This window comes from Lathyrus oleraceus, chromosome 3 (assembly GCF_024323335.1).
Source record: "Lathyrus oleraceus cultivar Zhongwan6 chromosome 3, CAAS_Psat_ZW6_1.0, whole genome shotgun sequence".
NCBI lineage: Eukaryota > Viridiplantae > Streptophyta > Magnoliopsida > Fabales > Fabaceae > Lathyrus > Lathyrus oleraceus.
Window position 1 is genome coordinate 149595272 of NC_066581.1, and position 72089 is coordinate 149667360.

At 36.7% G+C, this 72089-nt stretch overlaps 1 protein-coding gene across 3 annotated transcripts; it reads left to right on the top strand.

Moving 5' to 3' along the window:
• Positions 1-43401: 43401 nt before the first annotated feature.
• On the top strand, positions 43402-50489 carry LOC127125905 (eukaryotic translation initiation factor 3 subunit A). Of its 3 annotated transcripts, none has more exons than XM_051054764.1 (13): positions 43402-43553; positions 43881-43954; positions 44049-44530; positions 44951-45166; positions 45247-45615; positions 45709-45738; positions 47345-47572; positions 47655-47816; positions 48239-48667; positions 48744-48950; positions 49100-49180; positions 49343-49544; positions 49820-50489. In XM_051054764.1, exons 2-13 carry the CDS (start codon positions 43909-43911, stop codon positions 50236-50238), a joined length of 2871 nt encoding a protein of 956 aa, XP_050910721.1. In that variant the 5' UTR covers positions 43402-43553; positions 43881-43908; the 3' UTR covers positions 50239-50489. The 3 variants fall into 3 exon arrangements, with proteins under 3 accessions (XP_050910721.1, XP_050910722.1, XP_050910723.1); XM_051054765.1 differs by lacking the exon at positions 43402-43553 and adding an exon at positions 43593-43611; XM_051054766.1 differs by lacking the exon at positions 43402-43553 and adding an exon at positions 43676-43757.
• Positions 50490-72089: the final 21600 nt, after the last annotated feature.

Here is a 72089-nt window from a genome sequence, read left to right on the forward strand (position 1 = left end):
AGGGAAGCAACATGCTTCATATGGTCAAGTCGCCGCCGTGGTACCCATACCTTATCAACAGCCAATGTAGCAACAACAAATGTATCAACCACAACATCAACAACATCATCATCAACAAAATACCGCACCACCAAGACAATTCAAGCCAAGACCTCCAAGAAGGCAACTTAATCCCCCACCAGTACCTTATAGTCAGATATTCCCATATCTGCAAAATGAAGGCCTTCTAACATTGAGGGAGTTAAAACCAGTTGTTTTTCCATATCCACCCGGATACGACGCTAATGCCCATTGTGAGTTTCACATGGGAGCACCTGGTCATACCTTGGAGAATTGTTTTGCATTTCAAAATCGGGTGCAAGACTTGATTGAAGCCAAGGCTGTCTCATTCACTCCGAGACGCCCGGACGTGAACACCAACCTTATGCCAACGCATAAGGATGCTTCCGTCAGTGCCATCAAGGAGAGTGATCAAGGCAAATTGATCCGTAAGGTTGAAGAAATTCAAACCCCTATCACCAGGATAGGAGAACAATTGCTGAAGAGTGGTCTGATCCCGGAGGAGCTGGTGGATGAAGAGAACATTGAAAAGTTGAGGAATTTTATACAACAAATGTTGGACCGAGGCGAGTTATAGATAAATTGCCGTGTCAAGAGCAAGCGCCAGGAAGAGATAGCCGTGGTGGACATCCCTTATGATGAGGTTAAAGTAGAAATACCTATAAGCCCGTTGGTGATAGAGTTTCCAACATCATTCAAATATAAAGATGAGAAGGCAGTCTCGTGGATATATCAGCCCAGAGCTTTTAAGCAGGGGCAGGAAGACCGACCTTTGATGACCAATGAACCAAATGTCACTTCAATTGTAGGGCCAACAGGAATGACACGTAGTAGCCGAGTGTTCGCACCAAGAACTGCTGATACTTCTGCAAGGGCTAAAGGGAAGGAGGATGTTGTCCAGATCCCCGTTCCTAATCAAGAAATGCAAGACATGCACCTGTCTCCTAAAGCCGCGGTCACTCGTGAAGAGGCTGAGGAATTTTTTAGGATAATCAAGAAGAGCGATTATAAGGTGGTGGACCAGCTAAATCAAACACCTTCCAAATTTTCCATGTTATCTCTACTGCTCAACTCAGAAGCACACAGGAATTTGCTGTTGAAGGTATTGAGCGTTGCTCATATCACAAAGGACATAACAATAGAACAATTTGATGACGTGATAACTTGTGTGTGTCGCATCTCGAAAAAATACGATTCCTCGCGATGGTCGCGGAAAAATAGTGTTCGAACAGAGTCGCCACCGAACTTTATTTATCCCAACAAAGGGATGGGAAAATATCGATAAAACCTTCGGGAAATGGAATAATGGTCGTCGCAACCATATTCGGGTTCGGGAGTGGATTACGTAAGGGGAAGGTATTAGCACCCCTTACGTCCGTTGTACTCAACGGGAACCTTTTAGTTCTAATTTGCGTTTCGAGTGTTAATTTATGTTTGTTTGTTATTTTTAGGTTATTAAAAATAGAAATGGATAAGAACCTCAGAAAGGGAAAGGGGAGGTTTTTTATTAGTATGCTCGCGAAGATACAACAATCTTCTGCCTACGTATCCTTATAGTGCAATAAGGAAATCAGAGCATTCGTAGTTCGAGGAACTACAGTTGATTGGTGTCTTTTAGTGAACATCTGTTTTAAATCACGTTCTAAAGGCTAAACGCTGGCTTGTCTACTCTCGGCGGAGGCTTAAGCATTGGTTTGTTGTGCGCATTAGAAAGGATTAACAATGTTCTTTCGGGGGTGACAAGTTGAATTAATGTGTTGAATGTTTTGTTTGATTGGTTATGATTGGACGATGATTACTCGGATAGTCGAGTAAGACAACTCGTATCCCAATAGTCGGGAAAGGGGAATAGAAGACTCTAATCCACTTTCTCTTTCATCCTTAATTATAGAAAGGATTTGGTAATAGTTAAAGTGTCTTGAACGGATGACGAATACTCGGATAATCGAGTAAGAGAACTGGTATCCTAATAATCGGGAAAAGGAATAGAAGACTCTAGACCGTTTTCTGTTTCATCTGAATATTTACGAAAATAAGATTGTATAAGGTTGACGTATTTTAGCATAGACGACAAGTACTTGAATGGCTGAGTAAGACAGCTCATATCCAAGCATTTGAGAAGAGGAATTGAAAACTCAATACCATCTCCCTTTTCGTATAGTCTTGATATAAAAATGATTTGATTAGGTTATATGTTTGTGGGAAAATGACAGTTGTTCGACTGACCGAGTAAGAGAACTCGTATTCGACCAACTGAGGAGTGAAGTTGAAAACTCAAAGTCAACTCCCTTTTCATTTAGCTTACTGTGAAAATATTTTCATTTAATCGGGGTTAGGAAGTTTGTAGAGGAACGACAATTTTTTGACTAACCAAGCAAGAGAACTTGTATTCAAATAGTCGAGGAGAAAAATTGAAGACTCAAAGTTATCTCCCTTTTCGTTTCTTATTATAAAATGATTTAATTAAGTTATAAGTTGGTGGAAAAATGACAATTGTTCGACTGACCGAGTAAGGAAACTCGTATTCAAACAATTGAGGAGAGAAGTCAAAAACTCAAAGTCATCTCCCTTTTCATTTCTTTATTATGGAAATGTTTTGATTTAATTGTGTTTAGGTGGATAGAAGTGACGACTATTTGACTAACCGAGTAAGAGAACTCGTATTCAAATAATCGAGGAGAGGAGTTGAAAACTCAAAACCATCCCCCTTTTCATTTTGCAAATGAAATGGTATTTGATTGTGATTGGGCATTTTAATTTAATTTGAATGAAAATACTCGATGTTGGATCGAGGTTTTAAATTTGTGTTTTTGAATGAAATGGATTTTATTAGTGAATCAATCATCTACTCGACTAAAAAATCGAATAGGTCTCATTGTAAGAAAGCCCAAGAGTAAGCTATGTGAGGTTGACGGCGATGCTTTAAAAGCGATCGACTTACAAAGGTTTTTTAAAAATAGGCTCGATTTTGAATCGAGAATTATGATTTTAATGGTTTTGGATTGATGATGAAATGGTAGTTGAATAGGGTTTGCATTATGAAATGATTATGGATGATGATCGTGAATTGTGATAGTGGGAAATAATGGTGAAATGTTAATGAAATTGAATTCAATTATTTTCATGTATGAAATAAATATAGATAAACATCAATTAACCAAATACATTGAAATCGACTCAACAAATGCTCTAAAATAAGATCATTTATTAATTTAAAAATACTACTAATTAATTTAAATCTAATCAACTAACTAATAAAAAAAATTTAATTAATTATATAAAAAAAGTAGGAGTAAATGGATGATGGCTTAATAAGTGGTGAAATTTGAAGCAAATGAAATAAATAAATAAATAATACAAGTAAATTAAAGAAAAGAAGAAAAACAATATACAGGACAATGAGAGTGAGGCGTTTCTCAAGGACCCCATTTTTTAAAATTTCAACAACAACCTATTGTATTTTGACACATGGCATTGTTATTGCAAACAAACAACAACAAAAACTCATCGTCCTCTCTTCATGATTTCAACATTTTCTCTTCTTCTCAGAAAACAAACTATAAACAATTTGCAACTTTTCCTTTCCAACAATAAAAACCATGATCAAACTCATATTTCAGAGCAAATATAATAATAGGGCAATTCACAAAAATTAATTCAAAAAAACATAAAACAAAAACAAGATCTCATGCTTGTATCCTTACAGCCATTCATGAATATTTGTTCATATTTCGAAAGCCACAGAAGTAATATCCAGATATTAGCATTAGTAAAATTGTTTTCAATTGCCAATGTGAGATGAGACAGAGAAATTGTTTTTTAAAAGACAAAAACAAACACCTTACCCAATAGCTTAGCCTAACCATCTTGAAGTAACAGTGCCGACGGAATTCGTTTGTGGCGACCGAGGTGATGTCGCTGGCGATTATCGTTCTGGTGCGTGTTGTTTGCTCTTCATAACCGGTTTAGGCGGAAGAGTGATGTGCGACACGTGAGAGCAGGTTTTAAATGGCGGTCCGGCGAGTTTGTTGGAATATGGATCGAAGGAGGCGAAGGTTGAGTTGTAAGGGTGCATCGGAAGTGAAGTCGATCGCGGTGGGGGTTTGGTTGAAGGTAGGTCGCGAGGATGTCATAGCGGACGGTGGTGGTGATGGAGGCGAGAGTTGGGTTGCGGACGACGCATTCGTGCTCGAAGGCGGAGGAGATTTGGGTGTGGGTTTGGGGGTTCGTCGGTGTGTAGACGGCGTGAAGCAGTGGTGGCGTAGTGGTTTACCAGAAGGAGAGTGAAGATGAAAGGAGTCGTGATTATGGCGGTGGGTGTTGGTGTTGTGCATAGGCGCAGATGAAGGGGTGGATATGGAAGACGAAGAGGAAAAGCTTTTTTTGTTAATTTAATTTTTTCTTTTTTTCTTCCTTCTCAGAGTGTGTAGTGGGAGTGAGGTAGGTGAGTGAGGGATGTGTGGTCCCGAGTTAGAGAGATAGTGTCCTCTTATTTATTTCTTTTTTTTGTGCTTATTTTTGTTACCGTTGGTGAGGAGACGTGTGTGAGATAGATGCAAGCTGGAATTTTATATTACCGTTGGAGATGCACTAGCTGTCAAAAAATAGAAATCCAATGTTGATCTCATTTATTTATTTTTTGCAAACAATTATTATTTATTTAAGGAAATATACTCATAAAATTTCTAATCAATATTTGATTTTAAAAAAATTCTAATTACTTTAATTAAATAACTAAACCAAAAAAGTGACCAATTATAAATAAGGACCGGTTATAAATGTGCACGAAAAATTAAATCGGGCACACTAAAATGATCAGCATAAAATATACTTATTGAAAAAATACAGCGTTTCTTCAAATTCTGAAATAAATTTGCATCGGTTAAAAGGCTCAAGCGGGCCAAAATGCAACCGAAATAGTCGCTGAAAAATATAACGGGCACACCGGTTTAAACTACATGAATCGTAGATTAATAATACTGGGGTCTGCAATTTAAATTTTGAAACTTTTTGTCTGCTGATTTTGTCCGTACTTGAGGAAAGATCCAACCGATTTGTCTGTATTTTTCAATAAATTTATCCTGACTGATATTTCAGGTATTATTAATGATAAAATGCATGTTATGTTGTACATATGATGTAAACTGAAAATTAAATTGAATTTATGAAAATTTTAAAATGCCCAGACAAAATTGGGGTATGATAGTGTGACCACTGGAAATTTCTTGGGTTTTAATGATGATGAACTACCGATTGAGGGAAAGAACCATAACAAGGCCCTCCATATCTCCTTGAAATGCATATATACTATACTGTCAAGGGTGTTAGTAGACACAGGTTCCTCACTAAATGTCATGCCGAAGACAACTTTGATAAAGCTGCAAATGGAAGGAATAAGTATGAAACCTAGTACCCTAATCGTAAAGGCATTTGATGGCTCAAGGCGAGCAGTGATAGGAGAAGTTGACTTACCGACCAAGATAGGTCAAACTATTTTCAATATCACATTCCAGGTCATGGACATACATCCCGGTTATAGTTGCCTACTTGGGAGACCCTGGATTCACTCCGCAGGCGATGTCACTTCCATTCTGCATCAAAAGCTGAAATTCATTACAAATGATAAGATGATTGTAATTGGAGTAGAGGAAGATATCTTGGTTAGTCACTTGACATCTTTCCGATATATCGAGGTGGATGGTGAAATCACTAAGACATCATTCTAATCCTTGGAAGTGGTAAATATGATTGCCATCCAACAGACCTTGGAGACCCCGAAATCAGGACCACCCATGGCCTCATGGCAAGGAGCTAAAGCTGTTATGGAAAGTGAAGATGCTCAAGACTGGTGCAAAGTGGTGGAAGTGTAAGAGAAACGAGACAAGTTTGGCATGGGGTATGACCCATCATCACACAAAGCCGGTAACCAACCTGACAAATAGAAGATTCCTTATGTAGAGAAAACGTTCACCAGCGTTGGCCACATCTTTGGCAAGCAGGTGGTAATGATCAGTGAAGAAAACCGCGAAGAGGGGGTGTCTAGCTGGATGCGTCAAGCCGCACCTAATGAAGATCTGACAAACTGGAAGGATGTGGAAGTTCCCCAAATATTTCAAAAGTGATTTTATCGTTTTAGACAAAACCCTGTGCTCTGCCCAAGGCACAGTGGCATGTTGTAGGGCCTCCTTTATCTTTTTCAAGAGTTTTTATCATTAATGAAATGACAACTTGCATCCAGATTTTTGTTCCTTTCCTTTCGTTTTTATCTATTTACAAAAATGGCAATCAATTTTTATGCGTGCACTTTCTAAATAAGCTGCATAAATCGTAACATGCAGAAACACCACCGAGACCATTGATAACGACACTGCTACGGTCCAATATGATTTTGATTGTCCAATCTACCAAGCTGAAGACGAAGTAGGGGAAGATTGCAAGCTCCCTAAAGAGTTGGCCAGATTACTCAGACAAGAAGAGAAGGTCATTCAACCACACCAGGAAGACGTTGAAGTTATCAATCTAGGAACAGAAGAAGATAAAAGAGAAGTAAGGGTGGGCGCCGCACTTCAAGATACAGTAAAGACCAGACTGATAGAGCTCCTCCACGAATGTGACGACGTGTTTGCTTGGTCATACCAAGACATGCCTAGATTGGACATTGATATCGTGACCCACAAGCTTCCCCTTAAAGAAGAATGCCCTGCGGTCAAACAAAAACTAAGAAGAACTCGGCCTGGTATGGCTCTCAAGATCAGAGAAGAGGTGAGAAAGCAATTTGACGTTGGTTTCCTGAAAGTCGCTAAGTACCCACAATGGGTTGCTAACATTGTACCAGTACTGAAGAAAGATGGAAAAGTCCGCATGTGCGTAGACTACCGAGACTTGAACAGAGCCAGTCCCAAAGACGACTTCCCATTACCTCACATTGATGTATTGGTGGATAACACAACTCAGTTCTCCGTGTTTTCCTTTATGGATGGTTTCTCTGGATACAACCAAATTAAAATGGATCCTGAAGACATGGAGAAGACCACGTTCATTACTCCTTGGGGCACCTTTTGTTACAAAGTAATGCCGTTTGGATTAAAAAACGTTGGGGCAACATATCAACGTGCCATGGTGACTCTCTTTTACGACATGATTCATGAAGAGATTGAGGTGTATGTCGATGACATGATTGCCAAATCCCATACAGAAGAAGAGCACATCACCAACCTGGGGAAACTATTTGCTCATTTGAGGAAGTTTAGGTTGAGACTTAATCCTAACAAATGCACATTTGGAGTTCGATCTGGGAAGCTTTTAGGCTTTATTGTAAGCCAAAAGGGAATTGAAGTAGATCCTGACAAGGTTCGAGACATTCAAAACATGCCTGCACCGAAGACTGAAAAGGAGGTTCGTGGTTTCTTGGGGAGACTAAATTACATCGCCAGGAAGAATCAAGGCGTGGAGTGGAACGATGACTGCCAAATAGGCTTTGACAAAATCAAAGATACTTGCAAGAGCCACTGATTCTGATTCCCCCTGCAGAAGGGAGACCTCTCATCATGTATCTAACCGTGCTCGACGAATCCATGGGTTGTGTATTAGGACAACAAGATGAGACTGGTAGAAGAGAGTATGCCATCTATTATCTGAGCGAGAAATTTAATGATTGTGAGACCCGATATTCATTACTCGAGAAGACTTGTTGTGCACTCGCATGGGCTTCTAAGTGTCTCAGGCAGTACATGCTAACTCACACGACTTGGCTGGTATCTAAAATGGATCCCATCAAGTACATATTCGAGAAACCAACTATCACTTGTAGGATTGCCCGATGGCAGATGTTGTTGTCAGAATATGATATCCAATATGTTGCACAAAAAGCGATCAAATGAAGCATATTAGCAAACCATCTCGCTCACCAACCACTGGAGGATTACCAGTCTTTGAAGTTTGACTTCTCAGATGAGAACATCATGACTGTTAAAGATGTTGAAGACTCTGAACTAGAAGAAAGTCTTGAGCCAAGAGCAGGTTGGACGCTCATGTTTGATGGTGCCTCAAATGCAATAGGCCATGGAATTGGGGTAGTGTTGATGTCTCCCAAGAATTTCCATCTACCATTCACCGCAAAGCTCTGTTTTACCTGCACAAATAACATGGCCGAGTATGAAGCTTACATATTAGGGTTGGAAGAAGCTATTGAGTTGAAAATCAAGATACTAGAAGTATTTGGGGACTCCGCTCTAGTCATACATCAAATCAGAGGCGATTGGGAAACAAGACATGCTAACCTAATTCCATACCGGGATTATGTACTGAAGCTACTCCCAAAGTTTGACAAAATCACTTTCTCTCATATTCCTCGAGAAGAGAATCAGATGGCAGATGCCTTAGCAACTTTGGCTTCCATGTACAAATTAATATGGCCCAACCATCAGCCTCACATTGAAATTAGGCGTTTTGACGAACCTGCTCATTGCCTAACGACAACAGAAGAGCCGAATGGTAAACCCTAGTTCTTTGATATCAAACAGTATCTGGAGAAGCGGGAATATCCGGTAGAGGCTTCCAGCCTTGACAAAAGAACCCTTCGGAGGTTGGCATCAAAAGTCCTCTTGAATGGAGAAGTATTATACAAGCAAAACTATGACATGGTTTTGTTGAGGTGTGTGGACAAACACGAAGCGAATCAACTTATGAGGGACATACACGAAGGGTCTTTCGGTACGCACGCCAATGGGCATGCCATGGCAAAGAAAATCCTAAGGGCAGGTTACTACTGGTTGACGATGGAAGTCGACTGTTATCATTACACCAGAGCATGCCACAAATGCCAAATCTATGCTGACAAAATACATGTATCGCCTACCCCGCTGAATATCATAACATCACCTTGGCCTTTCTCTATGTGGGGTGTAACACCCCGATAAAAATAAGATAATTATTTAATTTAAGTTAATATTATATTTATTAATTTAATTAAATAATTGGAATTATTGGATTATTATCATTATTATTATTGGAATAATAATTATTGGAAAATATATATATAAGTTGGAAATAAGAAAAAGAGTCCATTTGGTAAAGAAAGGGTTTTTACGTGAAAAACAGAGAAGCGGCTGAAAAAGTGGAGAAAGGGCAAAGAGGCAGAACAAGAGGAAGAAGGTTGAAGAAGGAAGAGCTTGAAGCTAAAAGATTCGCCGGATTAACTCAGGTAAGGGGGGTTTATCGTCGTTTAATGGGTATTATGGATTAGCATGTAATGGGTAGTGATAAACCGTTGAATTGACCCTAATTGGGATTGTGAATGCTGAAAATTACGTTGGATAAACTGTGTTAAAAACTGTAATTGAATCGATAGTCGTGTGAGTCGTAATTTGCTGGACGTATAGCTTGTTACGGAATTGGAATCGGAGGTCCGGAAGTCCTCCAACGGCGGAAAATGCGGAGAATTCAGCATTCTGCCTTGTGTTAGCGCAGGAACAGCTTTCTGTCTTGCGTTAACCGGTTAACCCAGGGTGTTAACCGGTTAACACTGTGTTGTATTGTGTAAAATTGCTGTTTTGTCTGCGTTAACCGGTTAACCCAGAGTGTTAACCGGTTAACACTGTTGTGATTGCTGAGATATTGCTGTTCTGTCTGCGTTAACCGGTTAACCCAGGGCGTTAACCGGTTAACACTGTTAAGTTTTGGGCAGGAAGCGTGTTTGTGCTGCGTTAACCGGTTAACCCAGGGCGTTAACCGGTTAACACTGTTGTAGAGTGGAAAATTGGTGTTTTAAATGTTGTGTACTTAATTGATGGTTGGCATATGTTGGCGGATGATGTAATAGGGATTATTTCCTGTTGTTTTGAGTAGTAAGGGTATTAGTAGAGTGTGCTAATACTGTGATTAATTATTTGACATGATATGGTGTTTGATACATGGGTTGATGATGTATGATGATATGCATAATGTTGTGAATGTATATATTGTGCATGTATTTGTGAATGGACTGTTGTATGGCTTAGAGTATGAGCATATGTCCATTGTGGATTGTTGTTGATGTTGCATTGCTAGATGATTAGCGTGCATAGCATAGCCCTTGGGGTTGTAGCTAATTCCCATAGTGAGTGAATCATTGTGGATTCGTTGTTGATGTTTGCATGCTAGGTGATTAGTGTGCATAGCATAGCCTTTGGGGCTGTAGCTAATTCCCATGGTGAGGAATTAGTGAGTGAGTCACTAGATCTCAAATGAGTGGGACTAGTGAGCTTAGTAGCCGTATCTGGATTTGATCGGTGAGCTTGAACTATATGTTCAAGAATAGTCGGTACCGCATGTGTGGAGTCTCATTTCATAATGTATGTATGGCGTATAATATGAATGGATGTATTCCAATATTATACGTGTGGTTGTGTTGACATTGAGTATGAGTATGAATTGTGTAGTATTGAGTATGATAATTGGGTTGATGTGCCGTTACTGAATGTGTGATATGATTAGGGTGATTAATGTGTTAAATTACTTAACATGACATGATATTTTATAATGCTTACTATATCGATTGAGGAACTCACCCTTACAACTATTTTTCAGGTAACGAGCAATGAGTTGAGTAGAAGCTAATGCTTGGAGTCTAGTGTAGTCTCCTTAGTGGGTCATGCTCTGATAGATGTAACATCGGGAGGGAACATTTTAATTGTGTTGTTGATGATTGTTGAACCAGTTTACATGTAGTATGTTGCATGTTTTGAATGATCGATTTGATCTCTATCCGCTGCGTATTATGCAACTGTTTTATTTGATAAATAAATGAGCATGACAAGCTACTTTGATGAATAGTGTGAAATATTGTGTGACACCCTTAATTGCATATTTACTCTGATAGATACATATTTGTTATTTTGATTAAATAATTGGGGTATTTTAGAAGGGTGTTACATTAGTGGTATCAGAGCCTGGTCGATCGAGTCGAGTCGTAATTATTCTGTTTCCCCTGTACGGGATAGGTGTTGTGTAACCCTATCAGTACTTATTGTTTTAGCTTGTTGGGTTTTCAGAATAGAGATGGCTGGAAGAGGTAGAGACGATGCTGCGATTGCTGAGGCTCTGGGTATGCTAGCTGGAGTATTTGGAGGGAATCCGAATGTTGTGGGAATGGGAGTTGCTCGTCAATTGAGTGAGTTCCAGAAGAACAATCCTCCAATGTTCAAGGGAGCATACGATCCAGATGGCGCTCAGAAGTGGTTGAAGGAAATCGAGAGGATCTTCCGAGTGACTGAGTGTGCCGATAACCAGAAGGTCAGGTTCGGTACGCATATGCTGTCAGAAGAAGCAGATGATTGGTGGGTTGCTACCCGCACTGAGTTGGAAACTGCTGGGAATGCTGAGATCACTTGGGCTGTATTCAGAGAGAGATTTCTGAGGAAGTACTTTCCAGAGGATGTCAGAGGAAAGAAAGAGATAGAGTTCTTGGAATTGAAACAGGGTAACAGGTCTGTTACTGAGTATGCTGCTAAGTTCACAGAGCTGTCAAAGTATTATACTCCCTATAATGAGGCTGCTGGAGAATTTTCGAAATGTGTGAAGTTTGAGAACGGGTTACGTCCCGAGATCAAGCAGGCTATTGGATACCAACGGATCAGAGTGTTTTCTGACTTGGTTGACTGTTGCAGGATTTTTGAACAGGATTCCAAAGCCAGAGCAGAGAGCTATCAGCAAAGGGTTGATAGGAAAGGCAAGAATCAGAATGATCGTGGAAAACCGTATGCAGCTGGCAAAGGTTTTCAGAAGCAGAGTGGGATGAAGAGGCCTAGTGGGGGAGACTCTAGCGCCCCTGCTAAGTGTTATAGATGTGGTCGGGCTGGACATCGTGTCCATGAGTGTACCAGTGCTGAGATGAAGTGTTTCAAGTGTGGCAAAGGTGGTCATTTGGCTGCAGAGTGCCGGTTGAAGACTGTAACTTGTTTCAACTGTGGAGAGGTGGGTCATATCAGTCCACAGTGTCCTAAGCCGAAGAAAGAGAATCAGTCAGGAGGCAAGGTCTTTGCCTTATCGGGTTCTGAGACTTCTGCAGATGATCGTTTGATCAGAGGTACGTGTTATATTAATGGCTTTCCTCTTGTAGCTATTATCGACACAGGTGCTACTCATTCCTTTATATCTTTGGATTGTGCTGTGAAACTCAAATTAGAGATATCTGAGATGCATGGTAGTATGGTGATTGATACTCCTGCGAAGGGTTCAGTGACTACTACTTCAGTTTGTTTAAATTGTCCTTTGAGTATTTTTGGTAGAGACTTTGGGATGGACCTTGTGTGTCTTCCACTAGTGCAGATTGACGTTATCTTGGGTATGAACTGGTTGGTGTGTAACCGGGTTTCTATCAACTGTTTTAATAAGACTGTGATCTTTCCTGAGATTGAGGAAGGAAAGAGTTTGGTTCTATCAGCGAGGCAGGTGAATGAGGCAGTAGCAGATGGGGCAGAGTTGTTTATGCTGTTAGCGACTTTGGAGGCTAAAGATAAACTGGCGATTTGTGATCTAGCAGTGGTGTGTGATTTTCCTGATGTGTTTCCAGAAGAAGTGAATGAATTACCGCCAGAGCGTGAAGTTGAGTTCTCGATTGATTTGGCACCTGGTACTAGGCCGATATCGATGGCTCCGTACCGTATGTCTGCTGTTGAGTTAACCGAATTGAAGAGTCAGCTGGAAGATCTGTTGGATAAGAAATTTATTCGTCCGAGTGTGTCACCGTGGGGTGCACCAGTGTTATTGGTTAAGAAGAAGGAAGGTACTATGAGGTTGTGTGTGGACTACATGCAATTGAATAAAGTGACGATCAAGAATCGGTATCCTTTGCCGAGGATTGATGATTTGATGGATCAATTGGTTGGTGCGAGTGTGTTCAGCAAGATAGATTTGAGATCTGGGTATCATCAGATACGTGTGAAAACTGAGGATATTCAGAAGACTGCTTTTAGAACAAGGTATGGACATTATGAGTATTCTGTAATGCCTTTTGGTGTGACTAATGCGCCTGGAGTATTTATGGAGTATATGAATAGGATTTTCCATCCGTACCTAGATAAGTTTGTTGTGGTGTTTATTGACGACATTTTGGTGTATTCGAAATCTGAAGAAGAGCATGCTGAACATTTGAAAGTGGTTTTAGAAGTTCTCCGAGAAAAGAAGTTATTTGCTAAACTGTCTAAGTGTGAATTTTGGTTAGAAGAGGTTAGTTTTCTTGGTCATGTAATTTCAAGAGGTGGTGTTGCTGTTGATCCTTCTAAGATAGAAGCGGTGTCTAAGTGGGAAGCTCCGAAGTCTGTTGCTGAGATTCGAAGTTTCCTTGGATTGGCTGGTTATTATAGGAAATTCATTGAGGGATTTTCTAAGTTGGCGTTACCGTTGACGATGTTGACTAGAAAGGGGCAAGCGTTTGTTTGGGACTCAAAATGTGAAGAAGGTTTCCAAGAGTTAAAGAGAAGGTTAACTATTGCTCCTATTCTGATATTACCGAGTCCGTCGGAACCATTTGAGGTTTACTGTGATGCTTCATTGTTGGGTTTGGGTGGTGTGTTGATGCAGAATAAGCAGGTTATAGCTTATGCTTCGAGACAACTGAGGGTTCATGAGAGGAACTATCCGACACACGATTTAGAGTTGGCAGCTGTGGTATTTGTTCTGAAATTATGGAGGCATTACTTGTATGGATCAAGATTTGAGGTTTTCAGTGACCATAAAAGTTTAAAGTATTTGTTTGATCAGAAAGAGCTGAATATGAGACAGAGGAGATGGTTAGAATTTCTGAAGGATTATGACTTTGGTTTGAATTACCATCCGGGTAAAGCAAACGTAGTGGCTGATGCATTGAGTCGGAAATCATTGCATATGTCTATGTTAATGGTTAAGGAATTGGATTTAATTGAGCAGTTTAGAGACTTGAGTTTGGTGTGTGAGAGTACTCACAATAGTGTTAAATTGGGAATGTTGAAATTAACGAGTGGTATTCTGGATGAGATTAGAGAGGGTCAGAAATCCGATGTGCTTTTGGTTGATAAGTTGACTCTAGTGAATCAAGGTCAAGGTGGTGAATTCAGAGTTGATGAGAATGGTGTTTTGAAATTTGGTAATCGGGTGTGTATTTCGAATGTTACCGAACTTAAGAAGAGTATTCTGGAGGAAGGACATCGTAGTGGCCTGAGTATTCATCCTGGAGCTACGAAGATGTATCATGATTTGAAAAAGTTATTTTGGTGGCCGGGAATGAAAAGAGAAATTGCGAGTTTTGTTTATTCCTGTTTGACTTGTCAGAAGTCAAAGATTGAGCATCAGAGGCCGTCTGGGCTAATGCAACCGTTGACTATTCCAGAGTGGAAGTGGGATAGTATCAGTATGGATTTTGTGTCTGGTTTGCCGAGGACAAATAAGAATTTTGAAGCTATTTGGGTGATTGTTGACAGATTGACAAAGTCGGCTCATTTCATTCCGATCAGAATGGATTATCCGTTAGAGAGATTAGCTGAGATTGAGTTCTGCATATCATCCGCAGACTGATGGTCAGACTGAGAGGACGATTCAGTCACTAGAGGATCTTTTGAGGGCTTGTGTTTTGGAAAAGGGAGGTGCTTGGGATTGTTATTTACCTTTGATTGAGTTTACCTACAACAATAGTTTTCATTCGAGCATTGGTATGGCACCGTTTGAAGCTTTGTATGGTAGGAGATGTCGGACACCTTTATGTTGGTATGAGTCCGGTGAGAGTGCTGTGGTTGGACCGGAGATTGTTCAACAGACTACGGAAAAGATTAAGATGATTCAGGAGAAGATGAGAATTGCTCAGAGTCGTCAGAAGAGTTATCACGACAAGAGGAGGAAGTCACTTGAGTTTCAAGAGGGAGATCATGTGTTTCTTCGCGTTACTCCGATAACTGGGGTTGGTCGAGCTTTGAAGTCGAAGAAGTTGACACCTCGATTTATTGGTCCTTATCAGATTTTGGAGAGGATAGGGGAGGTAGCCTATCGTATCGCTTTACCACCGTCACTTGCGAATTTGCATGAGGTTTTTCATGTGTCTCAGTTGAGGAGGTACATTCCTGATCCGTCGCATGTGGTCCAAGTAGATGATGTACAGGTGAGAGATAACCTGACTGTTGAAACATCACCTATGAGGATCGAGGATCGAGAGTTGAAGCAGTTGCGGGGTAAAGAGATTGTTTTGGTAAAGGTAGCTTGGGGAGGACCAGCAGGTGGCAATGTGACTTGGGAACTGGAGAGTCAGATGAAGGAGTCTTATCCGGAGTTGTTCGCTGGAGGTATGTTTTCGAGGACGAAAACTCTTTTAGTGGGGGAGAGTTGTAACACCCCGATAAAAATAAGATAATTATTTAATTTAAGTTAATATTATATTTATTAATTTAATTAAATAATTGGAATTATTGGATTATTATCATTATTATTATTGGAATAATAATTATTGGAAAATATATATATAAGTTGGAAATAAGAAAAAGAGTCCATTTGGTAAAGAAAGGGTTTTTACGTGAAAAACAGAGAAGCGGCTGAAAAGTGGAAAGTGGAGAAAGGGCAAAGAGGCAGAACAAGAGGAAGAAGGTTGAAGAAGGAAGAGCTTGAAGCTAAAAGATTCGCCGGATTAACTCAGGTAAGGGGGGTTTATCGTCGTTTAATGGGTATTATGGATTAACATGTAATGGGTAGTGATAAACCGTTGAATTGACCCTAATTGGGATTGTGAATGCTGAAAATTACGTTGGATAAACTGTGTTAAAAACTGTAATTGAATCGATAGTCGTGTGAGTCGTAATTTGCTGGACGTATAGCTTGTTACGGAATTGGAATCGGAGGTCCGAAAGTCCTCCAACGGCGGAAAATGTGGAGAATTCAGCATTCTGCCTTGTGTTAGCGCAGGAACAGCTTTCTGTCTTGCGTTAACCGGTTAACCCAGGGTGTTAACCGGTTAACACTGTGTTGTATTGTGTAAAATTGCTGTTTTGTCTGCGTTAACCGGTTAACCCAGAGTGTTAACCGGTTAACACTGTTGTGATTGCTGAGATATTGCTGTTCTGTCTGCGTTAACCGGTTAACCCAGGGCGTTAACCGGTTAACACTGTTAAGTTTTGGGCAGGAAGCGTGTTTGTGCTGCGTTAACCGGTTAACCCAGGGCGTTAACCGGTTAACACTGTTGCAGAGTGGAAAATTGGTGTTTTAAATGTTGTGTACTTAATTGATGGTTGGCATATGTTGGCGGATGATGTAATAGGGATTATTTCCTGTTGTTTTGAGTAGTAAGGGTATTAGTAGAGTGTGCTAATACTGTGATTAATTATTTGACATGATATGGTGTTTGATACATGGGTTGATGATGTATGATGATATGCATAATGTTGTGAATGTATATATTGTGCATGTATTTGTGAATGGACTGTTGTATGGCTTAGAGTGTGAGCATATGTCCATTGTGGATTGTTGTTGATGTTGCATTGCTAGATGATTAGCGTGCATAGCATAGCCCTTGGGGTTGTAGCTAATTCCCATAGTGAGTGAATCATTGTGGATTCGTTGTTGATGTTTGCATGCTAGGTGATTAGTGTGCATAGCATAGCCTTTGGGGCTGTAGCTAATTCCCATGGTGAGGAATTAGTGAGTGAGTCACTAGATCTCAAATGAGTGGGACTAGTGAGCTTAGTAGCCGTATCTGGATTTGATCGGTGAGCTTGAACTATATGTTCAAGAATAGTCGGTACCGCATGTGTGGGGTCTCATTTCATAATGTATGTATGGCGTATAATATGAATGGATGTATTCCAATATTATACGTGTGGTTGTGTTGACATTGAGTATGAGTATGAATTGTGTAGTATTGAGTATGATAATTGGGTTGATGTGCCGTTACTGAATGTGTGATATGATTAGGGTGATTAATGTGTTAAATTACTTAACATGACATGATATTTTATAATGCTTACTATATCGATTGAGGAACTCACCCTTACAACTATTTTTCAGGTAACGAGCAATGAGTTGAGTAGAAGCTAATGCTTGGAGTCTAGTGTAGTCTCCTTAGTGGGTCATGCTCTGATAGATGTAACATCGGGAGGGAACATTTTAATTGTGTTGTTGATGATTGTTGAACCAGTTTACATGTAGTATGTTGCATGTTTTGAATGATCGATTTGATCTCTATCCGCTGCGTATTATGCAACTGTTTTATTTGATAAATAAATGAGCATGACAAGCTACTTTGATGAATAGTGTGAAATATTGTGTGACACCCTTAATTGCATATTTACTCTGATAGATACATATTTGTTATTTTGATTAAATAATTGGGGTATTTTAGAAGGGTGTTACATGGGGCATCGACATGATTGGAATGATAGAACCCAAAGCATCAAATGGACACAGATTTATCTTGGTGGCCATAAATTACTTTACCAAATGGGTGGAAGCAGCATCTTATGCGAATGTCACAAAGCACGTAGTCGTCCGTTTCTTAAAAAATAACATCATATGTCGATATGGGATTCCCAACAAGATCATCACTGATAATGGGTCCAATCTCAACAACAAGACCATGGATGAGTTATGTGCAACGTTCAAAATCGAGCATCACAACTCATCATCCTATCGACCTAAGATGAATGGGGCTGTTGAAGCTGCGAATAAAAATATCAAGAAGATCATCCAAAAGATGGTTGTCATGTACAAGGATTGGCACGAGATGTTACCTTTCGCATTACATGGTTATCGGACGTCGGTACGAACTTCAACAGGGGCAACCCCTTATTCCTTGGTATACGGTATGGAAGCAGTTCTCCCTATAGAGGTAGAAATCCCCTCGGTGAAAGTCTTGATGGAGGCTAAGCTAGACGAGGCAGAATGGGTTCAATCAAGGTACGACGAGCTCAACCTTATTAAGGAGAAGCACTTGAAAGCGTTAGGTCACGATAAACTCTATCAAAGGCATCTTAAAAAGGCATTCGACAAGAAAGTTCGTCCCAGGGTGTTTCAAGAGGGAGATTTAGTGCTGAAGAAGATCTTGTCTATTCACAAAGACTCCAGAGGGAAATGGACACCAAATTATGAAGGTCCATTTGTGGTGGTTAGAGCCTTTTCCGGAGGCGCTCTGATTCTAGCTACTATGGACGACGATGAGTTGCCGCTTCCCACCAACATTGATGCTGTTAAAAAGTACTTCGCCTAAAAAAATGGAATAATAAAATCTGCTAAATCAAAAACCTGAAAGGGCGACTTAGGCAAAAATGGCTATCCTGGTGGGTCGAAAAACCCGAAAAGTCGATCCAGGCAAAAATTAGGGATAAAAATAAAAGAATTGACCCGCTGAGTTGAAAACCCGAAAGGGCGATTCAGGAAAAAAGGGTATCCCAGTGGATCGAAAACCCGAAAGGGCGGTCCAGGCAAAAGTTAGGGATTAATTCCAAGGCAAAAAGTTGTACTTACAGACATCTGACGCATCGTCGAAGGCAAAGAATCAATCTATCTCACTTTTCAAAAGCAAAGTGCTCGAACTATCAAAGACATAAAGATCATAGCAGTGTGGAAACTCAATAAGAACTCAATTTTCATTGCCATTTTGTTTCTATGCACATCAATTACCTCATTAAGGAATTGCATCTTTATGTACAATCGCCCATTTAAGGGTCAAGTCAATAAAAGAGATATTTTCTCAACAAAAATGTGCCCAAATCATTTTTGTATTTTATCTGTTTGTTTGCAAAGCGCCTTTTATTTTTTATAAACATCACTTTTAAGAAAATTATTGGAGAGAATAAAACACATGTTTAAATAAAGTGGTAAAATTGCTTTTAAAACAATAAGCGGGCGAATCCTTTAGTCTCCAAGATTCATTCTTGTTTTTCATAAAGGTGTAGGACTGATTGCAGATAGTTATGTTCCTTTCAACTACTAACTCATACCTCTCATAAATGTACTCATGGTATAGCCAAACCGGGGCAAGGCTCCATTGCATTTCCAGCAGAAACATTGATAAATCATGGATGGAGTATCGCGTGTTGAGAAGTCTGAACCCTTCAGTAACTTGGAGCAACCCAAATATATTCCCAAAAATCACCTAGTGGGGCGTCAAAGTCTGGTCTTCATTGACCACCCCAATAACAAAAATCCACACTATTGGCATCATACCCCAAAGCAAAATGTCTTAACTGGGGCATATCTGATTATCCATTTGCATTCTAACATGCATCATATAAGTCATTCATAAATGGTTTTTCTCTATCAAACAGAAAATTAAAAAAAAACACAATCGTACCAGTCATCAACATACTCATGCATAATACTCCCCCAAAATGAAAATTTCAATGAGATAAAAATCATTAGCATTCCTACATGCACAACCAAATACCCCCAGCAAATTGCATACTTGCATGCATCTCATGCATCATCCCATGCATGGAATTCCCACCTAAAGTGGGACATCATACAAAAATCAAATATAAAATATCAGGATCCAAGGTCATTCATGTATATCTTGGACATTCCTCATTTCCAAATGAAGTTATTACCCTACATATGCTCGTGGGATTATTTCTCAGCAAATCATTTTTTAAACTTTATGATTAATAATGATATTTCCAGCATTTTTCTTTACAGTCATTACTCCCCAAGTAGAGGTTACCCTAAAAAGCCTCTTATGAGCTTTTTTCCCCTGCAGAGCATTTCTAGTAAATCTCCCTCAAAACGAGTCTTTTCAAAAATTCCCCCAACAGACGAATATTCGAGATACTACTTCATTTATCTGAAGAATCTCATTTATCTGTTTGAGATACTACTCTAATATCCTCTGAGAGTCTTAGATTCAATTAAGGTACTTTTCCCTTGCTGGAATATCTTAATTCTATCATATAAGATGTTGTTTCGACTCGATACAGAGAATCTCATTTTTACTGTTTGAGATGCTGCTTCATCAATATGAAGAGTCTCATTTCAGATTTTTCTAGAGATACTGCTCTAATATCCTCGAAGAGTCTTAGATTCAATCAAGGTATTTTTCCCTTGCTGGAATATATTAATTCTATCATATAAGGTGTTGTTTCAACTCGATACAGAGAATCTCATTTTTACTGTTTGAGATGCTGCTTCATCAATATGAAGAGTCTCGTTTCAGATTTCTTTCTAGAGATACTGCTCTAATATCCTCGGATAGTCTTAGATTCAATTAAGGTATTTTTCCCTTGCTGGAATATCTTAATTTTATCATATAAGATGTTGTTTCGACCCGATACAAAGAATCTCATTTTTATTGTTTGAGATGCTGCTTCATCAATATGAAGAGTCTCATTTCAGATTTTTTTAGAGATACTGCTCTAATATCCTCGGAGAGTCTTAGATTCAATTAAGGTATTTTTCCCTTGCTGGAATATCTTAATTCTATCATATAAGATGTTGTTTCGACCCGATACAGAGAATCTCATTTTTACTGTTTGAGATGCTACTTCATCAATATGAAGAGTCTCATTTCAGATTTTTTTAGAGATACTGCTCTAATATCCTCAGAGAGTCTTAGATTCAATTAAGGTATTTTTCCCTTTGTTGGAATATCTTAATTTTATCGTATAAGATGTTGTTTCGACTCGATACAGAGAATCTCACTTTTACTACTTGAGATGCGGCTTCACCAGAATGAAGAGTCTCATGCCAAATTTTCTTTATATTATTCCAGCATCCTGGAAAGTCTCGAGATTTAGTTAGGGATGCCATTCCATATATCTCGACCATGATGTCCAAGATACTGTTCTAACGACTCCCAGAACCACTTCTCATTACATTTTCTTCCTTGCATTTCTTAGGACAAAATTTGGGTCTTTTTGTATTTAATTATCTCCCACCGTGAATGCACGAAGACTGCAGTCATTCTTACTCTCCGGTTCGAGGTAATTAAATAGGGACAGCTGTCATACCCCAATTTTGTCCGGGGTTTCTCAGCCCTTGGTGACATCAAGTCTTCAATGACATTTTCATCTGTTGAGATCCTTAAAAGACATCTGCTGCATTTGTCTTTTATTGAAGCATGGGAAGGTATGTGCATTTTTGGTTAGCAAGGCCCATTTTGGTTTATCCATGAGAACTTTTGGTTTAAAAAAAAGGGGTCCATTCACATGATTAATATTGAAAAGTGTGGTGTGAATCTTGTACATTACTAATCCAAAATCCATTTGATTATTAGAAAGCATTAAGAATCATGGATATTTTCTATAATCATTTGTTATTAAGCTCACTTCCACATGTTTCTTGACTCATACCTTGTTGTCTTACAAGATTGAGCCAGGGTCGAAGGGGTTCGGTTTCATGAGTTATCAACAAAATCTGGTGGCTCGTCAGTTTGGCTTAAGCCAAATGGTTCTGAAACCTCTGGTATCTCATGACACCGATATTGTATGGTTTGGTCGATCATTAACAGCATAAAGCCTGTCTCCATTTTTCTAAATCTACTAACCGTTACGAACTCATAGTCTTCAGGTTTCAACAATCTTTTCTAACAACAATTGACTTTGACGAATGGTGAAATTCCTACCAGAATCATTCTTTCCCAAGTGACTAGTTTCTCCAAAACATGGTTGACCCTCTTTCCACCATCTCCGGTGAAGTACCGCCTTCGCCTCCATTCATTAATGCTCCCGACCAAAAAATCCAAACTTCTCGAGTCGACGAAGTCCTCAAGAAGGTACGTGTCGTTGACTTGGTTTCCTCTTTTCTTGGGGTTGTACAACACTAACAGTTTCTGCTATCAGGGTCGAAAAAGGGTCGTCCCCTCTGCTGAGCCGACTCTAGCGAAGCCCTAGAAGAAGCAATGAGTGCCTTCGACCCCCCTTCGCAGGTATTACATATCCATTTCATGAACAAGCTTTCACATTAGTATTTTTATCACCTCTTCACCAATTTTAATATTCAGGTACCTAAAGAAGTACTTGTGGTGGACGATGAGGATTCTAACGGGAGTGTGCACTCACATATTTTTTCTACGTCGAAAGCACCACCCAAACTCGTCTTACCCCTATGCGGCGGAAGAAGGCTCAAGCCAAGAAGACTTCGTCGAAGGTGGTTCCAATAACTTCGACCCCGACAATCCAAGGTGACCTCGAGGAGGCTTTTACTCCCCGTGATTCAGAGAGGACCTCCACTACTTCTCCACCCCCTGTGGATCTTCAGGTATTCGTCGAAAAATATCTCCCACGACTATGGGTTTCTTTTCATAGTGTAGTGTCATACCCCAATTTTGTCTGGGGTTTCTCAGTCCTTGGTGACATCAAGTCTTCAATGACATTTTCATCTGTTGAGATCCTTAAAAAGATATTTGCTGCATTTGTCTTTTATTGAAGCATGGGAAGGTATGTGCATTTTTGGTTAGCAAGACCCATTTTGGTTTATCCATGAGAACTTTTGGTTTAAAAAAAAGGGTCCATTCACATGATTAATATTGCAAAGTGTGGTGTAAATCTTGTACATTACTAATCCAAAATCCATTTGATTATTAGAAAGCATTAAGAATCATGGATATTTTCTATAATCATTTGTTATTAAGCTCACTTCCACATGTTTATGCCAAAGTCTCAATCCTTCATAAAAATCTAAACTCAAGTTTCATTTTTTAACATATATTTCGTTTTAAGCTAAGATGGATTGTTTGAAAAGACTATGGTGATGAACAATATTGTGAACTCACTTTGGAATTGTTCCTTATTGCTTATAATGCACATTTCATATTGTTCATTTAAGTTAATAATAAACATATTTAGAAGTGACTAAGTTGAAAGTCCAATTTGATTATTGGCCCAATCCATTTTCAATTGGAATTAGAGTTTAAGCATTGTAGATGACTAACACTAATGAGATATTGGAATAAAGCTTAATGGATTAATTGCATAATTAATTTAATAATCCAAGATATTCCAAAAAGTATTCCAAATAAATTCCAAGTAATCCAAAATTACAAATAATCAAAAAAGGCCAATGCATAATACAAGGGGTTACACGATTAACCCGATTTTTCATAGTCTAAAATATTCTAATTAATTTCAAATTCCTAATAATCCAAAGGGGTTACATGATTAATCCAAAGGTTACATAGTTAAATCCAAATAACAGTATAAAGTTCTGAGTACAAAGAAAATAATTTGAAGAAATCGAATAAGATGTAAAATCCAACGGTTTGAAGCAAGTTTCAAAGACTTTTCCCAAAAGCTCTTTTAGAAGTTTCAGCCCCCAATTCCAAGCAAGCAGCGCCCCCCTTTTTCAATCAATCAGCATCACTTTATAAAACCTGCAAAAACCAATTCAAAGGATCAAACAGCTTATTAAATAAGCACTTAAAAAAATTGGAAAATAATGATAAGATAAACAAATTAATTGGTTACACGATGAATCAAAGAAAACGCTCAAGAACACATCTCATTATCCAAATCAAGCAACCTTAAATCCATAGATTAATGATCCCATGAAATCAGGAAGAGATAATCCAACAAGTTACCTCAAAAACCAACATTCATATAAATAACAACAACAAAATTAACAGAAGGACACACTTTTTTGAGATCCAAGAAGAAATTATCCAAACACTTTTTTGTTAATAGCAAACAAAACATAGAACACAGTGTGAAAAATCAAAGAAAAATTATCATATATTTTTCTTCTGTTAACCTAAAACAACAAGAACACGTTCAAAAATCCCAGAAAGCAACAATCAAAAATAATTCCTCGAAACCCTAACATTCAAACCAAGCATCAACATCATTCAAAACAAGAAAATAAAGGAAAACGAAAATAGAAGGAGACGGAGAACTCATCTTAAATGGTGGGGAGCGTTGCCGGAGCTTGACTTCAAACAAGTAAGCCTTCCGTTCTCGTTCATCTTTCTGCGCTGTCGTCTTCGCCCCTTCACGTGGATTAAAACCCCTCTTTTGATTTCTTCAAAACGCGTCGGTAGAAGTTTGAATCTCGAACTTTAGGGTTAGGGGTTTCATTTGGCCGCGTGAGAGGGAGAGTTTAGAGTTAGGTTTTAGGTTTGGGTTTTAAAGGAGGGCCTCGATCCGGCAATTTGAGAAAGAATTTGGAAAAGGCGAGTTTAAATTTTGATAGAGGAGAGAAAAACAGGTGGGGTATGTGTTTGGCCTTTTAGGGTTAGGGTTGGAGAGTCACCGGAGAAGAGCGCGGCGCCGCCGCGGTTGGCCTACCGCCACCGTCTTCTCCGGTCAGCTTAGCCGTGAGAGGGATAACGAAGGAGAAGAGGAAGTTGCAGAGCAACTTCATTCTCAGAATGAAAAGAGAGAACGAGAGGAGCAAAATGGCTCTCTCTCTCTCATTTTTTGTTTTTATATATAGGTGGGAGTGGATGCATGGGCGACACATGGCACCTCCTGCCAGCGCCACGCGTCTGGTTGACCTCTGAGTCAACCAGGGGATCCTGTGTGGATCCCTCCACCATATGGTGGTGCACCCTCACACCCCTACCTCTTGATTTTCTTGACCAGGTCAAAGTCTCCCCATCATGTGGCCCAGATTTCTCCACAGGGTCAACGTTTGACCAGGCCATTCAGGGCCTTGATAATTTCGTTTTGGGCCCAACGTTTTTTTGTTAATAAACTCCCTGTTTTTTTCAGCTTAGCCCATTTTCTTTTATTTTTTTAATTTATTCAACTTATTTTCTTTTATTTATATACATATAGAACACATACATTAAAATTTTATGGTTATCAAACAAAAATAAAACAATATTTTATTTTATTGTCTTTCTTTCAAAATTATATAATTATATATTATTATTATTATTATTATTATTATTTTTATTATTATTATTAATACTTAATAGTAAATATGCAATTATATAGTTATTATTATTATTAATGTTTAATAAAGATGCAATTATTTGGTTATATTCGTTATTTTTTTTAATTACTTGTTATTTAATTAAAATAATCTACTAAATATTTAATTAATTAATTAATTATATTATTATTAATGTCATTTATAATTTAGATAATTGATTATTTTGTGGAGTGCGTGTCCATGATTATTCTTTATTTATTTATTTATACCGAGCCTTGAGTGCACATGAATGACATGTTATAATTGTGACAAAATTATGTCGCTTTCACTGATTTAAACTCATTCAAACAAATTTCAAAAAATAAATCACATATTTCTCGATTCAAAGTCGAGCTCATTTCCAAAACACATTCGTAAGTCGATCGCTTGTAAAAGCATCGCCATCAACCTCACATGGCTTACTCTTTGGCCTTCTTACAATGAGACCTATTCGGTTTTTATTAATAGATTAGATGAGCTATTCACTAAATAAATTCAATTCATTCACAAAAAATACAAATTTAAAACCTTGATCCAACATCGAGTATTCTTTATTAAGAATTAAAAATACCTAATCACAATCAAATACTATTTCACTTAAGAATAAAAGAGGTAATGGTTTTGAGTTTTCAACTCCTTTCCTCGATTATTTAAACACGAACTCTTGTACTCGATTAAATCGAACAATCGTTATCTCTAATCTACCTAAGCACAAACAAATCAAATTCTCTTACAATAAGTGATCGCGACTTTATGAGTCTATTGGGGTATTAACTGCAAGTGCACAGTCTAATCGCGTAGTAATAAAAGATATCGATCCCACAGGGACTTATGAATCGATATACCGTTTTCTAAGGTTACTTCGTAAAGCTAAGGCGGATGATACTTTGTTGATTAGGGAAAAAAATAAAACTAAAATAAGATCTAGATTAAATATCAAATAAGCGGATATCGGTATGTAGTTCGTCGTAATTAGGGAATCAAATCTTCGTTGGTTTCGTAGTTTTAAAGTAAATCTTTTCAGTAGACACTATTGAGTTAAAAGCCTTTTCTCAAACTCTCGCTCTGTTGAATAGACTATGACTTTATATTAACGTGCGCTGTCACTAATTAGTTAAGTCCAAAATCACTTTTTGAAAACAATAGAATCTATAGAAACTCTTTTTAAGAAAATGCTAACCCTTTAAACACCCTTGTCTCAAACTCTCGCTCTGTTGACTTAGATTATATAATTAAACTTAAATGCTTAACTCTCGTCCTCACATTTAACCTTTAAAAATACTTTTTGAAAATGATTAGAATTTAATTAACTCTAAAAATTGCTTTCACTCTGATTTAAAATTAATGTCCAATTTACACTGTCCAGTTAAAAGCTCAAACCGTCGTTCTATTGATTTTAACTTCTTTATGTCTTTTACTCTCGTACAAAAACCTTGGTATTAACTCTGTAAATTGAGACCATAAAAAGAGTGATTATGTTTTTAAACAAAATTAAACCAACTTAGTTTTGATTCCTTCATCCCGCTTACTTTACATATCGATATCAAAGTTTATTTAGCCAGACATGCTAAATAAGCCTAAACAATAATTATGCTTACATACAGCCATATCGGACAGACAGTATAAATAAATAACAGTGCAGAGCATATATAAATTTAAACAATAAAATTAAAGAACCTGTAAAATTAGTAGAAGTCTTGATTATTCCTAGCTTCGATGCTTGAACTCTCCACCACAAACCGGTTGGATTTGTTCTTACAATTTTCGATCGGACAAGAAAATAAAAACGAAGGAATAAAATACTATGATCTAACATAAGGTTAGATCCAGTAAAAATTACACAATAGTTTCCGGTGTAGAAACTATTGTGAGAAAATTAATTGAATGCTTCAAAATTGACTGGAAAAGAAAAGGAAATAAAAATTGCTAGGAAAGTAGAGTGCTGGAAAATAAGAAAAACAATAAAAAATAATGCGGTGCCGAAAACTGGAAAATTGAGCGAGAGAAGCAGGGTTCCACAATTGGTCCTATTTATATCAATCCATCAAGTGGCCGTTTCTTCCATTCAGTAGGTTTCCTCACGTCAACTGGTCAAGCGAAGAAAGAGGAAGAGCGTGCTTCTGTTACGCGTCAAACCCAAAAATATAGGAATGGGGGTGTGACGTTCGTCACACCATGTGTTACGTTCGTAACACAAAGCAGGGGGGCGTGACGCTCGTCACACCTTGTGTGGCGGTCGTCACAGCTTCATCGCTTCTAGTTGATAGTTGTGGGCTGGGCTTTAGTGGAAATTGCTTCTTATCATCTTTTTGCACCTCCTTTTCTTCTTTTTCACGTATGCTTCAAATAATGTTGCCTAGAATAAATAGAAGGAAAATACCAAGTAATATCGAATAATATAAAATAAATCGAAAAAAATAATAATATAATTTAATTAAATCGAGTCCAAAAGTGTGATATTATTTCATGTTATCAATAAGAAATCAAAAGGGAGATAACTTTGAGTCTTCAATTTTTTCTCCTCTACTATTTGAATACAAGTTCTTTTACTTGGTTAGTCAAATAATCGTCGTTTCCTCTACAAACCTCCAAACCCCGATTAAATCAAAATATTTTTACAGTAAGCTAAACGAAAAGGGAGTTGACTTTGAGTTTTCAACTTCACTCCTCAATTGGTCGAATACGAGTTCTCTTACTCGATCAGTCGAACAATTGTCATTTATCCGCAAACATATAATTCAATCAAATCACTTTCATAATAAATTATACGAAAAAGGAGATGGTTTTGAGTTTTTCAACTCCTCTTCTCAAATGCTTGGATATGAGTTGTCTTACTCAGCCATTCAAGTACTTGTCGTTCATCCTAAAGTACGTCAACCATATACAACCTTATTTTCATAAATATTCAGATGAAACAGAAAACGCTTTAGAGCCTTCTATTCCCTTTCTCGATTATTAGGATACGAGTTATCATACTCGATCATCCGAGTATTCATCATCATTCCAAAACACCTTAACTATTATCAAATCTTTCCTATAATTAAAGATGAAAAAGAAAGTGGTCTAGAGTCTTCTACTCCCTTTCCCGACTGTTAGGATACGAGTTGTCTTACTCGACTATCCGAGTGATCGTCATCTGACCAAAAACATCTCAACCAATCAAAACATCCAACATATTAATCCCATTTGTCGCCTCCGTGTGACCTAAACTCTTTTCAAAAGAACATCATTTAATCCTTTCTAACGTGCATAACAAACCAATGCTTAAGCCTCCGCCGATAGTAGACAAGCCAACGTTTAGCCTTTAGGATGTGATCTAAACAGTTGTTCATTTAAAAAACACCAACCAACCGTAGTTCCCCGAACTACGAATGCTCTGACTTCCTGATTACACCATAAGGATACGTAGGCAGGAGATTGATGTATCTTCGCGAGCACACTAATAAAAAACCTCCCCTTTCTCCTTTCTGAGGTTCTCAGCCATTTCTATTTTCAATATTTTATAACTCAAAGATAACAAACAAACATAAATTAACACACGAAATGCAAATTAGAACTAAAAGGTTCACGTTGAGTACAACGGACGTGAGGGGTGCTAATACCTTCCCCTTGCGTAATCAACTCCCAAACCCGAATATGGTTGCGACGACCATTATTCAATTATTCAAACGGTTTTATCGATATTTTCCTATTCCTTCATTGGGATAAATAAAGTTCGATGGCGACTCTGTTCGAACATAATTTTTCCGCGACTATCGCGAGGAATCGTATTTTTCGAGATGCGACATGTAGTATAATACTTCTATCTTTTTTAAGGACCTGCGGGCTCTCCAATTGAGTTTGAGACTATAGTCGGAGATAAGACTGACCATCCTTCAGGCGACGTTGTCTTGAGTCTGCAGCGGCAAGCTGAGTTTCAAAGTGTCTCACCGGTAGTTCCTAAAAGTCTCGTTTCTCCACCAACTCTCAATCCATCGAATGTGGTTGACGAAAGTGCGTCGACCAGCATTTTAACTTCAAGAGACATCAGGATTATTAAACAAAGGAACCCCGTTGAAGCCCTTAGGAAGTTACAACAAGTTTGTCATTTGTCAACTGATGTGTCACTCCCTTCTTTGATCGTCGTTGCTCCCTCATAGCTACATGCTGAGGTTATTTTCATTTTTCAACAACTGAAGGTGTCCCTCTTCGAGGGAGACTTTCTATGTGCTCTTGAAAAAGGAGGAGAACTTGCTCGTGATATTTTTAAATTCCTTGACTCACTTGTCCCTGTGATCTTCCTACCTCAATGATCAAGTATTTTGTTGAGTTTGAGGCCTTCTTTACCCAATTTGTCAAGGACCTTAACCTTTGACAAAATGCTGACTCTTAGATTAAGACGAAACTCAATGAGGCAAAGCTTGAATGGGACTCTAGTGAGGCCTGTGAATGAAAGCTCGGCGAGTTTGAAAGCAAAAAGGAGGAACATCTGCGTCAGTGGGAAGCCTTTGACCAGCAGATCTCCGACTATCAAGCCCAAATAGCTGAACTTAATAAAAAGATTGTTGAGGTAGAAGCACAAAAAGCTTCCTTGGAGACAGTTGAGGAAATTCTCGCGCAAGAAACAGTCGACAATGAGGTTCTGAAGGGGGTATCCTATGGGGAAATAACCTTCAAGATTGAGGCCGACATAAAATACTTGCGTGGAAAGAAGGTCTCTCTGGACAATAGGATTAGTCACACGATAACCTCGTTTGAGGACTTTATGTCTAGATTCCCTATTTTATATCTCCTCTGTTTTTTATCTCTCGTGTAAGTTCTGTCGACCATGTTTTGTAATGCCCCTTTAGGCTACTTTAAAGAATCAATGAATCTTGTTATGTTCGGATTTGGATCTCTTGTAGCATAGGTTTATATTTCTTTAAATATTTTCCTTTCACTCTCAAGACCCTTTGATCCCCACCAAGCTCTTCGATCTCATATGCATTGTTAGCGAATGTTCGGATTATCTGAAATGGTACCTTCCACTTCGGAGACCATTTACCTAGAGTTCGATCTTGACGATCCATAGGTAAGATTACTTTCCAAACATAATCATCAACAATAAAGGTTTTTCCCTTACCTTTCTGTTGTATACTTTGGCTACACGTTCCTTCTATCGTACTAACATTTCCACCACGGCCAAACTTTCTTCGTCCAAATCGACCAATTCGTCAAACATCATCTCCCAATATTGTTTCGACTGGAGGTCGTTCTGACGTTGCATTTTTACAGAATGTAAGCATATATCTAATGTAAATATGGCACTGTGCCCAAACGTTAGTCGAAAAGGCGTCGAATTTGTTGCCTCATTTGGGGACATTCGACAGGCCCATAGGATTTGGTCCAAAGTCTTGTGCCAATTCTTCGGTTTCTTAGCAACATGCTTTCTAATCAAACTTATTATCACTGTTGGTCACTTTGACTTGGCCATTTGCTTGTGCATAGTAAGTCGTAAAGGTAACAAATTTGAAACATGTTTCACCGGCAAACTCTTGCATCCTTTGTCCCACAAACACTGACCTTTGTTCCATGGTAATGGTCTCTAGGATGCCAAACCTATATACAATATGTTTTTGGATGAATTCAATCACCGCCTCTTAATCCACCTTAACCAGAGGGACGACTTCTATCCACTTGGTGAAGTAGTATATCCCTCTTAGGATGAACTTTTGTTGCTTCGACGAGGCTGATTGAATTTCTCCAATGACGTTTAGTGCCCACCCTCTAAAGGGCCATGGCTTGATGATCGCATGTAACTCACTTGCTGGCATATGTTGAATACATGTGTATCTTTGGCATTCTTGGTATCCCTTGGCGAACTCGATGCAATCTTTCAACATACTAGGCTAATAAACCCATTGCTGAAACAACAACCACCCCATCTTATGGTCTGCCTGGTGGGCACCACAAGCTCCACTATGTACCTTATATATGGCCAAATACGCTTCAGTATCTCTTAGGCATTTAAGTAGTACCCCTTCTGGTGTTTTCTTCAGCAATTCGTTTCCTGACAACACATAACTAAAAGCTTTGTATTTGGTTTTCCTGTCAGTGCCTCTGACTGGGTTCTCCAAATATTCTGCAATCGGTTTCCTCCAGTCTGTTGGTGATGAACTGTTGATAGTGAAAACTCCATGTCCCCAGGACTTCTCGACTCCACAGGCTTCCTAACATTCTTCGTCGAGCCCTTCATTACGACAGTCCATCCTGTTAAGGATATCTTCCGTCAGTGGTGGTATGTTCGACACCATATTCTCTCGAACTTCAATCATATCTTGGAATTTTGACTTGGACATCTTATATCGGGAAGCTATTTGGGCCAGCTCGTTGGCTTCTTGGTTTTTGTTTCTTGATACATGTCTTATGTTTGTAACTTCAAATTGTTCTAGTAGTTGCGTCACAGTCACAAAATACTTCAGCAAAATTTCCTTGATGCACTTGTATTCGCGTGTGACTTGCTTGACTACCAACTCCGAGTCTCCTCTTACTTCAATTCGAATGGCTCCCAACCCTTTCAAGAGTCGAAGACCAATTATTAAAGCCTCATACTCGACTTCATTGTTGGAACACTTTTCATTAATCTTGTACTTAAACTTCGTCGGGCTATCCTGTGGGGATAATATCAATACCCCGACTCCTGTTTCGTCTTTTTGACTCGACCCATCGAAATACAAACGCCATGGTTTAATGTCGACCATGTTTAGAGATGATTCTACCATGGCATGATCCACTATGAAATCTGCCACGATCTGGCCTTTCATAGCCTTTAAAGGTTTAAAAGTCAGAGAAAACTTTATTAACGCCAATGCCCATTTTCCAATTCTACTATGCAGAATTGGTTTAGACAACATATGTTTAATAATATCATAATGAGATGAAACATAAACATGAATTGGTTTTATATGTTGCTTTAATTTCATACAAGCAAAGTACAAGCATATGCATAGTTTTTCTATGACACTGTACCTAGTTTCAGCATCTACCAATACTCTACTGAGGTAATATATGGGTCTTTCAACACCATTAATATCCTTTTGGGCCAACATACTCCCTATAGTCGTATCCAATGCATCAATATACAAACTCATATTTTTCTTCCTACCAGGAGGTAACAAAATATGAGGTTTGGTAAGGTACCCCTTGATTGCGTCGAAAGCCTCTTGTTGCTTTTGGAACACTTTTCATTAATCTTGTACTTAAACTTCGTCGGGCTATCTTGTGGGGATAATATCAATACCCCGACTCCTGTTTCGTCTTTTTGACTTGACCCATCGAAATACAAACGCCATGGTTTAATGTCGACCATGTTTAGAGATGATTCTACCATGGCATGATCCACTATAAAATCTGCCACGATCTGGCCTTTCATAGCCTTTAAAGGTTTAAAAGTCAGAGAAAACTCTATTAACGCCAATGCCCATTTTCCAATTCTACTATGCAGAATTGGTTTAGACAACATATGTTTAATAATATCATAATGAGATGAAACATAAACATGAATTGGTTTTATATATTGCTTTAATTTCATACAAGCAAAGTACAAGCATATGCATAGTTTTTCTATGACACTGTACCTAGTTTCAGCATCTACCAATACTCTACTGAGGTAATATATGGGTCTTTCAACACCATTAATATCCTTTTAGGCCAACATACTCCCTATAGTCGTATCCAATGCATCAATATACAAACTCATATTTTTCTTCCTACCAGGAGGTAACAAAATATGAGGTTTGGTAAGGTACCCCTTGATTGCGTCGAAAGCCTCTTGTTGCTTTGGGCCTCAGTAAAAATAACTTTCCTTCTTAATTTTGAGCAGTGGCGAAAATACCTTAGTTTTACCATTTAGATTTGATATGAATCTTCTTAAGAAATTTATCTTCCCCGACAAATATTGGAGTTGTTTCTTTATCGATGGGATTTTAAGGTATAAGATCGCCTTTGTCTTGTTCTGATTGATCTCGATACCTCGTTTGTGTACCAAAAATCCTAAGAAGTCGCTTGCATGCACACTGAAAGCACACTTAAATGGATTCATTTTTAATCCATATTTCCTCATTCTATCAAACGAGCGTCGATGGTGATCCAGGTGCCCTCCCTGAGATGATGATTTTATCACGATGTCGTAAATATACATCTGCATGAACTTCTCAATGAAGTCATGAAATATGGCATTTATATCCCTTTGGTAGGTTTTTCCTGCATTTTTAAAACCAAACGGCATGACGACCCATTCGTACGTCCCTAAAGCTTTAGGGCATTGAAATGATGTCTTAGGGACATCTTCTTCGGCAATAAGAATTTGATTGTAGCTATAGTATCCATCAAGCAAGCTCAGGTATTCAAAACCTGTGGCCGAATCGACCAGCATTTCTACCACGGGCTTCAAGTACTAATCCTTTAGCGTGGCGTTATTTTGATCTCTAAAATCTATACAAATCCTAAGAGTTCCATTTTTCTTGATGACAGGCACTATGTTGGCCAACCATTCGACGTACCTTGTCGTTCTTATAAAACAACTTTTGAGGAGTCTTTTGATCTCTTGCTTGATCTTTAAGGTAACGTCTGGAGCAAATCGTCGAGGGTGTTGCTTCATTGGCTTTTTCCCAGGTTGGATAGGCAGTCGATGCTCCACCACGCTTCGATTTAAACCCGACATTTCGTTATAATCCCAGGAAAAATAGTCCCTGTATTCGGTCAATACCTCAACCAAATTCTCCCTCATTTCTAACCCCACATTAGTATATGTAGGTTGGTTTTTTTGTGATTCCATCTCCCAGATCGATCTCTTCAAGGGGATCTTGCGCTGGCATCTTTTGGGACTCATTTAATGGATTCTTTTCAAACCCTAAAGGCTCGTTGTCATAAATACAATCAAGCCTTCAGATTTCTAAAGTTATTGTATGGTCTTGTCGACCATTTTCTAAACCTTTGGCCTCACAAGCCAAATCTTGAAGTCTCTCCTTTTCCAGAATTGACCTCCTATTGTTTCCATCCAAATAGGCCGAAATTCGAGCCAAGTTTTATGACTCAACAATCATCCTCATCGACTGCAGGCCACGCCGTAGGTGGAATTCCCGTCTCTGATCTTGTGTCTTCCTCGTTATCTCATATGTAACCATGATCAGGGTCCAAGTTTAAAACTCGACCAGTTTTGACGGAAGTACAAGAGCCTGATTCGTCATCACATGGCACTATATTCACCAAGTGTTGGTTAAAAGACCTCTTGGAACCCCTATCATCGACCCGGTAATAACTTTGGTCGGCCTCAATATTTTCTATGATGTCGTCCTTTCGCCAAATTATAAGTCTCTAGTGAATCATTGATGGTACAACCCCTATCCCATGGATCCATTCTCGACCCAATAGTAGATTGAAATTGGCTTTGGAGTCTATTACCATGAATAGTGTTGAACGTGTTGTTGTGCCCACAGCGAGATCGACCTGGACAACCCCCATTACATTGTTGGTTTTACCCTAATAGTTTGATAGGACCATGTTTTGTTGTCGAAGGTCTTCGTCACCCTTTCCCATTTTCTTAAACAAAGTATAGGGAATCACATTAATTACAACGCCTCTGTCGACAAAGACCTTTTCACCGTCATTCCATCTACCTTTGCTCTGATTAACAATGGCTTTAGATGGCGCATCATCCTAGGGCTGGGTCTTTCAAACATATCTTTTTGTTCTTCCACCATGCTGTTATTCATGACATAGCAGCACAAAGTTTTCCCCCCGTCTATCTCATATGGCAAGAAATCTCCCTCTATTTCAGAGACTTTGGATACCATGTCGTATTCAGCTGGCAACACCGATACAATGCCACAGTTTACAACGAAATCATCACCGTAAATGTCATCGTTATTTTCGTCGTACATGCTTTGTCGAACTACTCATCAGACTGGGGGAGAGTATTCAGGCTCCCCTTCCTCTGGTTGGGGAGAATACTCGAGCTCTTCTTCCTTCAATTCGCCCCTGCTTTGTGACTGCTTCTCGACCTCTGACGAACATTCCATATTCTGAGTGGCTATTACTGCCTTCTTTTCCGTCGAGTGAACAGTCATGACCACTATCTGATTGGCCACCATTTTTCCTGGTTATATGACCTTTGGTATCTGTTTATTTTGTCCAACGATTTCCGAAGGTTTCAATTATGGAGTGGTAACGACCTTCTCAACTTTTTTGTTTCGCTGGTAGCGTCTCCACTATGTCTTAGTCATCCAATTATTTCCTTTGTATTTATGAGATATTGTGTATCCCATTTTCTTCTATGGAGATGTTGTTTCTTTCTTTAACACTCTCCATTTTGGCTTTTTGCCCCCTTTCTGATAGACAAACTCTATCCATTTTTCCTGTGGAACATCAGTCAGAGGAATAAAGGTCTTTGGTCGGGAGCGTTGAAACTGCCTTTTATAATCTTTGTTCCGTCGAGGTGCTCCATGCTTGTCGAACACAAATCGTGGGACAACAAGTTTCTCCTCTTTCACAACCTTGTTGTTGGCCTCTAATTTTTCAGCGGTTTTCTCATCGAACACCACACTGCACTTTGGGAATAACAAAGCCTTTGATCCATTTTTCTTACACTTCTCTTGGAAGTCTGATAAGCTTTCGCCTGGTTAGGGAGATGCCGACTCGGATTTCCTTTCGGCCTTGTTTCCGAAACCTTTAGTAGTTTCGACCATAATCACTTTAAAAGATTCAGCTAACGAGGTTGTTTTGGAAACCTCTATGAGACCATCAGTAGTCTCGACCATCATACATTCGAGAGGCTCCATGTACAAAGCTTCTTCCACCTTTAGGGGTCAGAATCCACCTGCATTTTTGGCCTTTCACCAAACTGGAGCCTTCATTCTTTCAGATCTTTCTGCACCAAATCCTTGAAAAGAACACATTGGTGAGTTTTGTGACCAAGGAAATTATGAAATTTACATAATCCCCCTTTTTTCTTTTGTTATAGGGGATGATCTTTTAAACCCTGAGGGACATTAATCTGACCATCTTTTACTAACAGATCAAAGATTTCGTCGTGCTTAGACACATCGAAAGTATAGGTCTTAGCTACGCATTTGTCTGTTTTTTCTGGTTCGACATGATTTTTCCCATTCGAGGGTTTTAAAACCTTACACACATACGAAGGTCCGGGCTTAAGTTCTTCCACGTTAACCTCGCTTCTGTCAATTATATCTTCGTCGTCAAAAGAAACTCCTTCGACTGTGATATAAGGCACTTTTTCCTTCTTATGATATCGACCCGCCTTGGACTTCTCAGCTTTCAAGCGTCCGATACGTCGAACTCTATCAGCCAATTGGGACATATCTCTAAGATACTGAGTATCCATATTTTTTCTTATAGAATAATCTAAAGCCCCAACCGCCATCTCGACTACTTTGTGTTCAGGAACTTGAGTAAAACATCGTGCTTTCAATAGTCTAAACCTGTTTAGGTATTGATCAACTGACTCAGCAACCTCCGCTTAATGCTAGCTAGTTATTTAAGGCTAATCTTCGATTACCCTAGATAAAATTGTTCATGGAACAATCTCTCCAACTGTGTCATATTTGGATCGACTGTGTAGGTATCGTTGTGAACCATGTAAATGCGTTCTTTGTAAGAGAACTTGGGAAGTATTTTAACTTCAAATCCTCATTGTTCGTTATGTCTCCAACTTCGATATGGTACTTGGCCACGTGTCCGATAGTGGACTTTTCAGTGTCCAGCGAACTTGGTAAATTTCGGGACTTTCCACCCCCTAGGCAATTCTGTCTGTAAGACAAAATATGGTAGAGGTGAAGAGTAAGTCGGTCGTTGTAGGCAGGGACTTACTCGGTTTCGTACTATGATCCGTTCGACGATAGCTTCTAAGTTTTGTTCCCTAATGGTTGCATCGTGTCTAACTTGTCTGACCACCTGGTCAGGATCCTGGTTACGGTTAACCATTACCACAGGGGGCCTTTGTGCCACACTTGGGATCTGTTTGAATTCCTGATATTCTTGTTCGACAGTACCGTCCGTCATTTCCTCTTGTCGGGCCGGTGTTTTCGGTTGAGGAGGAGGCGTAGGGTTCCGACGGACCTGAGCCTTTAGGGCTCCTAAAGAGTCTAATATCCTTGTCATTTGGGTTGCCAACTGTTGATAACTCTGCGTCGAATCCTGGATCAATGGCCTCAATATGGTACTCATTTGCTGAGTTAGCATGTGTACCATTTCATGATTACTCTCGTACATCTGTTGGCACATGACGATGATAGAACTTGACGTAAAAGTTGGGATTGACTGAGATGTCAGTCTGAAACCTAGGGGTCGACCAAATGGGGTTGCCAAAGATCCAAACCTCTGGTAGCGAGGGAATGGCGATGATGAGATATCACTGTAAGTCGAACCGAGGTTATGCATACTTGCCATAAACTCATTCAACATTCCCAATGTTCGGTGCATGGGGATCTTGAAACTGGGCATATATTGCCTAGTAGTTCCCATGGTTGTTGGAGTCGGTGTTTATGGCTGACACAGTGTCATAATTGGCCCTACAAATGCTGTCAAAATCGTTGACGCCATGCTGGAGCCGATATCGGCAACCTGGGACATCGTTGTGTTTCCCGCCGAAGACGTTTCTTCGTGTGGTCTAATTGACGTCATTTTACCACTGCGCAATCACATACACCTAACACTGTCGGGGTCCCACTAGGCGTGTCAATTTGTTGTTTCGTCAATAATCTCTAGCCTTCCTATGAGAGGGTTACTTGCAGGACCGGTTACAAAGTCATAGACTTAGTGTTTGAGTGTATGGTGTTTTGGTAAACAATGTCTTTGAAAGGTTAAAAAAGTGTAAACGTAACTCTTGATGAGTTAGGGATATGGTAAAAGTAAGACGAACAATAATGTATAAATAGTAAAGCAAGAAATCAAAGGTAAATTTGGTAAGATTAAATGACTTATAAATGTAAAATGGAGGCAAAGTACATTTTTTGTAGGGAGATTGACTATTTTCTCGTAAACACTTTGGTATTTCAAGTTTCACTCCTACTACAAATGTCCCAAATGCCACCCTTATAATCTCCTCTAACACTTGTTTAAATACTAATTAAAACTAACCGTCGGGGGGTTACAAAACTATCTCATGATGACACATGTCAGTCCATTCCCCCCATGTTTGTAAATAACTACCCGCATTCTTTGATTGCCCACGACTGCCTCCACCATTCAAGTATTTCGACTTCGACCAAACTTACAAATGTTGGCCCATGGATGCGTTCACCTTCCTGTCAATACTGCTCCGACGGGTTCCTTAGTCGACCTGATTTTCTTCTTTATCCGAAACTGGTCAGCTAACACATACACATGGCAGTGTTAGCGTGGCAAGATGCTACATGACATACCACATGGCTAACGTCAACATTATTCATGAACCCATAAAAATCGTAGTTAATCGATAACTAAAATCGTGGCTAATCTGTAGCAAATACATTGCAAGAACTATGATTCAAAAAAATGCAGTATGTTAAAAATAAAATTTAAGCACTTATCAACAAATGTTTTTTTTCTATAGCTCTTACAATACCAACCAACACTATAAAAAACAATAGAAGAAAAAAACGAATTATTGGTAAACAACTTTTACAAGGCACGTAGATTCATCATTATGCATTTCTATGTCTTGTAAAACACAATATAATTAACAATAGAGACCAATAAGAATTATGTTGGTTTCATTCCTTTCCTTTGTGACAATAAGGAATTACATTAGTTTCATTTCTTTCCTTTGATGGTATAAGTATAGTAGCACATGGGCACAAATATAACAATGTTCTATCTTCGCTTCATGACCTGTACTAACTAAGCATGTCATACTGCAAAAGGACTATATTTAGACATAATAATAGCAACAACAAAAGCATGAAATAGTGCATGAATTCCAATAGTATCAGTAAAAAAACTACAAGCCAAAATGTGACATTAATAAGATAGAAGACTTCAACAAAATAAAATAGAATTGGATACAAAAATGAATGGTTAAGATGTATGGTTGGTGTTGTCAGTATATAGAAAAGGTTTAGAACCATGAAACAACTGAAGTAAAACAAAGAGATGATGGATCTTGGACGAATATTACCATACATAATGTTTCCTTTAAAACTATTTGTTTGTAGTAAAATACTCGCATAAACAAATACAAAACACATTGCAGAAAGACTTTGTCTGAGAGAGTTGTGATATAAACAAAATTTAGAATAACTTTTGAAATATGGATTGAGGAAGCTTGTTGGCCTGCAGGTACCATGACCAAACCAAATTCAAATTATGAAGATACAATTATGGTATTTATCTATACTCAGTTAACTTGAAGCTAAGTATTGCTTATTCAAGTTGGCTACATGGATTAAGAGAAACAAAAATAAAAATAAAAAGAGAAGGCATATTTCCAACTATTCTCCTCAATGAAGTTTTTGACGGTGCGACCTTCAATTGCATCCTTCCTCAAATTGGTAACCTTATCAATCATACGTTTTAAAACATATTTGTTTGGTGTTAATATTGAAGAAGCATTTGAACTTTAAAACATAAAAGAAAAAAAGAAGCATAATGCAAAAATTACTATGTTATGATATATGTACAACTGTGCTTCTGGTGATATCAATCATCTTGATTTTGCAAAAGCAGTCTCCTTATCCATGAGCAAAGAATGAATGGTTCAAATAAGGAGGAGTAGACATTGAAGGTGACACATGAGGAGCATTATGAAATAGGCAAAGGCATAATGAGAGGCCGATGAAGAGGCAGAGGCATACCATTTACAATCATGACTGTTATGGAATGCTACAAGTCATAATTTGGGACACCATTAGTACGAGTGCCCAACATGGGAGAAAATAGTGAATTATGTTGAGCTTAACAAATAGGAAGAGATGTTGTTGATGACACAAGTAGATTCTCATCAAAACAAAAAAGAGGAAGTATAGTTTCTTGATTTTGGTTGCTCAAATCATATGTCCGGAAACAAGGAATGGTTCACGCAACTGGATGAAAGCTTTAGGCACTTAGTCAAGCTTGCAAATAACTCAGAGCTAAAAGTAATGGGAAAGGGAAACATTAGATTGAAGTTCAGAGGAAGAAATCAAACTGTAAGTAACGTATTTTTTGTTCCTGAATTATGCAATAGCTTAATCAATATTGGGCAACTCTAAAATTAAGGCATCACAATTGTAATTAAGCATGGAGTTTGCAAGCTATATCATCCGAACAAAGGTTGTATACTGGAAAGCATGATGACCACTAGCAAAATGTTCCTTGTGATAACAAACATTCTTATATCAATCCCTACATGCTTTAAATAAAGTGTTAATAACCTTGGTGAAATATGGCATAAAAGGTTTAGTTACTTGAGCTATAAGAATCTGGCATTGTTGCATAACAAGAATTTGGTTCGAGGGCTTCCAAAATTGAATGTTTCGTCAAAATTTTGTACAAACTACATGGTCGAAAAATAACAATGAGAAGCTATTCCTAAGAAAAGTATATGGAGAGCCAAACAACAACTACAACTTATTCACTCAGATATATGTAGTCCAATCTCTCTTGAATCACATGGAAATAAAAGGTACATACTGACATTTATTGATGATTTCAGCCGAAAACTTTGGGTTTACTTTCTAAATAAGAAAAGTGAAACCTTCACCATTTTCAAAGAATTTAAAACCATGGTAGAAAAGGAAACTAGTTTGGCATTGTATTGTTTAAGAACAGATAAATGAGGATAATTCAATTCAAATGAATTTTCAAATTTTTGTAAAGCTCAAGGAATCAAGAGACAATTGACAATAACTTATACACCTCAATAAGCACAAGAATCGCACAGTTATGAATATGGTACACTTCATATTGGAAGAGAAGAGACCGCCCAAAATGTTTTGACCAGAAGCCACAAAATGGGCATGCCATGTGCTTAACAGAAGCCCCGCATCTGCTATAAAAGATAAGACGCCAGAAGAGTGTTTGAGTGGTTTCAAGACCAGTGTCGAACACTTTAAAGTGTTCGGAGGTGTAGGAAACGTTCATGTACCAGAAGCTTGAAGACTCGATCTTGATGCTAGAAGCCAGAAACATGTATTCATTGGATACATCGAGAAATCAAAAGGATACAAAATCATAAATCCTTTAACTATAAAGGTAACAATCAGTCGAGATGTAATATTTGAGGAAGATGATTGCTGGAATTGGGGGAGGACATGTGCAAAATCAAAAAGTGATGTACTTGATTGGGGTGAAGCCTATGAGGAAAGAATTGGGGAATTAGATGAACATGAAGATGAAAATACCACGAGTGAATCAGAAGAAGACAACTTAGAAATAGAGGATTCCACTTTAAATGAAGCGGTAACTCTACCAACCTTAGCAAAAAGAACAAGAAAAACTCCAATCTACCATTAAGACTATACAAGTGGAGGAGAATTATCAAAAGACGAGGTACACATTTTTCTTATGTTTATGTCAAATGATCCAATTTATTATGAAGAAACAGTGAAAGATAAAAACTAGAGAGATGCCATGGACATGGAAATAACAGCAATAAGAAAGAACCAAACCTGAGAGTTAGTTCAAGCTCCCTCAGAAGCAAAAATAATAGGTGTAAAGTGGATCTACAGAATAAAGCTGAATGAAAGCGATGAAGCTAGCAAGTGTAAAGCTCGGTTGGTGGCAAAGGGTTATGCACGAGAAAAAATAGTAGATTATGATGAGGTTTTTACCCCGGCTGCAAGATGGGATACCATCTGAATGGTGATAGCTCTAGCAACAAGAAATGGGTAGAAACTCTACCAATTGGATGTCAAAAGTGCATTTTTGGATGAAGAGTTGCATGATAATGTATATGTATCACAACCGCAAGGATATGGAGTAAAAGTGGAAGAAAATAAAGTTTACAAACTGAAAATGGCACTTTATGGGTTGAAGCAGACTCCAAGACCATGGTTCAGTAAGATCGAAAGTTACTTCCTTAATGAAGGTTTTGAAAGGAGCTGTTATGAACACACTTTGTTCATTAAAGAGGAGAAAGAGAAAACATTGATTGTAAGTCTTTATGCTGATGATCTTATTTTTACTAGTAATGATCTGATCATGATGTAAGGGTTCAAAAATTCCATGAAAAGAGAATTCGAGATGGCTGATCTAGGCAAAATGAAGTACTTTTTAGGAGTTGAACTGCGTCAAAATGCGAGAGCAATACACATAAGATAAAAGAAATATGTTGGAGAAGTTCTCAAGAGATTCGACATGAGAAACTGTAATGGAGTAAAAAACCCCATAGTCACCGGAAGTATTGAGCTGTCAAGAGAAGAGGAAGAAAAACAAGTTGACGAAACTCTTTTCAAGCAGATGATGGGGAGTTTAATGTATATGACAGCAACCAGACTTGACTTAATGTATTGTGTGTGTCTTATTAGTCGGTTCATGTCAAATCCGAAGGAAGTAGACATGCTTGTAACGAAAAGAATCTTAAGGTATATTTAAATCAACAATTGATCTCATCATCTTCTACTAGAAAGGGTGCAAGGACAAGTAAATAACTTACATGGACAACAATTATGCTGGCGATATAGATGACCGGAAAAGTACCTCAGGCTATATATTCATGTTAAGTGGTAGAGCTGTTGCATGAGCATCCAAGAAGCAACTAGTGGTTACTTTTTCTACAACTGAATATGAATACGTAGCAGCTGCATCCTGTGCTTGCCAATGTATTTAAATGCAACACATTATAAAACATATTAAAGGTAATCAATCTGATTGCGTTACAATATTCTACGACAATTCTTCTACCATTAAGCTTGCTAAGAATCCAGTTTTTCATGGGAGAAGCAAACACATAGGCATGATGTTTCATTTTTTGAGAAATCTAACTATGGGTGTATCTGTTGATATGAAGTTCTGTGGAATAAATGATCAGCTTGTAAATATCATGACCAAGCCATTAAAGTTGAACCAATTGGAGAAAATTCAAAAGCATATGGGGTACAAGCAACAAAATATTAAACTAAAATGCAACGTGCATGCTTAATTTAGGGGAGAAATTGTTGGAATATTAATATTTGTTTGAATTAGTATTTGAATTTTAGCCAGTTAATAAAATTCCTACTCAAAAAGAGTATCTAGATTAAGTCCTATTCTTTAGCATAGAGGACTGAAAAATAGCAATTTTAATTTTATGCAGTTTTATGGAAGGTTATTTATACAACCTCAATTTTCTCTTTTTTCATCAAACAAAGTTTGCAATATCAATAAAGTTTGAGTTTATTGTATTCTTACATTGATTAACAATATATGCATGAGGTGCATATGAAGATATATCTTTTGAAGAGATTTTTGAATTTTTACCTAGTATCTAAGTAATATATAAGGTGCATTAAAAAATTTCAAAAAAATAATTCTATTTGTGTTATTTCAGACAACTACTCTTTTTTCCCCCTCCAAAGCCCAAGTGTTCAGGCCCAACGTTTTTTAACGAACAGATTGGGCTTTACGGGCCCAGAGATCTACTTCTTCTTATCGGAAACACATAGCAAAAATTTCAGTTCTTCCTTTACGTAACCCTAGCAGAATAAGCAGCCGCTACTGTAATCAACGACGCCACTGATTCATCCTCCTCGGTACTATGCTTTTTCATCTCTTCTTCACCATCCCTCATATTCCACTGTAGTTTTTCAGGTTCTTTGTCCATATATTTTTTTATTCATTGTTGTTCTCGTGAAATGCATCTGAGACAGCCGTTACAGTGATTTGTCCCGCACCTGGCATCGCTGGACCGCCGCGATCACGCCACTATTGGCCGCAATTAACTATCTAGATCATCAGCTTAGTTTGATTCTAATCCTGATAGATTTGCCGTTTTTTCTAGTCAATTTTGCTATGAATTTGTGTTTCACTGTTGTTCCTGGCGTTAATTTTATTTTGATTATCGTTCTTTTTAATTGCAGAGGGGATTTTTTTTCGTGAATTTGCAATATGACGTCATTCTTGAAGCCTGAGAATGCCCTCAAACGGGCAGAAGGTTTGTTTCAAAGATGATTTATTTTTATTTTTATCTCGGTGTTTATTTATTGTAAAAAGTAATGCAATTGAATCGCTTATTATTTGATGTACAGAGTTGATCAATGTGGGGCAGAAGCAGGATGCTCTTCAGACTCTGCACGACCTTATAACTTCAAAAAGATACCGAGCATGGCAGAAAACACTTGAGCGGATTATGTTTAAGTATGTAGAGCTGTGTGTAGACATGAGGAAAGGACGGTTTGCTAAGGACGGGCTTATTCAGTACCGTATCATATGTCAGCAAGTGAATGTTAGTTCACTTGAGGAGGTGATTAAGCATTTTATGCATTTGTCAACTGAGAAAGCTGAGCAAGCTCGTAGCCAGGCTCAGGCCTTAGAAGAGGCCCTTGATGTTGATGACTTGGAGGCGGATAAAAGGCCTGAGGACTTGATGCTGAGCTATGTCAGTGGTGAAAAGGGGAAGGATCGTTCTGATCGGGAGCTTGTTACCCCATGGTTTAAATTTCTTTGGGAAACTTACAGGACCGTGCTTGAGATATTGCGGAACAACTCTAAATTGGAAGCTTTATATGCTGTAATATTTTCTTATCTCAATCAATCTATATTCTTGATATTTTTGTTTTAGGTATAGAATGTTATATGACTTTGTAGGTATTTTTCTTTTTTATATTTTTTAACTTACCTCTCTGTGCATGGTCTTGTGAGACAGGTTAACCTCATTGCAGTATAAAATATTTATAATTATATTCTAAGTTGTCTCTTTTGTTTATGTAAAATCCAGTGTTTTAGTTTTAGCCATTTAACTATGGCAGACAGTTATCCTGATGAGTAGAATTTAATTGCTTGACACATTGGATATGTTGTTGCTGTTACTCATCAACTTATTCTTCTTTTTCATCTCCTTTTCTTGTATGTTTTATTGCTAAAACAATAATTCAGGATGCACAATTGCGATATGTCAAACTTATAGTCGAGACTCCATTGCCACATGCAGATGACAGCTCACCGAGCTTTCCAGTTTTGTAAGCAATATAAACGGACAACAGAGTTCAGAAGGCTTTGTGAAATCATTAGAAATCATTTGGCTAATCTTAACAAATATCGGGACCAACGAGACCGACCTGATCTTTCTGCTCCCGAAAGCTTGCAATTGTATCTTGATACAAGATTTGAGCAGCTGAAAATTGCCACTGAGCTTGAACTCTGGCAGGTTTGAAACTTCTCATTTTTTTTACTTCGAGCTATTTTTTTTAATAATGTTGGAAGACCTGACAATTTGTTGCATTGCAGGAAGCCTTTAGATCTGTTGAAGATATACATGGGTTAATGTGCATGGTCAAGAAAACACCAAAACCATCATTGATGACGGTTTACTATGTTAAGTTGACTGAAATATTTTGGATATCTTCAAGTCATTTATATCATGCATATGCTTGGTTCAAACTCTTTTTGTTACAAAAAAGCTTCAACAAAAATCTGAGTCAGAAGGATTTGCAGTTGATAGCTTCATCTGTTGTTCTAGCTGCACTTTCAGTTCCTCCTCATGATCGCACTCACGGTGCATCTCATTTAGAACTAGAGCATGAAAAGGAACGAAATTTGAGGATGGCTAACCTCATAGGCTTTAATCTCGAAACTAAGCCCGATAGCAGAGAAGTGGTATTTTACTTTCCCTCATTTGAACTCCCTATAGCATATTGATATTTGTTTGCAAATCTTACAATTTGTTATTGTTTCTGTTGTCTTTCCCAGCTCTCCAGGTCATCACTTCTTGCTGAACTGGTAAGATATTCTCAATATTTTTTGTTTTGATTAGAGATATTCTCATTATTTGAAACACAGCTCTATATAAATTCCTTTTCTACAATCATTCTTTATTTTTGTTATTTTGATGTGTATTGTTGAAGGCGGGGTTTCAAGTGAGAAATTGACTTATATAGGGGTTTCAAGTAAGAAATTGACTTATAGGATATCTACTCCCTCTTAACTGTTGACTTTAATAACTGTGCACATTTAATTTTCAATTTGTGTTTTGTGTGGTTGATCTTGATCATATTGGTTTGAATTTATTTCCTCATCATCTCATTGTAAACTTTGCCGAGCTCCATTGTACCATGTTTTTGATTTTTGCATTCCATGTGTTGGTTGTTAATATTTGTTGTGTGGTAATCATTTAAACCTGCATATACCTTCGTTAATCTGATTGTTGATTTTCATGGATTAGATGGAATAAGGACGGTAATGAGATAATTTGTTGTTGTGGTATCTAATCAAATTCTCATATTTATGTTGATTTCTCGGTCAAGTACCAGTAGTACAATTACTTTACATATAAGTTTACCCCAATGCATATTTCAAACATGAATCTAATCCTTCAAACAATTTCCAAATCCTGAAATTTGTATTTTATCTCGGTATATTATGGATGTCATGTGTGTCGTGCATTGTTGATCTCATCAGTTTAACATTTTCTAGAATGATGTTGATGTTCATACCTCTAATTGCTTTAGTTGCCAATAGGCATGTCAATGGGGCGGGTCGGGGATGGTTTTTACCTCCCCAAACCCAAACCCGAATCCCCCATCAATCCCCGTTCCCCACCCCAAACCCAAGAATCAAAACCCAAACCCATCCAAACGGTTTTGGGTTAGGTTCGGGTATCCCAGCCTCCTCCACCATTCGTTTAGTGAAATCAATTTTTTTTAGTAGAAATAATTATTTTTTCCATAATAAAATTACATTAAAATAAATAAAAAAACAATCTAAAAAAATTCCATACATACATTTCAAATTATTTAAATATTAAATTAAAATTAAAATATCAAAGCATTGACCACATATGGAATATTCTAAGTTATCAAAAATAATAATGCACATATTTAATACATTGACCACATGCTCTAATTATTTAAACTCTACTCTGTAAATGATTTAGTATTCACGTTTTATTCTAGTTATTTTGATTTTCAAATCCTGAACAATGTATTTTATTTTTGTTAATTGTGGATGTAAGTTTTTCATTGATGGTATAATCATTTTAACATTTTTTTGATAGACTGATGCTTAGGTTTATGTCTGTTATTGCTTTAGTTGTGATTTTTATTTTTTACATCTTTTTCAACTGATTTGGTTAAACTTTTCACTGTAATTGATTTAGTTATTCAGCTATCACCTTTATTTATTTTGACTTGATGCCAATGCTTTCTTTTTTTGTGGATTACATATTTAATCCTTCACGCACGTACATATAATAATCTATCTTAAGCCATTTGGTGGTGTATAGAACCTATTGTCAATAGGTTCAAAGGTTGGATGACCTCTGGGATAGTATTATTGTAATAAATAGATGCTTTTGACTCTGAAGTCCTTATGTTTGGATTAATTGCAGGCATCAAAGGGTGTAATGTCTTGTGTTTCACAAGAAGTGAAAGACATTTACTATCTTTTGGAACATGAATTTCTACCCTCTGATCTTGCATTAAAAGTACTACCCTTGCTAAATAAAATTTCAAAATTAGGGGGTAAGTTTACCTTTGCTTCATCAGTTCCGGAGGTGCATTTTTCGCAGTATGTCCCAGCACTTGAGAAGTTAGCTACCTTGAGGTTGCTACAACAGGTGCATTTTCTTTTTTTGTGGATTACTTATTTAATCCTTCTGTTTTATGTGTACTTAAACCTGTTCACCCTCCCTCTTCTAGGTGTCTAATGTGTACCAATCGATGAAGATTGAAAACTTAGCTGGGATGATTCCTTTCTTTGATTTTTCCGTTGTGGAAAAGATTTCCGTAGATGCCGTTAAGCAGAAGTTTCTGTCCATGAAAGTTGACCACATGAAAAATGTTGTAATTTTCTGCAAGACGGTATGTTTTCCTTATCATGGTTCGATTTCCTTTTTAAACTTACGCTACAGTAGGTGAATTTATTGTTTGAAGAGAATGTTGGAGTGGAATGATAATAGTAGAGAGAATTGGGGTAGCACCTGTTACAGAAAAGATGGATGGTTGACTCTCGTTTTAGGTGGTTTGTGCATGTTAATTCGGGAATACATTGGTTTGATGATCAATCTTTGGTCTGCAGAAACGTCATTTCTCATAAATTGTTTGAGATTATTTCGTTTGCACCGATATCAAATGCTTAGACTAAGTTCTTTACATAAACTTTTGTTATGGTTTAGGCGGGGAAATTTTATATTTGTTTACATATAAGCTCAGAATCTGACACTTTAATTGTATAATAGTGGTACTCTTACCAAATGTTTTGGAAATTGCTTCTTTTCTACCAGAGTCTTGAGGCTGATGGCTTGAGGGATCACTTGGCAAGTTTTGCTGAGCAGTTGAACAAGGCACGGCAAATGATTTGTCCACCTGATGCGCAACGATCAAAACACGGAGGCTTGCTTCCGACTTTGCCAGAGGTTGTAGCCAAAGAACACAAGAGGCTTCTTGCTCGGAAATCAATTATTGAGAAGAGGAAAGAGGAACAAGAAAGGCAGCTTCTTGAACAGGAACGTGAGGAGGAGTCTAAGAGACTAAGATTGCAGAAAATTACTGAAGAAGCAGAGCGAAAGCGGCTTGAAACTGAGGTTGAGCTGAGGAAAAAACAGAGACTCAAAATGGAAATGGAGGAGAAAGATAAAGAGGAAGCTCAGGCTATACTTCAGGAAGCTGAAAAGCGCTTTAAGAGAAAGGGTAAAAAGCCCATCATAGAAGGGGTAAGTTGAAGCCTGCAATCAATTAAGTTATTGGTTTGTTTGTTATGCTAATGCTAACTATGACCTCTATCTGTAGGGTGTAATTTCTAAGAAAACCTTGGTGGAGTTGGCATTGATTGAACAACACCGGGAGAAGCAGGAAATGGAGAAGAAACTGCAGAAATTAGCTAAAACCATGGATTATTTGGAAAGAGCAAAGAGAGAAGAGGCTGCTCCACTTATTGAAGCTGCATATCAACAACGCTTAGTGGAAGAGAGGGTTCTTCATGAAAATGAGCAACAAGTAATGTCTATTTGTGCTCTTTGAAATAATTGATTTTTTTTCTTCATATTTTTCATCTCATTGGAACAGAATCTTCATTTGTAACTTTTTAATAAAACAAGTTTATTTCTTGTAATGATTTCTAACTGTTAGACAATGGATTTATGCAGCAAGAGGTTGAACTGAGCGAACAGCGCCATGCTGGAGATCTCAAGGAGAAAGAAAGGCTTAGTCGAATGATGGGCCATAAAGTTAGTATCATAAACCCATATGCTACTTTCTTTGTCTGTATCATCAGTAATGATGAACTTTTAACAATTGATGTTATTTGTCATCATAGAAGTCAGAATACCAATTATTAAATTTACCTGGTAAAAATACTACTAATATTTTGACACGTGTTGACTTTACAGGAGATATATCAAGAGAGAGTTGTCAGTCATCGCCAAGCAGAATTTAACAGATTGAGGACAGAAAGCGAGGAGCGTATATCTAGGATTTTACAGTCCAGGAGACAGGAGAGGGATAAAATGAGGAAGTTGAAGTATTATCTTATTGTTGAAGAAGAGAGACGGCAAAAATTGCGGGAGGAGGAAGAAGCTCAAAAGCGTGAAGGTAATCATTATTATTTTGTTTTCCTGGAATATATATAGAAGCCCGAGCTTGCGTTTTATTGAAAGGATCGCACAAGACTTGTTAAAGTGTCTATTCAATTAAATTCTACCAAAGCAGTCATGATTATATTTTTAATCCCATCCCTTGTATTTCATTCTTTCTTTATTAGTAAATGTTTTCTGTGGAATCCGCGTGTTACCATCTATTAACCAATACAGTAGTCTATCTTCCATTTTTTATTTAGATAACATGTATATGGTGTTTTTGAACTCCAGAGGCTGAGAGAAAAAAGAAGGAACAGGCTGAACGCCAAGCAAAATTGGATGAGATGGCTGAAAAGATGAGGAAAAGGGAACAAGAAATTGCTGAAAAAATTGAGAGGGAAAAGAGGGAAGCATTGCTGGGTAGACCAACTGAACCAGCTATGAGGCCGTATGAGCCGCCTGCCCGTCCATTGGAGTCACGCCCTGCTGTTTCTGTAGCTTCAGCAACCCCAGCTCCTGGGAAATATGTTCCCAAGTTCCGGCGAGCAGGAGCTGAGACCACAGCTGCTGCTCCTCCAGAAGCAGACCGTTGGAGCAACAGTGGCAGCAGGCCAGATGGTGACAGGTGGGAACGTGGAACTTCCTTTGGTGGGGGTTCAAGGTCATCTTCATCATGGTCCTCTTCCAGGAATCCGCGTGATCGTCCATGATTTATTACCAGTGCCATTGTGGCCTTTGGGGGTCTTGCCTTGTATTGTGCCGGTTTTACTGATTTTTGCTGAGCTCTTTGTCCTCCACAGTTTGAATTTTAGAATTCTTTTTGATACCGAGTTCTCATTTATTTATCTTCCAATGCTTATCCTTGGTTCTGTTGAAGAGCATGTCAACAAAATGTTCTATTTTATGATTCAGTTGAATTTGATATGGTAATCAAAATTTCATGCCAGGCATGTATTCCTGACCTTTTGTTTTCTATATATATTGCCAGACCTATTCCCAGTTTTGTTCTATCGAAAATAAAAAGATTTGCAGCCTACTCTTGTTTTATAAACTTGTGTTCTTTGCAAAACTGGTTATTATGTCAACATGCCATTCATATTTGTATGACAAGAACTCTGTTGTGCATTCTAATTGCATGATTAGTATTACTCTGGAGTTTTCAAAATCACGCAACTGCTTTCAAATTTAAATTTAATGTGATACCTGACATGCTCTAAGTTTGTTGTTTGGATTAACGTTGAGTTTGGTAGAACTACTTTAAGTTTATGATCTTCCCTATTTTATCGAAAATTTTATAGAAAAAATTGAAATATTTATTTAAAGATAGATATGTAAAAAAAATCTAGTAGATTTCTTGATCACGTGGTTCCATTATTATTAATTTTTTGTATCTATCTTTCGATTAAGATTTTTTCTATTTCGTTAAATAAATGGGAAATTTAATTAGAAGATACAAGAAAATAGCGACAAAAGCTTAAAAAACAAAATTTTATTGATTTTATCTCACGCACCTGTTGTATTGGTCATCATTCAACACCTTTTTTTTTAAAGGATCAGTTAAATTTGTATATAAAGTATTCAAATGCATAAAAACTTCAGCTTTTATATGTAATATTTGTATTATAGCAGTTTAAATTGAAAAATTTATGAATAATAATACCTCTACTAATTTGCCATTTTTATAGTAGTTCATTCGTGGCAAGATTTACTGTTGGTAACATGCAAAGTATACCCTTCTGCGGTACATACTCATAACTCATCTTTGTATAGTTCCGTTGGTTTAATTTTCCAAAAGGATTTCACAACAACAAACCTTATTATTCTTTATAATGTCGGTTATATAGATCACTTTCTTATTTTACTTAAAGATGTCAGTTATATGAATTAATTTCTCTCATAATTTTTGATTTAGGATTATCTTATATCCTTATCCTTAATCTCAAAGTTTTCCTTAATAATGTTTACGATAATTTTTATAAATCTTTCTTTACTTATAATTGTTTGACTTTTTTCTATCTAATTAATTCTCTTTCCCACAAAATTTATCCATCTTCTCTCTACATATCTAAATCATCTAAATTTATTTTTCACTATCTTTTATACTATAGGTACTTCCCAAACATTCTCTGCAATATAGTTATTTCTAATCTTATCTTTTCTAGTCTTACCACATTCTACCTAACATCATCTCTGATTCACTTACTTTATTTTCGTTTTGATTCTTTATGACTCAAGATACTGTCCGTATAACATCATATGTCTTGTTACAATTAGATAAAATATTTTCTTCAGGTTGAACAGTATCTTTGTGTCACATGAAGTTCACGATTCTCTCCCCCATTTCAGCCACCAATTTAAATTCGATAGTTTACTTCCCTTTTTATTTCTCATTCGTTTGTATTACATTCATAAAATATTTAAACCGCATGACTTGTGGGATGACATTGTTATGATCCTCGAGCAAGAAAACTTCACGTTTCTTGTCATATTGTGCAACTTTCACCTATAGGTTAAAAACACTTTTCATTTTGTTAAACTTACATTCCATATACTCCTTCTTACTTAAGCTTAGGCAAAATGCATGCGTTTTTAAACTCGTCTCCAAATCTCCAACCTCTAATTTCTATCCTCCATCGACTCTCAAAGTAGGACTATATCATCTACAAAAAAATATGCATCTCAATGTTAGTTCTTGGACGTGTTTTGCGAGTATATCCAAATTTAAAGTAAAAGGTAGGAGCCTAGGGTTGAACCTTGATCCAAACCTATTGTAATGGGGGAGTTCGTCCTTCTCTCCACAATGTGTTTACACACCCGTTGATACTTCATACAAATCATGGACAACTCGAATATATGCAATCCTAACCTCTATGACTTTCCATAAAATTCTCCAGGTACTTTATCGTATGTCTTCTAAAGTCTATAAAAATTAAGTACAATTTTTGCTGGTCCATTCAATACTGCTCAATCACACGTCGTAATAGATGAATCGCTTTTATTGTTGATCTCTCAGACATAAAAATAAATTGATTTTCAATGACTTGAGTCTCTTTTCTTATTCTTTGTTCAATCTCTTTCCCGTAATTTTAATTTTATGGTATGACTCATAAGTTTAATCTCACTATAGTTTGCACAATTTTATATATCCTCCTTGTTCTTATATATTGGAACCAAAATGCTTCTTCTCCATTCATCCAATATTTGTTTTGACCTCATAATTTTTCAAAGATTTTGGTGAGCGCTCAATGCCTATATCTCAAGATCTTTAACATTTAATAAATTTGTTGTCTGACCCAACTACCTTACTGTTATTTACATTTGGAACACTTTTTTACCCCTTGTTTCTAAATTCAACAATAGTAATTATTATTTTGATCCTCTTATCTAATGTTGAGACGGCTAGTGTCCGATAAGATGTCAAATACTTCATTAAGTAAATTGTAGAGATACATATTCCACCTATCCTTTATATCTTTTTTTTGAATAATTTTTCTTCTTCAATTTTTTCACCTTTAACACACTTCACATGATCCAAATCTTTTATCTTTCTTTCTATTCCATCAAAATATTTGGTTCTTCCTTCACTCACTTCCTTCTTGGTCTCGTTCTTAGATTTTTTATATTTTCCTCAAGTTTCAGCATTTTCCCACCTAGACCATTCTTTAAAACAATCTTTTTTTACTCTAACTTTATCCTGAATACCTTTTTTCACCACTAGGATTCTTTACCCCTACTTCCAAAATATCTTGATTCTCCTCAAGTCACTTTAGCTGCTTTTGTAATCTTTTAGACCATATTATTCTACTTATCATTTTCACTTCTTTGTGGTAGTCCAAACCCTCTCGAAGATCTTGTGTTGAAAACTTTCTTGACAATATGAAGAGACAATTGAAAAAGTCTCCATGCAAACTCTAGAGAATTCATGCTCAAGAGTGACAACACATGCGTTATGATTATCCTGGAAGAGGTCAGTCAAACGCTTCCAGGCATCCAAAATGGTGGAGCCAGGTCCCATGATGGTGGTTTGCAAACCATCTTATTCTACTTATCATTTGCACTTCTTTGTGGTAGTTTAAACCTATCTAAGATCTTGTGTTGGAAACTTCCTTGACAATATGCGGAGACATTTGAAAGAGTCTTCATGCAAAATCTAGAGAATTCATGCTCAAGAGTGACAACACATGCGTTATGATTATCCTGAAAAAGGTCAATCAAGCGCTCCCAGGCATCCAAAACGGTGGAGCGAGGTTCCATGGTGGTGGTTAGCAAGTCAACAAAAATAGTGGAATAGATCCACTGAAGTACAATTACATCCAAGGTGGCCCACTGGTCATATTTGGGGCCATTGATAGGTGGTGAAAGCTTGTTGTCTGAAGGCAAAATATGTTGCAGGACCCGGTGAGAGCGAGCATGAACGCCAAATAACTCCACCCATATGTCATAACGATTAGTTTCCATAGGAATATTATTCATAATGTTGGAAACATCGAGAAATGAATGAAATTTTGGCTTGGTAGAAGATGATGAAGGTGGTGTTAGGGTTTACACATTGGGAGGAAAATTTTGTCATTGTTGGAGGAGACATACATGCTGTATATGGGCCGTGCGATCGAAGGGAGGGAAGGAAATATGGAGGATGCACAGTTAAAAGAAGATAGGGAAATGACGACGGTGGAAGGGAGGGTAAGCGAAGGCGGAGACAGTGCAAGAGGAGGAGCTACTATTGTGGTTGTGGTGCAGGAGGAGGAACTACTGTGATGGTGGTAACAACGTTTAAGGAGAAGCGAAGGCGGTAGCAGTGCAAGAGGAGGAGCTACTATGACAGTGACAACAACTTTTAAGGAGAAGCGGAAATGACGATGCTGCTGGAGGAGGAACTATTACGGAGGCGACGACTTTTGAGGAGAGTTAGGTTATGATATTTACCACTCTTGGTACCATGTAAGAGAGTGAAAGATATTTGAATAAACCGTGTGCGAATATTACTATGGAGATTGTATTATATATAGAGAGATTTATAGTTAATTACATGCTATAGTCAATGTGAGACTTATATACAAATATTTTTCAACAAATAAATACAAATTCTATTACAATTGATGCATATTGCTCTAATTTCTGAAAACAAGATTCCATTCGTTGATGGAACATTTACTACTCCGAGCGAAACTCAATTCATTTAAAAAAAATGGATTCAATGCAATATCATGGTTTTGTCATGGATTCAAAGGTATGTTTTTGAAATTGTTCTTAAATCAACTATTTTATTTGATAAAGCATATGATGCTTCGAAGGATCTTTATGATCGCTTTGATGAAGATGATATGATTTGGATTACTGATATTCAAGAATATACTTGTCGATTAAACAAAAGGTACTCTTGGAACTTCTAATTACTATACTAAATTGAAATCATTGTGGGATGAATTATAGAATTTCCGTCTTTTACCAACTTGTAGTTGCTTTTTTCAATGTTCTTGTGGTATCGTTCAATCTATGTGTACTTTTCGAGATCATGCCATTGGGTTTTCAAAAGTTCTCAATGAGAAATATTCCAAAGTTTAATCTCAAATTATGTTATTGGATCCCTTTCCATCAATTAATATAACCTTTAATCTTGTAATTCAACAAGAACATTAATTAAATTCCTCTTCAGAGGTGGATGTAGAAGATGATATAAAAATGTTCATTATACTAATGTCCAATCTCTTGCAACAAACAATAGTAAATTTTTTAACAAGATTCTAAATATGGAAATTTTGGTAATCAAGATCATGGTAGATATGGTTGTAACACTCATGGTCAGGGTTCTTAGTGTCATTCTATTCATTATGGACACACTAATCATACAATTTATTTTTTCCATCTCCTTCATGGTTATCCACCAGGCTACAATTTCAACAATGATGTTAAAAATGTTGGGAGAGTTTTTCACTAGGAAACATTGAATATTGCATGACTTCTTTTTTAAAGCAACACCTTTTGTAAGACACACACCATATATTCACCTAAAATCTTAATGTGATATGTGAATGAGTTCCTCATTTATAAATTCCCAAGTCTCCACATTTCCAACCAATGTAGGACTATTATCCATACTACTCACACATGATACATTCTCAACACTCCCCCTCAAGTGTGAGTCCACAATGCTCCCTCTCAAGTGGAATCTCTTCTTACTTCCACAAACTCTTATACCGCACAAAATATTTCTTACTCACCACCATTGTGGTGCCATTGACACTCTTTAACGAAACATTTCTTACTTACCACCGTTGTGGTACCGTTGACTTTTGATACAAGTAACACGACCCCTTTCTCGAACCAAAGGCTTATGATACCATGTGTTAGGTTATGAGGAAGAGCATCAACATTGGGCTAAAAGCAACACACAAGTGAGATAGATACTACATATTCACCCAAAATCTTAAGGTGATAGGTGTGTGAGTTCTCCTACTTATAAATGCTCAAGCCTCCATATTTCCAACCAATGTAGAACTATTATCCACACTACTCACACTTACTATATTCTCAACAATAACACTAATTATGCTAATTAAACATTTACTATTGCTATTGAAATTGATAGGTCAACACCAATTGTAAATAATGAGAATTTTTCTTTGAATTTAGAAGAATACAATGGAATCCTTAGTTTACTTCAACAATCTAAACTTCGAGCTTCATCTGTTAGAAGCTAATAATTCAGTGTGTTCAAGTTTGGGATTCGACAAGGTTTGGTTTGACCTAGTCGAAGTAGGTGCAATTAGTGTATGTGTTAAATTGTGTAAGTAGATATTCGACAGAGTCGAATACTATTCTTAGTGATTTGTGTTTTGGTTGCCTATAAATAGGCATAATGATGTAATTCAAAATACAATTTTTCATAACAACTTCACAATAATATTTTCTGTTTTACAATTCAATTTCTCTCTCTTTTCTCTCTTCTTATTCTTCCTCATCTTTTGTTATAACTCTAATTGTTCTAACAAATTGGTATCAATGAGCCCAGAATGCGATTAAATGAGATTTTGAAATGGAAATTAGAAATACAACATCAACGTAATTCCCAACGAATCTACCGGTTTTAAAAGGTGAGAACTATGAGAGGTGGGTTGCGCAAATGAAGGTCATCTTCAGATTTTAAGATGTGGATGAAATCGTGAATGATGGAGTACCGACATTGGACCAGACGATGTTCAGAAACATGCGTAAAAGGATCAAAGGAAGAAAGATGGTAAAGCTCTATTCTTGATTCACTAATGTGTGGATCCTAATGTGTTATATAAGATAATTGAAGAGGAATCGTACAAAGAAGTGTGAGACAAGTTAAAGAACTTGTACAATGGAGATGAAAAATGGAAAAAAGGTAAAGTTGAAGACAATGAGAAAGAAATTTGAGATAACATAGATGAAATAAGACAAATCAATTACTGATTTATTCTCAAGATTAGTGTTACTCACAAACCAAATGAAGGTGTATGGTGAATCAATCAACGACTGGCAGAAGATTGAGACAATGTTGAGATCTCTGACTGCAAATTTTGATTACATTATAATGTCTATTGAAGAATCCAAAAACCTACATGAGATAAAGTTGATATAACTTCAAGCTTCATTAGAGGCTCATGAGATAAGGTTGAAATATCGGAACTTAGAAAGGGAAAAGGTGGATGAACAAGAACTACAAGCAAGATTCATCAAGAAATCTGAAAAAGAGAAGGCGAAACAAGAAAATAATCTTGCAAATCATGAGAAGTCAAGAAAGAATTCAAAGAATCTCTCTAATTCGATCAAGAAAGGCATGGGAAAAACATATTAATGGAAGGAAGTTGACATGAAGGAGGTTCAATGTTACAACTATCCAGGATTTGGCCATTATGCTCGAGAGTGTCAAAGAAAGAAGGAAGCAAGAGAAAAAGATAATGATAAAGTAAAATATGCCCATTCCGGAGATAGTGACTCTGATGATGTGATACTCATGGTCAATACCCAATCGAACAATGAGCAAACAAATACGTGGTACCTGGATTCAGGATGCAGTAATCACATGACTAGTGATAAAAACTGGTTCATCAAGTTGGATGAATAAGTTAAGAAAGTGATAAAGTTTGCAGATGGAAGACATGTCACATTAGGAGGAAAATGAGACATATATGTGGTCAGAAAGGATGGTCAAAAGGCCAGAATCAATGACACATTATATGTACCTTCGATAATAAGTAATATGATAAGCATAAGTTAATTACTTGCCAAAGGGTACAACATGAAGCTGGAAAAGTATCAGATGAAAGTGTATGATGGTGATGAAAGGTTGATTCTAAAAGCATTATTAGCAAAAAATAAAACCTTCAAAGTAGAGATCAACACTGTTGTTCACAAGTGTCTTGCTTCAACAACAGGAGAAGACAAAAGTTGGCTATGGCATCACACGTATGGACATCTAAACTTCAAAAGTTTAGGTATTCTCAAACAGAAGAAGGTGGTGTATGGTCTACCTCAGGTGAAGGAACCAAGTCAGGTATGTGAGGAATGTTGTAAAACAAAGCAAGATATGAAGGCATTCAAGCATGACTTGCCCATAAGGTCGAAGAAAAATCTAGAGCTAGTTCACTTTGATGTGTGTTGACCTTTTGAAGTAAGGTCAAAAGAGGTAATTGATATTTTCTAACCTTCATTGATGATTTTACCAGATATATGTGGATCTATCTGATTGAAAAGAAGAGTGAGGTATTCATACAATTTAAGAAGTTTAAATTTCATGTCAAGAAGTAGAGTGAGTGCAAATTGAATAAATTGAGAATTGATGGTGGAGGTGAATACACTTCTAGAGAATTTTCAAGGTTTTGCAATGAGAAACGTATAAAGCACAAGGTCATTGCACTCTATACACCTCAACACAACGGTATAGATAAGAGGAGAAATAGAAGTATACTGAACATGACCAGGAGCATGTTGAAAGCTAAAGAAATGCGAAAAAAGATTTTAGGGTGAAATAGCTTTGATAACAGTATACATTCTAAATAGATGTCCAACGAAGAAGATAGTCGAGCAGACACCTTATGAGGCTTGAACATGACATAAGCCAAATTTTAGTCATCTCATAGTTTTTGGATCAATGTGTTTCAAGCATGTTTCTGAACAATTGAAGAAGAAGCTAGATGATCAAAGTTAGACCATGGTGCTCATAGGTTATCATTTGAATGGTGCCTACAATTTGTATTCACCAAGTGATGATAAACTAGTGATCAGTAGAGATGTTCTGGTAGACGAAAGCAAAGGGTGGAACTGGACTCAGAAGTCAGTTCGACATGAACATGATACAATCAGAATTGTATTTGAAGAAAAAGATCAACATAGTGAAGCCACAACAACTCAAGAGGGATAACCACTTGAGCAAAGTGTTAGAAGATAAACTAGAAGGAGAACTAAATTGACAAGGCTAGTTGGATATGAGAGATTTCCATATCAAGCAATGGATGCATATGGTGATCTCATATAAGAAGCGATGTTAACGATAAAAGTATAATTAATTATTTTGGATAAAGCCATTAATGATTAAAATTGGTGTGCAACAATGAAAGAAGAACTCATGGAAATCGAGAAGAACATGACCTGGGAACTTATTGAAGGATCTAACAGGAAGAAAATTGATGTGAAGTGGACCTACAAGGTAAAACGAATGCCAAATGGTGAAATTTACACAAAAACATGGTATTGATTTTGAATAAGTCTACACACCCGTTGCAAGGTTGGAGACAATCATGACTATCGTGTCAACTGCAGCATACAAAGGATGGAAGATACTTCAATTAGATGTAAAATCATCATTTTTGAATGAACCATTGGAATAAGAGGTCCATGTCACTCAACCTTCAAGATTCAAAATCAAAGGGCAAGAGTAGAAGGTGTACAGATTGATGAAGGCTCTATATGGCTTGAAACAAGCCACGAGGGTTTGGAATAAGATAATAAATAACTTCCTGATCGAAGAAGGTTTCACAAAGTGTGTCTCAGAACATGGAGTGTATGCAAATAATCCTGACAGGGTCATCCGAATCATTTTATGCCAGTATGTAGATGATTTGTTGATCACATGCGCAAATGAAACAAAGATAAGAAGAGTCAAGTTGAAGCTGATGCATGCGTTTGAAATGTCCGACCTAGATAATTTGTCATATTTCTTAGGAATGAAATTCAAAGACATAAGTGAAAGTGTGTTCTTACATCAAAAGAAGTATGCTCGAGATATCTTGAAAAGGTTCAAGATGAGAAACTGTAATGCAACTGGTATACCACTGGAGACAGTAGCAAAGTTGAGGAAGGATACAAATGATTAGTTTGTAGGTGCAACACTGTATAAACAAATCATTGGATCCTTGAGGTATGTCTGCAATACTAGACCAAATGTTTGTCAGAATGTTAGATTGTTGAGCAGATTGTCATAAAGGGTACGATTGATCATGGTATGCTGATGCCAAGGCAAAATAAGACCAACACAAATGCAGATGTATATGGTTAAACTGATTCAGATTTCACTAGAGATCAAGACGAGAAGAAAAGTAATGCAGGCTACATATCCATGATCGAAGGCGCTTAAATCTCCTAGAGATAAAGAAAGTAAAGCATTGTGGCTTTGTCATCATGTGAAGATGAGTACGTGGTTGCATCGTAAGCAACATGTCAAGTAGTGTGGATAGATATGCGACTAGAAGAGATCAAGATCATGGAACCAAAGAAAATGAAGTTTTTTGTTGATAACAAGTCAGCTATCGACCTAGCCAATCATCCTATGTGTCATGGTCGAAGTAAACACATAAAGAGGAGGTATCATTTTCTTAGGGATCATGTAAACAAAGGGAAGCTGGGGGGGGGGGGGGGGTGTTAAAAGCTAATAATTTAGAGTGTTCAAGTATGTGATTTGACAATGTTTGGTTCGACCTAGTCGAAGTAGGTGCAATTAGTATATGTGTTGAATTGTGTAAGCAGGTGTTTGACAGAGTCAAATACCGCACTTAGTGATTTGTGTTTTGGTTGCCTATAAATAGGCATAATGATGTAATTCAAAATACAATTTTTCATAACAACTTCACAGTAATATTTTTCCTTTTACAATTCAGTTTCTCCCTCTTTTCTCTCTTATTCTTCTTCCTCATCTTTCTTGAAAACTCGAATTTTTCCAACATCATCTGCATCTCATTATGCTAAACAATCATAAACCATTCTCTCTATAACTCTTCCATTAACCATACTTCTCTTGTTATCAACATTAATAACACTTATTTTGTTGGTAAACAATCTACTTCTTGGATTATTGGTACATGAGCTACATATCATATTACTTTTAATCTTTCTTTGCTTACTAACATTGGTCTATCAAACCAATTACAATTAGCTTACCAAATAACTCTTTTGTTAGAAAATATTTAGTTGGTAATGCCATTTTTTTCTAAATAATTAAATCTTCAAAATGTTCTATTTGTACCACAGATTCATCATAATCTTTTATCTGCCTGACAACTCACTAAAACTAGTAATTGCTATGTTATTTTTTAACTTAATCATTATTCTTTTGTTAAGGGTATTACTAAAAAGATGATTGATATAACTAGACTTCTTAAAGTACTCTACATGATTTTTCTCTAAATGATGATCCCACTACCATTTCTTCTGGTTCTAGAAGTTTTTCTAATTCAATTTTGTTTATAATTCCACTTTTGTACCTTTAGATGAGTCTATTCTTTGACATATGAGACTAGGGAAAATTTGTCACGGCATGCATTAGTGTATAGCTACCAAATTATCTTTTATTACTTTTCAAAATGTCAAAATTCCTTGTGATATCTTACCTATCAATATGCTAAACAAAGAAATTTGCCTCATTTTTCAAGTTTTACCAAAACTTCACATGTCTTTGATGTACTACATGCAAATATTTGGGGATCTTTTTGCCACACTTCTATTTTAGGCCATAAAGTTTTCCGAACTTTGATCGATGATTTTAGTCGATCCACTGGGATAATTTTAATGAAATCAAAGTCTGAAAATCATAAACATCTAACTTAGTTCATTTTCTTTATTGAGACTCAATTTAGCATCGAACTTGAATGTCTTATAAGTGACAAAGTTATGAGTTTCTTATGGATGGTTTTAATTTGTATAAGGGAATTGTTCATCAAAGTTCATGTGTCGAAACTCCTCAACAAAATGACACTATTGAGAGAAAGCATCAACACATTATTAATGTTGATCGAGCTATTTCTTTTCACGCTAATCTTCCTTCCAAATAATATAATTTTTCCATTCAACATTTTGTTCATGTTATAAACAAAATTCCTACACCTTTACTTAAAAACAAATGTCCATATGATCAAAATTCACACTTATGTTGCTCAAAGATCAAAATTTGATGCTAGAGCTTGCAAGAATGTATTTTTAAGTTTCGAAGAAGGCATGCAAGGTTATGTTTTATATGACCTTGTTTCTCATCAATTACTTGTTTCTAGAAATTTCATTTTATTTGAATCCCATTTTTTCTTTTCACCATTCTTCTTTATCAGTTTCTAATTCCTCACAATCACAAACTGACACTTTTGTGTTTCTTTTTGATCAATTAGCTGCTAATCAAGTTCCTACAAATTCTAGTTATTCTGGTATATATTATACTAGCTCTCCTCCTCTTAATATCAATTATAGTTATACATAGTCATAGTCCTACTACATCAAGTTTCAATTCTGATCATAGTCATGGGTTTAAATAAATTGAATTATTTGGACCCGTCTCATGTGCTCCAAGTGGACGATATACAAGTGAGAGAGAATCTGACTGTTGAGGCATTGCCCATGCGGATAAAGGATCAGGAAGTGAAGCAGTTGCGTGGTAAGGAGATTGCCTTGGTGAAGGTAGTGTAGGGAGGACCAACTAGTGGAAGCATAATTTGGGAGTTGGAGAGTTAGATGAGAGAGTCGTATCCAACTCTGTTTCTTTTAGGTAATTTTTGAGAGCAAACATTTCTCTAAGTGGGGGAGAGTTGTAACACCCCAAATTGAATTAAATTATTTAATTGAATTATTTATATTTATTTTATTTAATTAATTGATGTTAGTGTATATTTAAATAAATAATATGGTCTTATGTGTTGATGAGGTGTAGTGGAATTTGTAGGGTGTGGTGAGAAAATATAATAAGTTGGATAATAATAAGAATTTTAATTATTATTATTAATAAAATAAGAAAAATTGGAGAAAATAAGAGTTATTAGAGAAATAAGGGGCAATGAGGGGATTTGGAGAGTAATTTGGGGGTAATGAGGGAAAAGCCTAAATGAGAGGGTTAAACCTATTTTTTTTTATAAATAGAGAGATGTGGGAATTGAGAAATCCTTACTCTCAGTATGGTTCCAGATTATATTTTCATGAATTGTTATATGATGAAATTCTAGAAATTGGTTGGTTGATCTTGTGTTTATATGTGTTGTTATGATTTAATCAATGTTTGAATGATCATGAATATGTATGTATGAGGTTTTGTCGTTGGTGAAGGTGTGAAAACATGAGTTTTATTCATGATAATGATGGAATTTGATGTTAAATTTGGCGATGAAATTGCTATGAATTATGGTGAAATAAGTGATGTATATGTTAATGATTATGCTAACTTGATTCACTGTAAAAATAAACAACTGCAAGCCCAATCTTGATTTGTTTTTTGCTCTCAACTCTATGCACAATTGAAAATTAATTCAACATGTCTGTCTATAACACCATAATTTTATTCTAAGCAAAACAAAATAAAGTTGGATGCATGAAATTTAAAATTCCCATACAAATTTGGGGTATGACAACTATCCCTATTTAATTACCTTGAACCGAAAAGTATGAATGACAACGGTCTTCGTACATTCGTGGTGGAAGATAATTAAATAAAAAAAGACCTCAAATTTTGTCTTTTATAGGAAGGATGGGTATGAGGTGCGATGAGATGACATGTTATGCTATGAATGTATGGATTCTATTGTTGGGGATATGAAGTATGAAACAAACTCTATGGGGATTAATTGATATAACCTGCCAAGGAACTCCAATGGGAAGACAAAGGAGGTAAGTAGGGAGACTGATCGGGGAAAGGCAATGGTACCGACAAATCCTCCCCAACTAATGTGTTGTTTCAGATCAACAAAAAACAATCAACATTAACTAATGTATTCATAAAGGTTAACGATAAATTATCCTTAATTAATATGGTGACTCAGATCAACAAAAGACAACTAACTTCAACCAATTAATTGATGAAGGTTAACACATAAGTCATCCTTAACCAATGGATTGATTCAAATCAACAAAACACAACACAACCAACGTAAAATAATGGATTTATGAAGGGTAACGACAAAAAGATCATTCTCAACTAATGTGTTGATTTATATTAACAAAAGACAATCAACATCAACTAATGTATTGAAGAAGGTTAACGATAAATTATCCTCAACCAATGGATTGATTTAAATGAAAAAACAAACGACTTCAACCAATTGATTGTCAAAGGTCAATGAATAAATCATCCTCAACCAATGGATTGATGAAAAATAACCAACTTCAACCAATAGATTGACGAAGGTCAATGAACAAATCATCCTCAACCAATAGATTGATGAAAAATAACCAAGTTCAACTAATGGATTTACAAAGGTCAACGGAAGAGAACAAATCCTCCTCAACCAATGGATTGATTCAGATGATAAAATAACCAACTTTAACTGATGGAATGATGAAGGTCAATGAAATCAAACAGATCCTCCTAAGCCAATGGATTGATTTAGATGAAAAACAAACAACTTCAACCAATAGATTGACGAAGGTCAATGAACAAGTCATCCTCAACCAATGGATTGATTCAGATGAAAGATAACCAACTTCAACCAATGGATTGACGAAGGTCAATGAAAAAAAGATCATCCTCAACCAATGGATTGATTCAGATGAAAAACTGTAAGTTGAGTGTGCACCTAAGAGGGGGGGGGGGGTGAATTAGGCACTATGAATTTTTTTCCGGTTTTTTGACTTGTTTTAAGAATCTTTCCTAAGTGATTACTATGTGATAAATATGGTAAATGCGGAAAGATAAAGAACACCGAGAGATGTCCTGGTTCCCCTCACAGTACGAGAGTACTCCAGTCCCCTTTCAACATGAAAGAGATTTTACTATTTTTAGGACTTATACAAGACTTTTCCTAGTCTTCCTATACAGACACTAACAATCACACCAAGAACAATCCTCTTGGATTTTTCACTAAGTTCAAAAAGAAAACAATCCTCTCTTTAATGAACCTCTTGTTTCCAATAATCCTGGACAACAAGGATACACAAAGTAATTTAAATATTTTATAAGTATGAGAGATGGAATTGTATAAGTATCAATCTATGGATTGATCTTCTCCTTATAACAAACAAATCTACTAATGATATACAAGTATTCACTATGAATGAAATGAAACTTAGAATGCTTTTCTATGAAGGTTAACTGCAGAAAGTTTCACTCTTAAAATTCTGGTTTTGAACACTTAGAGAATATTTGAATGTTTGAAAATTTACAAAAGGAGGTGAGATTAAAATCTGAAGAAATGGTGTTTATATAGCCCTAATACACCTCTACAAATGAGTACAAACCATGAAAGGATGCCATGCTTCAAGAACTAGTTTTGAAAACCAAAGGAATGGAAAAATGCAATTTTTTCAGGCACTGGTACAGTGGTAATCGGTTAACCAAAAATGGTTAATCGATTACACCCTTGTAACGTGCAAAAGATTTGAAATTTTTTGTCTGTTAATCGATTAGCACAATGCTGTTAATCGATTAACAGCCCTGTAGAATGCAAAAATAGTTATTTTTCAAAGAGAAAAACTTTGGCAAGATGCATCCAAATATTTTAAACAAACATGATATGAATGTATGAGGACTTGAACACTTGTATATTCATTAGAAAGGTTGAATGCTATATACCTTATCATTCATGATCAATCCATAAGTATTTCTTCAAGACTTGACATAATATAAAACTTGTCTTTGCTTTAGAAGTCTTTGAGCCATTTCTTTTTGTCAATCCATTTTTGCTCTGTAGAATTTTGTCGTCATCAAAACACTTGAGAAACATGCATTCACATTCTCCCCCTTTTTGATGATGACAATCTTATCTTGAAATTTTACTTCGATCTTGTTTCTCTAACACAAAATGCGCCCCCTTGATTAGTGCTGGAAAGAGTTTTTGCTAGCTGTACTTTATTCGAGAAAAAACATATAACATAATAACAATACTTCTCCCCCTTTGTCATTACCAAAAAGGAAGGGAAAAGACTTAAAAATTGAAACTTCATAAGTTGTATGAATTTAGCAAAAAATTATGTTTAGCATATCTAAAACATAAATCATATGAAGCATAAATTATAGACACAACATATAACATAAAAACATATAGCATAACATAATTGTTGTACAGAAACATAACACACAATTGTTCAAAACTTAAAGTACTTAGAACATAACATAACATAAACCTTAGAAAAAAGTACTTAGAAACTTAAAAGAAAGAAACATAATAGCAATACAATGCAATACAAGACATCTATTCACTTTCCGGCATATATTCAATCTCTTCGTCATATTCTTCTTCTTCTTTTTCTTCTTCTTTTTCTCCTTCCTCACTTTCTTCCTCTTCAATAAGTTCACGGTTACAGGAAAAGGTTAGGTTTCTAAAAAGTCTCTTTAAGCGATGCCATTTCAAGCTTGTGTTCTTGGTGGTTACAGTTCATGGTAGCCTCAATGGAACACATCTCGGTGTAGAGCATGTCATTTGTATAACCACCTTCCGGAACTGGTTGTGGAGCATTTGAAGAAGAATCCTCATTGTACTTGAATCACCCGTCTCCATCCTTGATAATTCTGGTATTCTTAAGAGTCGTTTTTGCATAGATTTCACAATCTTTTTCCGTCATCTTATTTTGAGGTTCCCTCCTTAAAGCCAAACTACTTGCTTCCAAAATGTGAGAAATCAGCCTTGCATACGGAAGACCACCACTAAGGATTTGTTGGTGTTTCATGTGATACATGATAGTGAGCGCCCAATTCACCTTGATGTTTTTCTTGATGGCATAGATTAATTGCATTTCGACATCATTAATTTGGGAATGCTTTGAATGCTTTGGCAATAAGACATATGCAATAACATGATAAAGCATTCGGTCACTAACCGGAAAATTCTTAGCATAACAGAGGATCCTAGAGGATGATAGGTTTTGTCCACTCAAAACATCAGCTTGGCTGCCCCGACAAATTTGAAAATAGTAATCCATCTTGCTGTAACTTTCCCACTCTCCATCTTTTGGGTGAAAACCTTGATGGATAAGTTCACCTTCATGCGGAATACCTAAAATTGTTCCAAAACTATCCATGTCCTTACTAATCTCAATGTTTCTAACCTTAGGATAAATAATGTGATCCTTAAATTCATCCAGACCAATTTGCAAAGTAGTAAAAAATTCCTTAACTAGGTCAGGATAATATGAACCAAACTCAGACACTAGTTTATCAACACCTTGTTCTTTCAACCGTGCATGAAATAAAAGCTATGCATAGGAAAATATTTGAGGGTAACATATTTTACCGGCATAAGAGATCGATTTCTGACATCAAAGTTCAGCCTCCTTGACTTTGTTGTAGGAGCTTGTTCTTCTACATCAGCTGGATCAAAGCTAGCTTCTCCCATTGGAAGCTTTCCTTTCTCTTTTCTTGTTGGTGCCATGGTTGGAAGTGAAAGTTTTGAGAGTTAGGGTTTGAGAAGAGCTTTTTCGGATTTGGAAAGGAGAGGGTTTTGAGATAAAAGTTTAGAGGTGTAAAGGGGTTATAAAGAAGATTTAGTGGAGTGGGTTTTAATTTTGGTTGAATGGAGTTAATATTTGGGGAAGAAGAAGTTTGAAGAAGAGATTAAATGAGAGTCGAAATCTTTGAAGAATATCAATGAAGAAGTTGGAAAGTGAAAGACTTTTCTACAAAAGCATTTAAATGAATAAGAAAAAACATGAATAAAATACATTTATGCACAAATAGATTAACACATGTGGCAATTCATCCCATGTGTAATAGGTTAATCATATATGGTTAATCGATTACAACATCAAAATATGCATAAAACACACATGAAAAAGGGTGTTAATCGGTTAGCCACTTTTGATTAATCGATTAACGTATAAAAAAACAGTGACTTCATAACTGGAAGCATGCATGAAATTTCCACAATTTATCACTTTGATATGTTATAACATATAATAATGCAACTTTGAATTAACCATACATGTCATAAAAACATTTTAGCATCATGTAAAATGAAAAATTGTAAATATAATGAAAAACTCACATTCTTGAAAATTAAATAAATTTTTTGAAAGTTAAAATTTTGTGTACCTTTGATTCATTATAGAGTATAATGAATAAATATTGAAGAATCATATGTGACCTTCATTTAAAATGCCAAGCTCTCTTCTAATTTTTTTAAAAGCGTCTCAAGAAAGTGGCTTTGTGAAGATATCCGCGAGTTGATTTTGAGTATCGATGAAAGAAATATCAATGTCACCTTTTAGAATGTGATCCCTTAAGAAGTGATGTCTAATGTCAATGTGTTTGGTTCTTGAGTGCATGATTGGATTCTTTGAAATATTGATTGCACTTGTGTTGTCACATTTGAGAGATATGCTACTTAGATTTACACCACAGTCAAGAAGTTGTTGCTTCAACCAAAGTATTTGTGCAAAGTAACTATCGGCGGCGATATATTCTGCTTCTGCAGTGTTGAAAGCCACACTCGCTTGCTTTTTACATGACCAAGAAACTAGATAATTTCCAAAAATGTGACATGTTCCACTCGTGCTTTTCCTGTATGTCTTACATCCTGCATAATCTGCATCACATAAACTAACAAGACTACATATACTACCTTTGGGGTACCATAAGCCGACATTGTATGTTCCTTTGAGATACTTCATTATTCTCTTCACAGCAGTGAGATGAGATTCCTTCGGACAAGCTTGAAAATGAGCACATAAACAAACACTAAACATAATATCGGGTCGACTAGCCATTAGATACAACAAGGAACCTATCATACCTCGATACTTAGTGATATCAATTGGAGTTCCGGATTCGTCATGATCAAGATATGTCCTCGATCCCGTCGGAGTGGTTATATCTTTGCAAGTATCCATGTCAAATATTTTGAGAAGTTCTTTTTAATATTTAGATTGATTGATGAATATCCCATTTTTTGTTTGTTCGATTTGCAACCCAAGGAAGTAGTTCAACTTATCCATCACAGAGATTTCAAATTCTCCTTGCATGATTGTTGAGAATTCTTCACATAAGGATTCATTTGTGGATCCAAATATGATGTCATCTACATAAATTTGCATTAAGATGATATGATGGTTAATTCTTTTGATAAACAAAGTAGTATCCAATTTACCCTTGGTGTTTGGTTCAATTTGTGCAAGGCCTTTTTGAGTTTGTACACATGATTAGGATGTTTGAAGTCTTCAAATCCTGGAGGTTCACTTACATAAACTTCTTCAAGTATGTATCCATTTAAGAATGCGCTTTTAAAGTCCATCTGGTACAACTGAAAATTCAAAGAACAAGCATATGCCAACAATAATCTAATTGCCTCTAGTCTAGCAACATGAGCAAATGTTTCCTCAAAATATATACATTCCTCTTTATTATAGCATTGGGCTACTAATCTTGCTTTGTTCCTTACAATGATACCATTTTCATCTAGCTTATTTTTAAAAATCCATTTAGTACCAATAACATGCTTACCTTTTGGTCTAGGAACTAAATCCCATACTTGATTTCTTTCAAATTGATTAAGTTCCTCTTGCATGGATAGAATCCATTGATCATCATCTAAGGCATATGTGACTTTAGAAGGTTCAACTTGAGAAACAAAATCCATGTTAAGACAAGCATCTTTAAGATTCAAACGAGTGGATACTCCCTGATTTATGTCTTCAATAATTTTGTCAATAGGATGATCTCTATGCGTTATCCATTCTTGAGGAAGATCTTATTGATTTGACTCTTGTTGAGTGAATTCCTCTGTCTTTTATTTGGTCACCATCGTTGACTTTGGTAGAATCTTCCATAGGATTTCCTATAATCTCATCATCATCACAAATAACTTCATCCTCTTTCGAGGTGTTAGATTCATCAAATGAAACATGCATAGATTATTCAATTGTTAAAGTTCTTTTGTTATAAACTCTAAAAGCTTTACTAGAAAGAGAATATCCAAGAAAAATACCTTCATCGGATTTCTCATCAAACTTACCGAAATTGTCTTTGTCATTATTTAAGACAAAACACTTACATCAAAAAATGTGAAAGTAAAAGATGTTTGGTTTCCTTCATTTGAATTCATAAGGGGTCTTTTTAAATATAGGTCTAATAATAATTCTATTACTTACATAGCATGCCGTGCTCACCACATCCGCCAAAAAAGACTTTGGAAGATTTGAGTCGCTAAGCATTATTCTTGCAAGTTCCACAAGTGACATATTCTTTCTCTCCATCACTCCATTTTGTTGAGGAGTCCTTGGTTCCTAGTAATTATGAAATATTCCATGTTCTTCGCAAAACTCTTCGAAGGAGGCATTTTGGAATTCTCCACCATGGTCACTTCTTATGGAGGCAATAATTAGTGATTTTTCATTTTGGATTTGCTTCGCATATTTCTTGAACACCTTGAATGCATCACTTTTCTGCACTAAAAAGAATGTCCAAGTGTATCTAGAAAAGTCCTCAACAATAACTAAAGCATACACATTACCTCTGAAACTTCTTGTTCTTGATGGACTAAATAAGTCCATATGCAACAATTGTAGTGGCCTTGTAGTGGACACCACATTCTTTGAAATGAAAGTTGATTTGGGTTGTTTTCCCTTTTGACATGCATCACATAATCTATCTTTGAAAAACTTTATCTTAGGCAATACAATAACAAGATCATGCTTTATTAGCCTATTCAAATGTTCCATATGAATATGAGCAAATCTTTTATGCCAAAGCCATGAATCATTATTGTTTGCCATGAGCCATTTTACCTTCAAATACAAATCATCAAGGGAAATCATAAATATATTATTAAATATTTTACCTTTGAGTTTTACCTCATGTGTGACTTCATCTTCAATCAAGCATTCATCCTTGGTGAACTTGATCTTGAAGCCTTTGTCACAAAGTTGGCTAATACTTAGAAGATTGTGCTTTAGTCCTTCAACATAAAGAACATATTCAATGGATGTGAAAGGTGGTGCTCCAAATTTGACTATGCCAAGAATTCTTCCTTTGTTGTTATCTCCATATGTAACATAACCCTTGGCCTTAAGTACTAGATTTGAAAATTTGTTAATGTCTCCCGACATATGCTTGGAACAACCACTATCGAGATACCAAAGATTTGATGTGGTTTTCAAGCATACCTACAAATCAAATCAATTTTTGTTAGGTACTCAAATTGCTTTGGGTCCTTCATAATTAGTACCTTTCTTTACCCACACATAATGGCCACTTGCCACACTAAAGTTTCTAACATAGCAAACATTAGGTGTATGACAAACTATTCCACAATAAAATAAGTAGGTTCAAAATTACTTATATATCTAGGAACATAAGATTTATTTTTAACAAATATTTTCCTTTTAGGATAGTGATGAACAAATTTTAGTTTGTTCACTTTCTATTTGGGTGGTTGGTCATTAGCTTTAACAAAGATAGTTTTACTAGAACTTGGTTTGGAAAAATTTGAATAACCAAATCTACTTTTGACATTGGAATATCTTTGTTGACTAAGGACACCTTCAAACCCAATTTGTCCTTTCTCATACCTTTTAAGAACTCTTTTTAATTGGACAATTTGGAAAGAAAGTGATTCACAATTTTGACATACAAAATTCTATTTTTCACTAATCATCTTTTGTTTTTCATCTCCGACATCTTTTTCCATTGTCACGACTTTTTCTTCTAGGGATGAAATTAATTTCTTTTATGATGATATTGTTTTATACAAAATTTTGCATTCTTTAAGAAGTTCATTTATGGCACTTTTGTGTATCACTATCATAAATAGAAAAATTGTTAATAACCTCATCTTCTTCATCTTCTTCATCATCAGAATGGTGTGAAGCCATCAATGCTAAATTTGCACATTTGTCGCTTTCTGATCCATATGAAGGACTTATCTCATTATCATCCCATGCAACATATGCCTTTTTATTCTTGAATTCCTTCTTGCCTTTAAAGCCACCTTTCTTGGAGTGTTTCGAACAATCAGGCTTTATATGACATTGCTTTCCATATTCATAGCATGTGGCATATTGTGTAGACATGGAAGCCTCCCTTTTCATGAAATGTTTATTTCTTTTTGCATAAAAGGATTTGTCATTTTTACCAAAAAAATTACCAAGCCTTTTAACAAGGAGCATGGAATTTTCATCTTCCTCCGGTGTGTCATCATCTTTA

Bases quoted from the DNA above. Each gene is read 5' to 3' on its own strand.
- LOC127125905 (XM_051054764.1), top strand. From the start codon at position 43,909: ATGACGTCATTCTTGAAGCCTGAGAATGCCCTCAAACGGGCAGAAG. The intron at 47,573-47,654 runs GTGCATTTTCTT...TCCCTCTTCTAG, and splicing joins CCTTGAGGTTGCTACAACAG to GTGTCTAATGTGTACCAATC. The intron at 48,668-48,743 runs GTAAGTTGAAGC...CTCTATCTGTAG, and splicing joins AAAAGCCCATCATAGAAGGG to GGTGTAATTTCTAAGAAAAC.